The sequence below is a fragment of the Lepisma saccharinum genome, chromosome 24 (assembly GCF_977018435.1).
Source record: "Lepisma saccharinum chromosome 24, izLepSacc3.1, whole genome shotgun sequence".
NCBI lineage: Eukaryota > Metazoa > Arthropoda > Insecta > Zygentoma > Lepismatidae > Lepisma > Lepisma saccharinum.
This window is the reverse complement of record NC_139252.1, coordinates 60,658,860-60,730,948: the sequence shown is the minus strand read 5'-3', so window position 1 is coordinate 60,730,948 and position 72,089 is coordinate 60,658,860. Positions and strand designations below refer to the sequence as shown.

The window sequence follows — 72,089 nt, the reverse complement described above, 5'->3', positions numbered from 1 at the left end:
AGGAAATGGCTCAATAATTTTCCGTCATTTAAAATTTCATGTAATAAATTTGATAAATCTCAGTATCCTCTACTATTTCACAACATCTTTCGCAGAGGAAACCAACGAATAAGGCCAACAATAAAGTTTCACTGTTTTTCTACTCAGTCAATCACTCTGTAGAGATATTTTTTCTTCTTCTCAAAAATCAAAATGCCTAATATACTGCTTACCATCCTTCACAACTCCTGCCTGAAACAATTTTTCCAAATCAGGAACAGACCTTCCATTTCGGATTGTTTACACTTTTTTCGTAAATTCCGAAAATCCCTTCTCCAGAATGTCATCAATAACTCCCGGTCCCCCTATTTTATCACTTCACAGCACCGACAAACAATAGAGATTCTGTAATGTAAATAATATGAACCAAACACTCGCTGCAAATTTCACACGACAGAAGAAAGCAAAAGTCAACCTCCCACGGTACGTTGTGTCCGGTCCCGCTATGCCCGAAAACCACGCGTTCTTGTGGACGAATGAATCGGAGTTGCCAGTCGACAAAGTATTTTGTAGAAGGGAGATAATTAAGGACAAGTAGAAAATACGTCAGCATACATCCCAGAACAATTCAAAAGCTAAACTACCGTACATCACTTTGCAATGTCTGGGGGGGGGGGACTCATTCTAATCCATAGGCGTAGCTACGGGGTGTGCCTAATGGGCTGCTTTATCAAAGAGAATTAAAGACAGATATTTCAATAAGAGAGAAAATAAGCAGCAGTTTGTAAGAAGTTGAAAATGTCATTACTTGGTAGAAACGTGTGCATTATCGCTGATGAAACGAGTGTCTAGTTTTTCGATTTTTTGATGTCATTGGAGAAAGAAGATATTTACTGCATTCTACTCTGTACTGCAGCGCTTTTCTTCTATACCTGTCACAGCAAGCTGCACGTGTGAGAGAGCTTTCTCCAAGCTTACCCAAGTTAAAACTAAATTAAGAGCAACTCAGAAGCAGGATAGATTGGAAGTCCTGCTCTTGCTATTTGTGGAACAGGAAAAAGCTTAGTCTATGGATGTAAATGGAGTTATTGATGAGTTTAAGAACAATGTACCTTTTGACAGACGTCTCTTGTTATAGATGACGTGCATTTTGATGTATTTGTTTGTAACATTTATGAACATTTTGTGTGTGTGTAATTTCTATGCAATTTGATTTTTTTCTACTACATATATTCAGAAATTTTCAACACTGTCATTTAGTGAATTTATATTCCTTTACAAACATCAGTGCAGTTAAAGAGCCAAGTGATTGTGTTGCAAAATATGCTATTAAAAAGGTACAAGACCTCATTTATTTTCTTTGTGCACACCCAAATATAAAGTTCTAGCTACGCCTATGTTCTAATCCCATTGTAAGCATTGTGTTTTATTATGTTTTTCTTTTATCATTCATTCATATCGTTGGGTCAACAATCAACACCCATGCTATGGAACTCAAAGGAAATGTTGATCCCGAAAGGAGATAAACAGATACTCTCATACTCTGAGAATTGTGCGAAACTTGCAAATTGTTCACATATTTTCCCCTCGACACAGTGACAGTCTATTCTGGTCCTCACCTCCCTATAAGAAAAAAAAAAAACTTGCTAGTGTAACTTTAACCTCACATAAATATTTTATATGTGATAGGTTACGCGTATATTAAATATGATCTTCCACCACTACATATTCTTGCCCTCCTGTGTGATTCCTATATCACTTTTTATAATGCATTTTTATTGCAACCCAACAGTGATCTATCTACGCGTGGCTGCTAAATGCTAGTAAGCTAAGCATTACAGAAAAAAATATGTTGACTACTGTCAACACTGCATACGCTGTCAAAATCTTGGGTACCCTCGATGCTTAGAACCGGGAAAGAAGTGGGAGAGAGGGTAATCGCGGGCAGACCCAAACACGTGGTCGAGGCTGATATGAGCCAATGGGGTTACCTTCCGGATTTCTAGGGTACCAAGCAGAAGAAACAGCGTCTTTCTGCGGAAATCGGCAGGAACGCGGATCGGGTGGGTGCCGAAGTCACAATCGGGATCATTCGGGACTGTCTTCAGGAAGGCAGCAGCGTGTTCGTGCGGAAATCGGAATTTCTTGCAATGGAACTGCTTTCGGAGCGATAATTGTTGAATTTTCACGTTCGGGGAAGACGAAAAAATGTTTATTTTTTCTTACTGTGTTGTGGGTACGCAGTGCGTACCTTGCGTATCCTGAATGCACGCCGCTGGTTATTAGAAGTATAAGGTTGGGTCAATCCGTTGTTTACTCGGATGGCGAAACGACGGTAAGAGGTGAATTTATCCATGAAACGAATCCCAAATCTATGCGCTAGTGTTGCACTATGCAGATAGGAAACCATGCCAGAAACTGAACACACGAAATGGAGTACAGAATGATCATTTCCTGATGTAAGATGTTTTCTTCGTTATAAGCAATAAACGGGCCTTCGAAATACTACAGACCTAAATCTGCGATGCTGAAAAGGCTGGTGAAAAAGAGTGATCCTATGTTTTCGGGATTTGAATAAGCAAGTAATTCCAAAAACAGGTCGTGTAAATTTATTTATTTCATAGTAAAATTAATAATTATAATCGCAAATTAAAAATTATTATATCCTGATCAATTACAAGTAAATTTGTGCGTTGTATGTAATTCAAATCTCAGTTACATGTTAGTGCAAAAATGTTTAAGTTCAACCAGTGCTAAGTACGAACCTAGCTGATTGAACATGTTGATTACATGCATGGATGTCGACCATATTACTGTCAATATTCCTTTATTTAACACGAGAGAAACACAAAATGTAATACTCTACATTTGATTTTGTAAAGTTTAGTAAATCACTATAAGTTTCATGTTTGTCGCGAACTAATCGCCTGTTACTTGTCAATAGTCTTGTAACTTACAGTTGCAGTCCAACTGTTTCATGACTCTAGTGACTTACACATTAGCTTTTCCACAGCCTACAGTACGCATTCTAATATAGACATTGTTCTTGTTCTGGTGTTTAATATCTGCATATTGCAACACCGTCGTTGTGCACTTCACGTGACTTTATATTGAAGTGATACATTCATTTGGCCGGTTTGACGTCATCGCACGCAAAAACTTCAACCGTTACCATGGATATGGACCCGGGTTGAACCAAGACCATCTTGAGGTTCAGGCCACAGCGCTTAGTCAAGACGTCATCATCTGGAGGCGATCGTCTTAACGCTGTAAACTCCTTGACGTAATTTTACCGTAGATAATTAAGGTATATTTATTTCTCTTATGAAGTTAAATTTTGACATTTACCCTCCCGACGAATATAGTTAGAAGAAAAATATATAATCTTGAATATTTACACCAAAATTTTCATTGACGAAGTCACTATGGCCACCACAAAAATTCCTACCATAGCACAAAGAAAGAGTTGAAAACCGTTAGAAACTTCCTGTCGGAAATATTTAAACATTGTATATCTTTGAAAAATATTATCGGGAATATTGGTCAGCTACAGTAAAACTCGTAACCGCTTTTGTATGAACTTTTGTATGTAAAATCAATTGATTAAATAAAAAACATGTTAGGTTGACCGTAAACTTTCCAAGTTACCTAATCAATTAAATTGTCTTTAAGTTTACCCAAAATTAATCAACCAGATACTGCAGATATTCTGTGTAGCTATACAATCTCAATACAAAACCTTAATTTCTATATTCTTGCAGCAAAAGCGAAAGAAATTGGTACAAGGGCAATGTTACATTTCTGTGTATAAAGACTAAACGTAAATAATTTGTCACATTGTAATTTCGATCCTATTGACTTTATTGAACAAAAGATAATAAACAAATTGAATCTTTTCATTGTCGTTAGTAAGATTTGTGACAATAACTTAAGAGTTTCATTGAGAAAAAAAGCAGATTAATATTTCCATTTTAACGTTCACTTGGGAAATAAAAATTTGGAATATTTCCTTACACCGTTTTTTACATTCCGTTAGAAAAATCGTGAAGAATGTTAATAAATTATGAAACAATAAACATTATCACTGATTTAATAATCAAAGTTACGAACATTGAAGCTTCACAAATACAAAAAATAAAAAGGAGTTCATATGAAATAGTTTTAAAAATTTAATACATTTGTAGTTCATATTAACATAGCTAGGTAACAAAATGCTTTCTGTGTGAAAACATTTGTATTTGAAACATAAGTAACATATATATTCTTGGATAGTTTTACACACGAATATTTCATCGACGTTCTTGTTACACATCGCACCTTTCTATTTAAATGTACAACATATCTTCCATTAGCCTCCGATTAGCATAAAGAAGCATAAAGCGGGATAAAATAAGAATAAATGTACATATATATCAACTTTGCCCCGTTGTATAGCTTTCTTTCATTAAGCACATTTTGAAACTGAAAATTTGTGTAAATAATATGAATAATTTATCGAATGCTTGCATAAAATTTACACTAACAAATTGCTTTGGTAGACGTAATATTAACCAACGTTTGTAATTCAGGGTAAATTATTTGATAATTCTAAAAAAAAATGTTGACATGTTGTCCACATTTACGAGTATATTTGATGCCTATTTCGGACACATGAAATGTTTACATCATGAACTATTACTATTATTTATTTTTTAGTATAATACATTTGTTACTTGTATATTTTCGTAGTGACTGAATCACATGGAATTGCCCTAAAAATTTCTCATTTTTAACAACATCTTGAAGAAATGTGAATGTTACTCTTACCTTTTTCATTGTAATTGCCTCTGCAATTGAGTACACAAGACTTATACACCATACCTCTTCCACATTTAAGCATATTTACACGTCATGTAAACTCGATTACAGTTCTTAAATTTGCATTACAATTCCATATTCACTAAAAAGGTCCAACATTGATTCCGAAGAAGCAAATCAAACATGGCAGCTATCTCGCCTCCAGTTGATGACGTTTAGTCTCGTGACCGGAGCAAGCCATCAGGCTTTCAGATTGAGAAGGTAATGGTTGAACGCACTGACGTTATTTTAGCTTACATTAAGTTTATGAAAGTACGTAAGACCTGCGGTTCCCAAACCTTTTCGTATCACGGCGCAGTTAATATTTCAAGATCTTTTTTCCGCAGCTCCCAAGTCAGAATGTAGGCCTATCTAACAATTGCAACGCTCAGTCAGTGTGGTTAGGTTGCTTGCCTTAAGTTAAAAAATAAACACATATTTCAAATTCAGAAACATATTAGACATAAAAGCAGAGGTGTCTCGTGAACGCATGCATCAATTGTGGGGAAAAGGACAGCTTGCTCTGCGACGACATTCATGAGCATTTCTACATTCTAATTTCTTCATATAGGAGAAGTATTTATTTTACACGAGAGCTCTGAACTAAGCTTATATTACATTTCTTGGATCTGAAGTGACGCATGCGTCAATTGTGGGAAAATAATTATTACTTTCTTTCACTTCAGATCCAAGAAATGTAATATAAGCTTAGTTCATCGCTCTCGTGTAAAATAAATTCTTCTCCTATATGAAGAAATTAGAATGTACAAATGCTCATGAATGTCGTCGCAAATCAAGCTGTCCCTTTTCCCACAATTGACGCATGCGCAGCATGCACCGCATGCGTTCACGAGACGCCTCTGCAGAAAAGGTACTAAATAAGGAGCGAATTTACAATACCGGAAGTATCTTCAATTGCTTTCAAATTCGGCATACTCACTAATTATGGCCTCGTAATCACGAATCTGCAGTTAAAATTTGGCGGTCACGTTTAGAAATTGCAAAATAAGTCGAAAAAAGTGCATCCGTAAACAGAGTAAACACCCTTGATTTATGAAGAAAACACCTATTTTTTGCAATGATTAGCGTTTGAAAACTATGTTTACGATGACCCTTAATTTTAACTATGATTGCCTAATCTAACCTAACCTTACCGTGAATGGTTCGTGTGGCAAACATGTTTTCCACATTTACGCAAGACGCCATTTACTCACATGCAAATCAACGCTCCATGCAACGGGTCAGTAGTAATGGCAGCATTATATTCCTACGCGTCAGCAAAAATTTGATGCGCCTGGTGTTATGTTACATCCGGTGGTAGCGGGCCACGAGTGGTTTTATTGTTGAGTCAGCAGAACGTGTCTGATCACCTTGAAGACATCGGAAGCGGTGGGGGGAGGGGGTCAATGGATTTGTCACGTTGTTTCTTGATGTATGCTAACCTAACACGTGCGTATGTTTGTGTGTGTGTGGAGGAAATGCGCGCGCAACCATTGCCTATGATTCAAAGACATGAAGAAATGATTTAAAGATGGCGCCGAAGGTGCTTTACCCCGAAAGTTTAGCGGCTAAGGTTATTGCTCTGTAAAACAAGAGGCGTCGAGGGTTCGATTCCTGGTAGAGTCAATATTGATTGATTGATAGATTGAGTTAGTTTTTTTAAGTCCGTTTTATGCACGGCAAAACTAATCAGGATTGGAGCTACAGTTGAAAAGTGGTGATTCGGACCACTATGTGCCTCCACCGAGTATCGAACCTGGGACCCCTTGATTACAAGGCGACGATGTCAATATTGAATGGTCTCGATTAGCCTGTGTGTAAATAAAGGCAACAAAATGGTTGAGTTCGAAAATCGAGTTGGGTTAGTGGTTAATGTTGTCATCTGGCAATGAAGAGGTCGCGGGTTCGATTCTCTAGGTAGTTAAATTAGGCCAATTGTTTAGTCCCGCCATTATAGGTCCTCGATTAGTCCATCTGTGCATAAATAGTGTTTGAATAAAATCAATATGGCGGCCTTGGGTTAGTGGTTAATGTTGTCGCCTGGTAATGAAGAGGTCGCGGGTTCGATTTTCTAGGTAGTTAAATGAGGCCAATTGTTTTGTCCCGCCATTATAGGTCCCGATTAGTCCATCTGTGCTTAAATAGTATTTCAATAAAATCAATATGGCGGCCGCGTTTTGTGTTTAGCGGCGGCGGCGCGGCGCGGGGCGGGGCGGCGGAGCGGCGCGGCGCGGGGGCGGGGCGGCGGAGCGGCGCGGCGCGGCGCGGGAGGTGTTTTTTTTATTCCGCGAGATGTTTTAACCAAGTGGTTGAGGGTTCGATTCCCAATGTTGGTGAAAATTGGATATTCAATTGTATTTGTTTAAAAGTTCCGATTAGCTTTTTGTGCACAAAGAGAAAATGAACTAATTGGAAATAGGATGTTTATGCTGTAATGAAAAGGTCCCGGGTTCGAGTTCCTAGTTATAATTTTTTTTTTTTTAGTTTACAGAATTAGTCCCCATTTATTGCGTTTTGGCGAACACGTCCTCCCCCTTTGTGGCATTTGGACATGTTGGAGATATACATAGAAAGTGTTGTCAAAGTGGCTAATAATGATTTTCTGTTTAAATAAAAAAGAAGTGTGTTATCAGTCCCGATTAGCACGAACAGATATTCAAAAAGCAAAACAAAATAGCTGATATTGTTGTTTAGTATTCAAAAGGTTTTGGGTTCCAATGCTGGCAAATTTGCAGAATAACATTGATTTGTTTAAAAAGTGAGTTACTATTCCCGATTATTTTTGATACACAAATAGAAAATGGGGTGATTTTGGAGTTTTGCAACCAAGGGGTTAATGTTGGCGTTTTTTTAACGCAGTCCCGATTAAACGTAATGCATAAAGCTGTTTCAACGAATATCGAACCTGGAACCTTTTGATTACAATGCAAAGACTTTACCACTAATGTATGCTATGTTTTAAAACCAAAAATAAATAATAGTATCGAATTTTTTTTAAAAAAAAATGCGTTACCAGTCTCGATTAGCCATTATGCACAAACAGATGTGTTTTGAAACCAAAGGGGGGTCGAGGGTTCGATTACAACTGGGTATGTGTGTTGAGAAAACTAAAGGTCAACAGGCATGGAAAGTTTTTATTCGCCATCTCAAAATAAGTTTTTGGGCTTGGTACAGGTAGCTTTTTGTAGAAAGCCCCACAACGACATCAACGTGGCTACCATCTGTGGGGGCCTCTTTTTTTTTAAGTTGGAGAGGGGCACAAAGCCGTTTGTACCATACAACGTTGCACCGAAGAACCAACTTGTCAACTAGTCACTCACTCCATCATTAAAGTGCACAACATAATATCAGATTTGCACTGATAATAAGTAAAAAAATTATAGCGGCTGCATAATTATATTTCAATGACAGCAAATGGTTTCAAATGAATGGTTTTCACTTTTATTTTTTACTAAGTAACAGATTTGGTAATGAAAAGCTTTAACATTTGCATATAATATGAGATTTGTTTTGGTATCCAGTTTGTATGTTGACCAAATCACAGATATACTATTACTAAGGATAGCATTAACTTAATCTAATAAAAATATATTCCACTGCATTACAAAATTAACTCATTCTGTTTTCTGTTGTTTGAATCCATATGGTAAAGTCTCGAAATTTGATGCACATCTTTTTCTTTTGGTATATACCACCTGAAAAACCCTTATTTCCGGCTTACTAACAACGGAATGTGTTTTTGTGCGTACAATTTTGTTCGAGTTGAGTAAAGTTAAAGAGGAGGTGTTGTTGAGAATAGCATTGGTGAGTGATTCGAAATTGATTGTGCTGCTGTTTTTATGGTTTAGACATATGCCTTTCACCTTGCAAACAGTAGTAACATTAGTATTGTCTGGATTTACTACCTCAAATGCATAACTTTTCGGCCCACTGGATGAAAATGCTCTGATATAAGCATTTTTCCCATAGAGTTCTAGTTCATTTGTTAGAAAAGGCGCATTTAACAATTCCCCGAGTCACAGGTAGTAGAGTGCCACACACGTAAATTTGCCGTTGCGTAGAAACGAATTTTCGTTTCGTCTCCCTCTCTCTTAGCATCACGTGTTCTACCCTGCTCGAAAACCTTCGCTATTGTTGCCATATTGTCATTCCATTCCTGGACACACTCGCGCAAACTTCATTGAAAACAATTGAACAGCGCTCCAGCTCGCGGTTCCCACCGGTCGGCAGGGACGGCAATGTGGCAATATAGCACGGCGTAGTCGTTGCTTCTTTTATGCAGTGCATGTTCATTGGCTAGCTAGTAACTAGTGTTGCCAACTGTAATAATGAAGCACTATTTCTGTCACGGAAGGGGAAAGCAGGTAAAGTGGCGGTGAGTTTTGTTGGATTGGAAGCACCATATTTTTATTTTATACTAAGTATTTGACCGGTTTGACGTTGTGTGCGTGTATTGCGTGTGTGTATGTAAAAGTGTGTGTTTGCTAATGAACGTTAAATTCCATAATGCCTCCAGTTCTGTCGAAGTTGAAATCAAAAACCTTGCATAGCCAAGCTCGGGAAATTCTAAGCAATTCAACTCTGGCTCCGGCAGGTGTTCTTGTAGAAATTGCATAGAGGAGGCTGTCATTTTTGCTGCTTAATGCGATACATACTGTTTTCTGTGTTAAAATTGCCATGCTTTGATGGGTGACCAAGTTCATAGCAGGGCCGGCGGAAGGGGAGGGCGAACCGAGCGGCAAAATTTGAAGAGAAGAAAAAAATAAGCCTATTGAAAACTGTGATCGAGCGAGATATTCTTTTGCGCTGAATAGTATTGAAATAGCATAAGAAGTCACATTATTTATTTTATATTTTGATGTTTTAGTTAGGAATATATTGATTTTCAATTTTCCGTTGCTGCGTAATGACCGGGGGGGGGGTCGAAATAGAGCGGCATCTGCCGCCACCTCCCAGGGAGGCAAAATGACTAGCGCCGGCCCTGGTTCATAACAAAAGAAAAAGCCGCGCAGCTTATCGTCTAGTGGCAGTATATGTACTTGTTATTGTTGTCGAAGCCGGCATCCTTTGTAAATGTACAACAAAGGCAACCGACTGTCGCAGATCTCAGAGAGGAAATAATAATACTGTTTGAGGAGGAGTGTTATGGTGCAATTGTAGCGGTTTAACACGTTGGCATGTTATTATCTGCCGTTGCAGTTCCATACCAGTGTATACGGGTTTTGGGAGTGAAAAGTTAGAACGCCACCAGTGCATTAATGCAATGAAAAATAATATATATATATTTTTTATTTTGTTTGAAATCACTCAAATAAGGAATCGTATGAAGAAGTCTTCTTTGCAGCATTTTTGGTAATTTTACTTATGTGTTAGTTCATATTTTGCGAATTTTTAGTCCATATGTATGTAGCTACATACATAGTCACTTGTTAGTACATATTAATCCTAGTCCTGGTATAATGCATGACGTTTAAAACTCAACGTTAGATAGACCTGAATTCTCTAATTTTATTGTTGTACGTAACAGCTGTGCATCGGCGCACCGCAGCGATTTTTCTATCTGCTCCATTAGCAACACTGCTTCTTTAGTTCTGTCGCGCATTGCACGGCAGAATTATCTGCGCTGGACTCTAAAGTCCAACTTTTGCCCCCATCCAGCAGAAAGTGATTATTCAGTATTTTTAAGTTCAAAAATAGTTTCAAAAACTCAGTTTGCTGTGCTCTGTAGTGAGAAAAAGTTAAGCCGATTGTTTCGCTGCTATACTTTTTTATTTCTGCTGCAACCCCACAATGCAACTGGAGGTAAGTGCGTGATATAAGTTTGTTTTTCTAGTTAACTGTTATTTCAAACTGCTTACCCTACTTCTCTAATGGTTACTAATTTTAATCTCTAGTGCGTGTGTGTCTGGTGTGTAGTTTGACCAATGTAGCTCAACCAACAGTAGAATTCACCAACGATAAGATGTGAACCAAATTGAAATGGAATAAAATTAACACTGCAATAAAAAATTCTAGGGTTCGAATCAAAGCGGGGTTATATGTATCTATATAAATTTGTTTTTAAAAACTGTGTCACCAGCACCAATCAACCGCTGTGCGCAAACAGCGAAATTGTTTAGATGCCCGCTTTATGCACAGATGGGGTAATCGGGGCTGGACCTACAGTTTGAAGCGGAGCCTTATGTATGTATTTAAATTAGTTTTTAAAACTATGTCACTAATCCAAATCAACCGCTGTGCGCAAAAAGAGAAATTGTTTAGATGCCCGCTTTATGCACAGATGGGGTAATCGGGGGCTGGACCTACAGTTTGAAGCGGTACCATATGTGTGTATATAAAATCACTCTTTTAAAACTGTTACCAGTCCCAATCAGCCGTTGTGCGCAAAAAGAGAAATTGTTTAGATCGCCGCTTTATGCATAGATGGGGTAATCGGAACTCTACATATAGTTTGAAGCGGAGTCATATGTATCTATTTACATTTGTTTTTAAAAACTGTGTCACCAGTCCCAATCAGCAGCTGTGCGTAAAAAAAAGAAATTGTTTAGAAGGCCAGTCCCAATCAGCTATTGTGCGCAAAAAGATGAACTGTTTAGTTTACCGTTTTATGCACAAAAAAGGGGTAATCGGGACTGGACCCCACAGTTTGAAGCAGAGCTATATGTATCTATATATTTTTTTTTAAATTGTCACCAGTTCCAATCAGCCGCTGTATGCAGAAAAAAAAATTGTTTAGAAGGCCGCTTTATGCACAGATGGGGTAATCGGGACTGGGTCTACAGTTTGAAGCGGTGTCATATGTATGTATTTAAATTAGTTTTTAAAAACTGGCACTAGTTTCAATCAGCCGCAGTGCTCAAACAGAGAAATTGTTTGGAACCCCGTTTTATGCATAGATAGCGTAATCAGGGGACTGGAGACAATTTTACAAACACAATTTTATATATATTAATGATGGAGTGATTGACTAGTTGACAAGTTGTTAGGTAATTTTGAACTTTATAATTTTCAGATATCTTCGAAAAATGGAAACTGGAAGTACTACTAATTTTGAGAAGGTTATTGAAATAAGCACCCAAGAGGTGTTGAATAAAATCAGAAATGAAATCGGAGAATTTAGTCAAAGTAGCTGTATATCCACCCAAGGTGTGCTCAATGATTTGGATTTGGCCTTGGGTACAACTGGGGGAAATAAATCGATTGACAACATAGACAAAACCATAAACATTGATACTCAGGATATTTTTGTTGCTGTTGCCAATGAATTGGGGGGAGACATTGCTAATAAATCAACTGGGGTTGATTATTCACAACAGCATAATAAGCACAAACAAAATGTCTCTTCTACTGTTCATAGTTATGGTAGTTATAGTGACTACATCCAATCTACGCCCTCCATCTCAATGGAAAATGCAGGCACTGCTAATTTTGAGAGGGGTATTGAAATAAGCACCCAAGAGGTTTTGAATACAATCAGAAATGAAATTGGTGAATATAGTCAGAGTAGCTATATATCCACTCAGGGTATGCTCAGTGATCTGGATTTGGCCTTGGGTACAGATGGAGCAAATAAATCGATTGACAACATAGACAAAACCATAAACATTGATACTCAGGATATTTTTGTTGCTGTTGCCAATGAATTGGGGGGAGACATTGCTAATAAATCAACTGGGGTTGATTATTCACAACAGCATAATAAGCACAAACAAAATGTCTCTTCTACTGTTCATAGTTATGGTAGTTATAGTGACTACATCCAATCTACGCCCTCCATCTCAATGGAAAATGCAGGCACTGCTAATTTTGAGAGGGGTATTGAAATAAGCACCCAAGAGGTTTTGAATACAATCAGAAATGAAATTGGTGAATATAGTCAGAGTAGCTATATATCCACTCAGGGTATGCTCAGTGATCTGGATTTGGCCTTGGGTACAGATGGAGCAAATATATCGATTGACAACATAGACAAATCTGTAAACAATGATACTCAGGATATTTTTGTTGCTATTGCCAATGAATTGGGGGAAAATAATGCTAATAAATCAACGGGGGGTGATTATTCACAAGAGCATAATAAGCACAAACAAAATGTCTCTCCTACTGTTCATAGTACTGTTCATAACCTCAACCAATCTACCCCCTCTACCTCTACTGCTATTAACAGCAATCAATCCAGACCTTTTGTCTCTATTTCTAATGAGACCAACCAACATGTTGAAATGTTTCCTAACAACTATAACAACCAGGATACAGAGATATTTGGGTGTATTGGAACAATCGATGAAAAATGTGGAGATATTTTCCATTTAGAATCTGTTTTAGACACTAGAGAATTGGAGCAATGTACAAATCATATTTCGCCAGCGTTATACCAAATGGTGCTTAGGGATTGTATTCAGGAAGCGGAAGTGTGCAGACAGGTAGGCGGTGGCGATGATGCAGTGTTACATCATGTTGAAGTTATAGAAGAGACAAAAAGGCGTTACCAAAGATTCAATATGGAAGGACGAATGGTGCGTGCTCGGTTGCGGGGGGCACCACACAATGAGAATCCGGTGATATGGGTTCAGGAGGGATTGCAAGAACTGGTCCAATATGTTCTACGTGATGTGGCCGAGCATGACCAAGTTGGTATTACTATCAGAAATGAAGATCACCCTGATCGCCCTTTTTGGTTATCTTTTCGGGGAGCACAGGCGGTAAATATGGAGATATTGTGGGCAGCATTGGAAAAAGTATTGCAGAGCAATACAACATTTCTTTCTGACAACAATTTCTATGTATATCTCCATCATGTCCAAATGCCACGAGGGGGAGGACGTGTTCGCCAAAATGCAATGAATGTGGAAGAATTCTGTAAACTAAAAAAAGGAATTATAACTATTAAAAATTCCGATAGCAGGTGTTTGGCTTATGCGTTGGTTGTGGCAAGAGGTATTAATGTTTACAAAAATGAACCTAAAAAACGTTATCAATATGTTAGACAACATAAATGTGTTATGGAAGAAGAAGTGGATAAACTGTGCAGAGAAGCTGGGGAAAATTTGAATGGTGGTGGAGGAACTACCGAAATTCAAAAATTTCAGGACTATTTATCTGATTTCAAGATTACCGTATATAATGGATTTTCCGGGAGTGATGTGATATATGAAGGTCCTTTATTACCTAGGCGCGAAACTTTAAATTTGGTGTACATAAACAACCATTTTAATGTTATAACATCTCTTACAGCTGCATTCTCCGCTAATTTCTATTGTGAAACTTGCCATAAAAAATATGATCATGTTTCTAGACATCTAGGATCCTGTACAGCTGTTTGTTCACAATGCCAAGAAAAGCAAAAATGTACTGTTTCAGAAACCAAAATAAAGTGCACTGATTGTAACAGATTTTTCTATGGTCAAAAATGTTACAATAATCATAAAACATGTTACAATAGAAAAAACTCTCTTTGTCAGACAGTAAAATGTGAAAAATGCCTGAAAGCGTATGCTATCCGTACAAACAGAAATCCTCATATATGTGGAGAGAAATTCTGTGTCAGCTGTAAAAATATGGTACCATCTGAACATCTATGTCACATCCAAAAAATTTATAGCAAACAAATATCTTCTCTTATATCAAAAAAAGCAATGCTTGTTTTCTACGATATTGAATCGAGGCAGGACACAAAACTAGAAGGCACTGAAAACAAATTTCTGCATATTCCAAATCTTTTGGTGTGCCAAAATGTATGCTATAATTGCATTGAGAACAAAGATATGTCTCAATGGTGCAGTGTATGCGGAAAAAGACAGCACATTTTTGATAGTACAGAACCTGTTTACAATTTTCTGCAATTTGTTTCAGCTCACCGCACCAAAATTAACAATATTGTATGTATTGCACACAATAGTAGAGGGTATGATTCGCACTTTGTACTACAAACTATGATCGAAAAAATGAAATGGACACCGTCTGTGATCATGAATGGAGCCAAAATATTATCTTTGAAGATGCACAATATCCATTTCATAGATTCTCTCAACTTTATTCCAATGGCGCTCAACAAATTACCGAAAGCATTTGATCTCCCAATGTCCAAAGGGTATTTTCCTCATTTTTTTAATACTTTGAAAAATAAAGAATATGTCGGATGTATCCCTGGTACTGAATTTTACGCTGTTGATTCTATGATGGAGAATCAGAGAACCAGTTTTTTGGAATGGCATAGTGAACAACAGAAAACAGGGGTAGTTTTCGATATGCAGAAGGAGTTGAGAAAATACTGTGTAGAAGATGTTAATGTACTACGTGCTGCCTGTTTGAAATTCATGACCACTTTTGAAAAAGAAACAACAGTGAACCCATTATTGGAAGCCATCACCATCGCTTCAGCTTGTAATAAAGTATTCCGTAAAAGATTTTTGAAAGCAGAACATATAGGAATTATTCCTAAAAACGGATACAGATGGTGTGATATTCAGTCTATAGAGGCTATTCAATGGTTGGTATGGGAGGAAAAAAAACATAAAATCGAAATCCAACATGCAGCCAGAGGACCAGAAGTAAAAGTTGGAGGAAATTTGAAAGTAGATGGATATTTTAAAGATCAAAAGGGGCAAGAGCATGTATTTGAATATCAAGGATGCAGAACACATGGTTGTGTCAAATGTTTCCCTACTTCACGTACAGAACCTCTTCATGATGACCCATATGATACTTTGTCTTTTCGGTATGAAAGAACAGAAAATAAAATTACCAGATTAAAAGCACTTAACTACATTGTCCATGAGATGTGGGGGTGCGAATTTCACCAGCAGTTGAGAAATAACAAAACCATGAAACATTATGTTGAAAAACATCCGTTATCAATTAAAGCCCCCATAATTCCCCGGGAGGCGTTTTATGGTGGTAGAACTAATGCTACCAAACTACATTACACTGTGAAAGAAAATGAAACAATTCAATATAAGGATGTATGTAGCCTGTACCCTTATTGTTGCAAAGTTAAAAAGTTTCCAGTTGGCCATCCGGTGAAAATTTATGTTGGGGAAGAATGCCCCGATATTTATTCTTTTGAAGGACTTGTCAAAGCAACAATACTTCCACCGAGAGATCTGTACCATCCTGTGTTACCATATCGAACCAATTCAAAATTAACTTTCCCTCTATGTAGAACTTGTGCCGATGAAATAAACCAGGCGGAATGTAACCATACTGCTAGGGAAAGAGCTATAACTGGAACCTGGGTTGTGGATGAAGTTCAGAAGGCAGTTCAAAAGAAATACAAAATTTTAGAATTACATGAGGTATGGGAATATAATGTTGAACAATATGATCCTGCAAAAAAATCAGGTGGTGTTTTTGCAGAGTGCATCAATACATTTCTCAAAGCAAAAGTTGAAGCAAGCGGCTGGCCATTGTGGTGTATTGATGAAGAATCCAAAAAAAAATACATAGCTGACTATTTTGAAAAGGAGGGTGTGTTGTTGGATGAAAACAGAATATGTGCTAATCCTGGATTACGAAGCTTAGCAAAACTTATGCTGAATTCATTTTGGGGTAAATTTGGACAGAGAGAAAACCCTGGTCAAGTTAGTATTATCAACAATCCTAAGGATTTTTTCGATAAACTAGAAAATCCCAATGTTGAAGTACATCAAGTTATACCTATAAATGAAGATATGTTGATTGTTCAGTGGCAATATCTCGAAGAATCTGCACTTCCATTATCGACTGTAAATGTAGTTATTGCAGCATACACTACAACACATGCACGATTAGAGCTTTATGAATATTTGGATACATTAGGCGAAAATGTATTGTACTATGATACCGATAGTGTTATTTATATTCAAAGGCCAGGTGATGTTGATCTGCCTGTTGGAGACTACCTAGGGGAGTTAACAAATGAACTAGAACTCTATGGGAAAAATGCTTATATCAGAGCATTTTCATCCAGTGGGCCGAAAAGTTATGCATTTGAGGTAGTAAATCCAGACAATACTAATGTTACTACTGTTTGCAAGGTGAAAGGCATATGTCTAAACCATAAAAACAGCAGCACAATCAATTTCGAATCACTCACCAATGCTATTCTCAACAACACCTCCTCTTTAACTTTACTCAACTCGAATAAAATTGTACGCACAAAAACACATTCCGTTGTTAGTAAGCCGGAAATAAGGGTTTTTCAGGTGGTATATACCAAAAGAAAAAGATGTGCATCAAATTTCGAGACTTTACCATATGGATTCAAACAACAGAAAACAGAATGAGTTAATTTTGTAATGCAGTGGAATATATTTTTATTAGATTAAGTTAATGCTATCCTTAGTAATAGTATATCTGTGATTTGGTCAACATACAAACTGGATACCAAAACAAATCTCATATTATATGCAAATGTTAAAGCTTTTCATTACCAAATCTGTTACTTAGTAAAAAATAAAAGTGAAAACCATTCATTTGAAACCATTTGCTGTCATTGAAATATAATTATGCAGCCGCTATAATTTTTTTACTTATTATCAGTGCAAATCTGATATTATGTTGTGCACTTTAATGATGGAGTGAGTGACTAGTTGACAAGTTGGTTCTTCGGTGCAACGTTGTATGGTACAAACGGCTTTGTGCCCCTCTCCAACTTAAAAAAAAAAGAGGCCCCCACAGATGGTAGCCACGTTGATGTCGTTGTGGGGCTTTCTACAAAAAGCTACCTGTACCAAGCCCAAAAACTTATTTTGAGATGGCGAATAAAAACTTTCCATGCCTGTTGACCTTTAGTTTTCTCAACACACATACCCAGTTGTAATCGAACCCTCGACCCCCCTTTGGTTTCAAAACACATCTGTTTGTGCATAATGGCTAATCGAGACTGGTAACGCATTTTTTTTTAAAAAAATTCGATACTATTATTTATTTTTGGTTTTAAAACATAGCATACATTAGTGGTAAAGTCTTTGCATTGTAATCAAAAGGTTCCAGGTTCGATATTCGTTGAAACAGCTTTATGCATTACGTTTAATCGGGACTGCGTTAAAAAAACGCCAACATTAACCCCTTGGTTGCAAAACTCCAAAATCACCCCATTTTCTATTTGTGTATCAAAAATAATCGGGAATAGTAACTCACTTTTTAAACAAATCAATGTTATTCTGCAAATTTGCCAGCATTGGAACCCAAAACCTTTTGAATACTAAACAACAATATCAGCTATTTTGTTTTGCTTTTTGAATATCTGTTCGTGCTAATCGGGACTGATAACACACTTCTTTTTTATTTAAACAGAAAATCATTATTAGCCACTTTGACAACACTTTCTATGTATATCTCCAACATGTCCAAATGCCACAAAGGGGGAGGACGTGTTCGCCAAAACGCAATAAATGGGGACTAATTCTGTAAACTAAAAAAAAAAAATTATATCTAGGAACTCGAACCTGGAACCTTTCGAATACTAAACACCAGTCACAGCCATTTTGTTTTGATTTTTTAATATCTGTTCCTGCATAAATACTAATAGGGACTCAACACACTTCTTTTTTATTTTATTTTAAAAACAACATCATTATCAGCCAATTTGACATTGTGAATCGAACCCGGGACCTTTTCATTACAGCATAAACATCCTATTTCCAATTAGTTCATTTTCTCTTTGTGCACAAAAAGCTAATCGGAACTTTTAAACAAATACAATTGAATATCCAATTTTCACCAACATTGGGAATCGAACCCTCAACCACTTGGTTAAAACATCTCGCGGAATAAAAAAAACACCTCCCGCGCCGCGCCGCTCCGCCGCCCCGCCCCGCGCCGCGCCGCCGCCGCTAAACACAAAACGCGGCCGCCATATTGATTTTATTGAAATACTATTTAAGCACAGATGGACTAATCGGGACCTATAATGGCGGGACAAAACAATTGGCCTCATTTAACTACCTAGAAAATCGAACCCGCGACCTCTTCATTACCAGGCGACAACATTAACCACTAACCCAAGGCCGCCATATTGATTTTATTCAAACACTATTTATGCACAGATGGACTAATCGAGGACCTATAATGGCGGGACTAAACAATTGGCCTAATTTAACTACCTAGAGAATCGAACCCGCGACCTCTTCATTGCCAGATGACAACATTAACCACTAACCCAACTCGATTTTCGAACTCAACCATTTTGTTGCCTTTATTTACACACAGGCTAATCGAGACCATTCAATATTGACATCGTCGCCTTGTAATCAAGGGGTCCCAGGTTCGATACTCGGTGGAGGCACATAGTGGTCCGAATCACCACTTTTCAACTGTAGCTCCAATCCTGATTAGTTTTGCCGTGCATAAAACGGACTTAAAAAAACTAACTCAATCTATCAATCAATCAATATTGACTCTACCAGGAATCGAACCCTCGACGCCTCTTGTTTTACAGAGCAATAACCTTAGCCGCTAAACTTTCGGGGTAAAGCACCTTCGGCGCCATCTTTAAATCATTTCTTCATGTCTTTGAATCATAGGCAATGGTTGCGCGCGCATTTCCTCCACACACACACAAACATACGCACGTGTTAGGTTAGCATACATCAAGAAACAACGTGACAAATCCATTGACCCCCTCCCCCCACCGCTTCCGATGTCTTCAAGGTGATCAGACACGTTCTGCTGACTCAACAATAAAACCACTCGTGGCCCGCTACCACCGGATGTAACATAACACCAGGCGCATCAAATTTTTGCTGACGCGTAGGAATATAATGCTGCCATTACTACTGGGTCTCACTTATTGCACAACATTTGAGCCACGTTAAGTTATGACCACGTCAGAACACAAGGTAGCAAGACCGTTGTGCGGAAAAGAAATCGTCTTCATATCAGAAAACATGGTTTCCATGTTAGTGTATGGAGAATCACAGCGGTAATTGACAAGGTTATTTTGCAATTTCTTGACGTGACCGCCAATTTTTAACTGCAGATTCGTGATTAAGAGGCCAAAATTAGTGAGAATGTCGAATTCGAAAGCAATTGGAGATACTTCCGGTATTGTAAATTCATACCCTAAATAAGCACATGCATTGGAATAAGTGTCATTTCAGTGAAAATATTACAACATTTCGCGCCGCCCTCGTAAGCCATTCACGGCGCCCCTGGGCGCTGTTGCGCACACATTGGAAACTTTCTTAAATTTTACCCGAAAAAATGAAAAATTGTTAAACCTCTCTTTCCGAAATTCGGATTGCTTTCGAAATCTGGGTAGTAAAAATTTCCAAATCGAGATTTTAAATTTTCTGGAATCCTGATGTTTTTGACCATCCCTGGTGTGAAAGTAAGATATGTTAGGGAAAATGTTCTGTCTAAGTAAGTATGTCCGTCACCTCGAGAACAAAAATCTTGATCAGTCTTTGCATTCGTAAGCATAGTAAACACAAAACAACATGTATTACTTCGTGTTTTGTAAAGCAAGAACATTTTGTTCCCGAAATCGATATTTGAACCGCAGGATCAAAAAAAATATTTAATGGAGAAATACTATGAAGGAAATATAATGGATCCAGAACTGCATTTATTTCTTCAGTTCTTTCTAACACTAACCGTGAAGGAATTTATGCTTTTGCTTACTTATATTTTTTCTATGCACCATTACTTTTATGTATTCTGTTTAAGTTGCGTTGCGATGCTCTTCAACATGTGTTTTCCTCTTAAAATCAAGAGCGTTGCATGCTTTAGGCCTACAGTGCTGGACATTCTGAGAAGTTTCATCTTGATGATGTCACAGAAACCCTGCCGTGTTTGTAAATAAGGGGGCTGAAAAAAAAGGTATCTTATGGCCAGACCTTCAAGAGCGGGGGAAAAGCGGTCGAAGGACCTTGGATTCGCAGACCTGCTGCGATGACTTGGCCCGCCTGACACCATTGCACTCAACAGGAAACGTAGCGGGGCGGTTGGGCACGAGGGGTAGGACTGGGCTTTCCTTTCGATGCGCTCAACTTAGCGAATCTCTTGCATATTTGTAGCTGTTTCATGGCGTCGCGTGACTAATTTCGCTCAAATATGCGAGTATTCGGACTTATTTTTTACTTCTTCTCTAAAATATTTAAAAAGCATTTTTTTTATTTTGCTTTGTCATCGCCGCAGCTCCCGATGACCACTGCAATCAAACTATGTCAGTTTTCCGTCCCTATAAAGCACGTTTGCGATTGTGGCGCTGATATCGCGTTGCGGTCCATGACCTATATGTGATGACGTTGCATATAAGCAAACACTGCACCTGCACTGGCCTTGTAACAAGTAGTCATGAACTTATCCATTAATGTTGATTCTTCATTCTTTAAAAAGAAATGGGTCATAGGTTTTCAGCTATTTACCGTTACATTCTTTTACATTTCATAATTTTATAATAGACTACAATATTTTATTTTCTAATATAATTGATAAGTATATATATTATTATCTTACTGTGTTTCTTCTTTCATCTGAGTGTGGCATTTAGAATAGAACTCCACATTTGGTTGTTATACCCGAATACAACTTCACGCCCGCCATCTGTTGGCTAAAATCCAAACTACTTGGAAAGAAGTTTCCTATGCAAGAGGGTTGTTCTTTTTTTTCACAGATATATAGTAGTATAAAGCGACCACAAGGAAAAAAAACTTGGACAAAAAGTCACCGCACAGCTTTCCCTTCCTCCGTTCAGCTCGGGCCATAAGGAAGCATTGTCCACTCTCCCCCTCCCCTCCAAGCGAAAATACGGTGCACAGGAGTCGCGGGTCTGCGCAGGTTTCTTTGCTTGTGGTTCCACTACAGTAGAATGTGCTGCTCTTAGCCTGCGGTCCTCAGTCCCCCAGGGGGCGTCATTCACTCGCAAGGGGGTCCGCGAAATCTTGAGGTAATAAGGTTAGGCGGGAAATAGACTGTCAATTACTCAACAAATCAATTTAACAATTGCATATATTGCACGGCCTGCTAATATCTTTATAGATTCTATTTATATTGTAGAGATTCTTTACAATACAAACGTATTCATATAAAATCTACTGTATATTTGTCGGTCAATATCAAAAGACATAATTAGTAGAAGGGGTTTGCATGTTCCACAAATATTTTACTCTGTAACTGGCGACACCCTTGGGGATGACAGTTAAAAGAAATGGTCCACAAAAAAGGGTTAATCCACTCTTCTCCCTCATGCAACGATGAGAATGCAATGCGAATCTGTCCTTAAATATTTGCTTCACATTCGCAAATATTAATTCTTGGGATGTGAGCAATTCTCTGGCGAATGTGTGCACGTTTCAAAATCAATTTTTATAATATGCATGGAGTATTGTTTAAATGTTTTACGTGGTTGTACAAATACACTTACATTGTCAGAAAGACCTGGGTCGAATTCGCAAACAAACGCAAAATGTGTGCAATGGAACAAGAATATCCATTGGTTATGTAAGCAGAAATACGAATAAGCAAGTTTAAGTCTAATATGGGCGTAACTTGGCCCTAATTTAGGTGAGCGAGACAAAATCTGAAAGTTTTCCAAACCTTAAAAATAGCGTCAAGGGTTATTTGCTAAATAACTGTGACAGTAGCAAAATCGCAAAACTACTCTCTATTATATAACATGAGTTATAACTCTTTCCTCTTCCCGCCAAAAGACTCGCTTCTCTAGAAAGCGCGCCAACTCAATAACCAATCAGACAAGAACTGGCCTCAAACATGTCTGCTCGAAGCCAAAATTCAACAGTTTGTGACGTAGGTGAAACACACACTATAATTATTGGCAAGTCCCGATACCGGACCGCAGTCTAGCTGTTGAGATCCCGGTTGAGTTTTCACTGGCTCTATACCGAGTTTTCGCCTCCAACTCCATTCCCCCCTCCCTCTACGAACTCAATGATCCTGTTTGATTGAAAAAGTCAGAGTTTCCTTTCTAAGTTCGTTTTATGAGATAGACTAACACAAACACGGCAGACATTTGACTGCCATTCCTCTGCATGTTAAGTGTGATTTTTAGTTGAAATTGTTCTCACTGAAATGTATAGTTCTGAACCCAGGATTTTCACAAGGAATGTGCCTTTTTTAGCAGTCAGTCCTATATATTGACATATTTGCATTTTTCCTTTTTTTAATTCTAGGCCAAGGGGGATTATAACCCCCACCATCCCCCTTGTGAGAACTCAACTTGGAATATATATGGATGGAATTGCTAATGAAATACGTTCCTGTTCGTCATTGTCAGTAGGAGTTGTTACATCATTGACATGTGTGAGTTAATGGAAAAAAATAACTTTGGTTGCCTTGATGATGGTAAAATAATAAAAATAATACAACATTGCATTGGAACTGAATACTCTCTTTTATGGTCCTGAAAGAAAATCTGAAGTATATGCAGCATCCCCTTGAATGTAAATTGTCCCGGAATGCAACTGACACTTGACTAGCTGGGGATATGACGGATAGCATCACTCTTAACGCCCACTTTGAAATAATGGAAAATAACTTCCTCAAAATTATGAAACTGTTACGAATAGGCGTAGGGCATGAATTACAAATTCATATACCAGTTTAAAAAACAAAAAAGAAAGAAAGTAACACCAATTTACAGTAAGTTTCAAATGTAGTATTTGTATGCAATATTTTTTCTCTATGGTGCTTTCTCCCTTCATAATTTGAAATGTAATGGTAGGTTATGCAGAACAGTAAAAATTGGATTTTCCATTTATCAATATTGTTTACGAATTTTCTAATGTTATGTATATTCTTGGAGGTGATGTATTCAGAACGAATAAGAAAAAATAATTTATACTCTTATAATGCACTTTATTTAATCTTGTAAATGGACTAACCTGTGACGTCACGTAAGCTGGTGTGAGGTTCAGTCCTGATACAGAGAATGCAGAATAGAGGAAGAACCGCCGCTTAAACCACTTAAACAGAGGTGCGCTTTGAAATTGCAGACCCGCGTTGATCATGAGATGGCGCGGCGCTCTCCTTTTGCTGTTCGCAGCAAATTGGGAGATTCTTTCACCCACTGGAGTTCGGATCCCACTTGTCAGTAGGAGTTGTTTTTCCGGTACCGACTTTACGGAATCCCGCACACCCCCATTTAATTTAGGAGCTTCTGTGTATTTTCCGCCCGCAAGTCTCCGTAACACTCTGGCAACAGTGTTAATCGTAGTCGTTTATAATCTGTGCTAAACTTGTCTCTCTTATCGCACACTGCTCAATCAACTTTTCGGTAAAGCCCCGCATTTCGCCTTCTGACATCATGGAAAGTATTTTGTTGTTAGGTTAATCTTGTTATAGTTTTAGGTCTCTCAGCATAAAAAAATATAATTTTGGTCAAACCCCGAAAAACGTCAGTACATTTTATGGCTTGGCTTGACCAAAAGGTTGTTTCAGAAAGGTGCGATCAGTTATACCCTCTATGGGTTGGGGTCTCCCTTTTTGGACAACACAAGAGCAACCATGTGTTCTGACGTCATAGGAAATTCTCATTAGGCTAAATACCCAAGTTGTAAGGATACGCCAGTTAGATTAGTTCTCTTAGCATAAATTTTCAGTGTATTTATGCTAATAGAACGAAACCAAACAGACCTAACCTAACATAGTAAGTAGCCATTCCTCACCTGACGACACGAAGTTGTTCTAATGTTGTGCGATAAGGGAGACGCACAAATTGTAAGTAATCTGTGCTGAGCGCTATGACATTCATTTGTTAAAATAATCATGGTGCAAAATTCTTCGAACAATTGTGAACATCCTAATATATATATATTTTTTGTAACGAGTGAAAGTCAATTTACTTTTTAATAATAGACGACAACCTATTTGTTATACAACAAATGGCTGCGAACGTATACTGTAGACTGTGCTTAAGGCAATATACTCAAGGATTGGAAATTCTACAGGCTGATGGGATCATGTTTGTTATAAATAAATTACTACAAATTGAAGTAAGTGATATTTATTTACATTTATTTACATTTATAATGACTGTATATTTACCAAAATATGATTAACTATATATTAATTAACATGTATTCTTTTGCACTTCACTCAATATGTTTGTGTTTTTATTTATCATGTTCTAATCCTTTTTTTCCAATCACGTTAGATTTTTTCACGAATTTGAAACAATATTCCAACATCTATATTTACATAAGCTACATGCGGACACTACTAGCTAGATTTTGCTTCCCAAAGAACGTGAATTTTCGTAATAAATTCCATATGTTATTGGTGAAACATGCTTATCTCATGTTCGTTTCTGCCTTTTCACCTGGAAGCTCCAAAACTCAGATTTCCCCTTAAATGTAGGGTACTTGTTTACTATCCTTCGGACACATTTATTTATTTTTACAGAAGAAACTACTTACCATAATAAGTTCCTGTAGCATTGTCGAACATCGGGAAGGTGTTTTGTGTGATGTGGGAATGTTTCATAGCTGAAATTCATGTTGTTCGTTGAAAATTAATTCTCCGTGGCGCGTGGATAGGTTAGTTCTGTTAGGTTAGAAAACATAATTAAAATTTGGTGTCATGTTAGTATCAGGATCTAGAAATTGGAAATAATTGTGAACCATTGGCGCGTGGTTAGGTTAGTTCTGTTAGGTTAGGAAACATAGTTAAAATATTTTGTCTTTCTCGTGGTTGGTACTTACCAATTATGTATTGCGGAACATAGTGGAAGGTGGCATTATGCTTTTTGCACGAAAATAAACACTTTTTCTGCTAAAATAAACCATTTTCCTTAATACTGCGGAAAGCACGTCACGGAGAGATATTGCTTGCTTTGCGAATGATAACGCTTCTTTTGTTTTCGAATATCAATGTTTCCAACTCTATTGTGCATGAAAATTCCTATGTTCCACGAATTATTGTTTTTTTTAAATTATACTTTCAAGTCACGAAACATGCAAAGTTGCTAGGTTAGTTTAGGTTTGCTTAGGTTACGGTAGTAAAAATTAAGAGATTAACTTACTATCACAGCATCTTTCACATATTTATTGCATGGCACATCGTTACATCTTTTCAAGTTACATGTATTGCATGGTACCGGCTTATTTGAAAAATGTGTGCATTCTTGCCTTCGGTGTGAAATTGACCTTAAATAGGTGCTCTGCTAGGTACCCTGTGAAGTGACTCTTCTTTCGTCCAAAGGTTGGTATGGAATGACGTACATTACGCCATGCTCGTTCGATGTTTTGGGAGTGGATTGGAATGTCGTCTCGCAACATCCGTCGCATGTTTTCCTGATGTATATGTCCACTTGCAGGCGTGTCAACAAACTCTATACTGTGGTTCACTCGCAGGTGTCTGTAGCCTGCTCCCTGTAAGTTTATGTAGGCTTTCCAGCAGTGTGAGATGATAGTTGTGCCAGGAAGAATGAATTTGCGTATGATTCGCAGCAGAGTTTGTTCATCCCTATTGTCTACTGGGACCATGAAGAATGCTCTCCGGTTTCCTCTTTCTATTCCGCCGAACACCCACTGCCCGTTAACTGGACGTCCTCTTCTATTTACGCACCTCTTCGTCTTGCCGAACTTCGCTTCATCTACTTCGACAACAACTCCTTGACCTCCTATGGGACGGGAATTTTCAGTTACCCATTCCTCGCAAACCTGCCTGCAAAAGTTCGACCAGTCAACAACAGTTCTTTTACTCATGTCTAATTCCTCTTCTATTACAGCTTGTCTTGGGTACGGGAGATGAAGCCACAAATTGCAGAAATGAATTATTTTATCCAGCGACAGGTTACTGGAACCTATGAACGTGCCATTTCTTGCAGAACATTTGAATCCGCACGGAACTTTCTTGATTTACCTTGTCCATCGACTCTCTTCGAACAAATATATAACCAATTCCCATCACGTCCAACATGCACCTTACATGCACTGCCACATTTTTCGCAATCAACTTCTTCCTTCACTACACCGTGTTGGATTGTAAAATCCAAGGGATCTTCTACGCCCGATAACAACCTAACGTCACATCCATGACATGCCATTTTCTCGATAAAAAGCACGCGTTTCTCGAAAAAAAGAAAAAAAAACAAAAAAATGCACGTTCCTCGAAAAACCCCACGAACCATTCACACGAGGTTAGGTTAGGCCTGTTAGGTTAGGTTCCATTAGCACTCATTTCAGCCCTAAATTCATCGAAAAACCATTTTCCTTTCTCGAAAAAAAACAAAAAAAACGTGCGTTTCTCGAAAAAAAATTGCACGTTTGGAAACCCTGATTCCACTAGCGAGATCGCGTGACTTCCGACGCTAGAGCCATCTGCAGGTACATCTTGGAAACAACGCCATGATGTTGTCGATTTTCACAAAATGCGCAATATTATTACATGAAAAGTGATTATTTATTGTTCTGCTGCATTGTACGATGAAGTTTTAGGAAGAATATATATCGACGAAGGTTCTAAACCTTTGACAAACTCATTTCCGTAAGTAGTTTCTTGTGTAAAATTGAAGAAATGTGTCTCCGATGCATGAAACTGTTACCAAATTTGGTGTCGTGTTAGTATCAGGATCTAGAAATTGGAAATAATTGCGAATCATTGGCGCGTGATTAGGTTACTTCGTCTCAGGCAAGTGAAAAGGCCTATCAGAAAGACGTACTTTTAATGTGAAAAATTTCAAATAATTTCATCAAAACAACGTTGATACACCTTCAGGAATGTTCCGCGAAGCAGATACGTAAGCTCGAATGTCAAAAATTGACTAAACGAAAAAATTAGAGGTGTCCGAAGGATAGTAAATTTTTACCGTTCGCAATTATTTTGCAATTTCTAGATGTTTCCGACAATTTTTTTAACTTCAGATTTGTCATTAGCAGGCCTCAATTAGTAAGTATACAAAATATGAAGAAAATCGGAGAGGGTCCGGTCATCTTAAGTCATACCTAAAAGTTTAGTATCCCCGAAACATCTGAAATTCCTTTATTTTCTTGTTTTTGACATTGGTACTTATGTATTCTGCATTCCTAAGGATTCTTGAAGGTGCCATTTCATTTTGTTCATGCAAATAATCTCAATTTTTTGACATATCGAGTAATTCTTGTTTGTTCGTTTTCGCTTGCGTTACATGCAATATGACAGAGAAATCTTGACTAGTGTTGTCCATGATCAGTGGTTATGCTGTGTTGCAACCTTCTTCATCGAAAAATACCTACTTTCGTGTTACTGATTTTGTATTTTTCCAGGTTCGAAAACGACATGGACCATGCATGGATAGCCCCACGAACCATGCACGGCAAGGTTAGATTAGGCAAACATAGTTATAATTGTCATGTTCTTGGAAAACAACTGTGTGGTTGGAAACACTGACCGGGGGTTACATCATCAAACGCACGCAACATTTGATTCACGTAGTGGAAGGACATAGAGGCAACATCTTTTGTGCATTGGAGAGAGATTAATCTTCAAAAATACTTGATTTACCGGCAAAATAAATTAAGCGATGGGAAAAAAGCATTTCCACGACCTTTCAAAAGTGTATGGAAAGTCAGTTCAGTAAGTACTTTCTCCTGTAAAATTGAAGATATACGTTTCGGGTATATTCAAATTTTAGCAAATTCCTTAGCTACGTAACGTCATTACGGTTTTTCAGGGCTTCCATCATGGATTCATGTCACAGGCGCACGTCTACACATTTTCTTTTTCTTCTTATGAATGACTTGTGGAATGGGATACTTTGCAATATGTTATTTGTATTTGGTACCTTCCTAATGTTTGAGTGAATTGTCGAAATATAGTGTTTGGCATGTTCTAACATGTCTTTAAAAGGACTCTATAGAAAAAGATGGGGCCACGGTAGAGGGTGGTAGGTCAACTACCCCAGGGGCGGAGCCCAGAATCGGTGGGCAATTTTTATGGTTTAGGTCTGAGAAAGCGACTGTTATATGTCCATCGGTACTGGTGGCCAGCCTGACTGCTACGAAACTGATATGGCCGCAAGTAGATTTCCACCTCGCAACTTTAAACGGCTTTACACATCCTATTTGTTTCCGATTTTTTTTCTTAACAATATGCAACACACAATCTTTCTATAAAAAAAAAAGTTTCACTACTAAAATCGAGGGTGGAGGATTTCCGGATGAACCCGATCAGGCATTGGAATATCGGGGCCTGTGGCACAGGTTATAAAGCGGATGGCGAAGCCTCCTTTGTTTTTAGTGTTAAACCTTCAGCATCACACAAACCGAAATAACATATTAATAATAATGAATACTATGGTCTCTTACTTCATGTCATATGATTGGTATACACCTCTCTTTTTGAGGAAACTGTACGATATATATCAAAACTAACTTCATTTTCAGATTTCCCATGTCAACTTCATTATGTCTTGTATTGTGATTCATTTTATGAATCAGTTTCCTTTATAGATCATATAATTTCATAAGAAAATTAAAACAAAGCCATGAATGCACACGTTCTAAAGGTAAATAAATCTATCTATCTCACACGTTTTGGTGGTTAGCACAGCATGCTACGATGACAGGCATCCCATGTTCGAATCCCTACCTAGGCATTGGTGTTATTAGTGAGTGTCCCTTCATCAATTTCATCATATCATCACTCTATCCTCATCTTCACAATTCGCTGAAAATGGCATAAAACGGAAGTAAAATGAACCAAATCAATCAATCTTGCAAAATGTAATGAGGATGAATTATTATATATTATATGAAATCAGTTATTTTACATACTTATGGGATGCTCTGGACAAAAGCGCAGGCACAGCATTTTGTTTAGAGAAAGTTTCCGCATGGTGTCCAACAGAATCCATTCCGTCCTCACAGAAATGAACTATACTGTGGACACTTACTCATTTAAATCACATTGTAAGAACACGCTCATCTTGTGCATGTTGTTTCCAGCGGCAGCACGTGACTTTTCACAGATGCGTGCTACAGGTAGATGTTGTTTCTTCCATTTACAATTATCCTCCCCCCCCAAAAAAAAACACATACAAATTTACACACTCACTTGGAGCTGCTAGCGTACCCAGGGGTCCCCCCCCCCCAGAGGGGTCTGGAATTGTAAAGGTCTGTATCACATAGCTGCTTCTTACGTACGGCCGGAATAAAGTGTAAAATATTTTGCAATAACCCATTTAAACCTTCATTTGAAGTTATTCAAAGACAAAAATGGTAATCGGAGATCATTTTAAGGGGTGTTTGCATTTAACACTGTTTTTTTGTTTGCGAGTTCTTTGCTGCTTTCGTCCGAAACTCAAAGTTTGGAGATGGGATGTAGCCCCCATCAATTTCCTAGCCCCAACCACTCGTATACCACTGCTTGGAACAACAGAGCACAACTGATCCTTTACAATGACTGTTCCATATGCCACACGCATGACCATGAACCGTGCGAAAAAAAATTTGTGTCTGATTCTTTAAAGCTATCCGCAAACTTTCTTCTTATACTGATATGACAACACTTACCGTGCTGTAAATCTGTGTAGCATGCTAGCAAACTGATTTCGCGAGCTGATTGACTCCGACCCTACCTCTCCCGTAGAACTGAGGGGCATTCGGCCAGATTCGGCATGCCGCGAAGTGGTGAAAACGTGCTATGAAGCTAATAGCACGGAATTCGTTGTAGCTTGACAGCGTGTGGAAAATACGTAGCGTGCTGTAAATTTTTCACTGCAGTGTTTTATTAACCTTCTTCAATCTATGAAATGTGTCCCTTTCATTCTTTCCATTTTAGTAAATTGAGAACGTGCTATAGCACGTATTAAGCAGCCGCCTCTGGTTGTTTCATATCGCTCTCTGTTAAAATTATAATACATTTTCTGAACTAGTGCAGTTTGAAGCCATCGTGCAAGCAGCAGATGATTCTTACCGGACAAACCAGCTTCTCATTCTTGCATGAAACACACGGAAAGCGACTTTTGGGACAGCATGACGCATGAGAGCACTTATAAGATAGCCATAAAAGCTCATGCAACTTTTGGAACGAACCCTAGACTGGGCTAATGTAAATGATAAAGTAGTATAATTTGTAAGCAAACATACTCGTGCACCAGACATTTGTGGATTAAACGCTGGATTACTGTACAGAGAAAGTCCATTGCCAGCAAAATGCAACAAAGTCATCAACATGATTTTTAAGTCTGCTGAAACTGAGGTGACATCTCATGTGTATCTGCTACCTTTAGAAACTATTAAAAAAAACTTTGCATTATTGCATCTTTGTTGTTTTCCACATGCGTTATTACTTTCTTTTTTGTAATTCTAATAAACTTGGAGGTTTCCTAATATATTTACCCCTAATTGTGTTATTTATGGGGGCTAAAAATCCATCATGAATTAGTTTCCTTCCACCATGAGAGCTGTTCACTAAGAAAGCCATTTTGTATGTGTTGATGAAGACATTCAGCATATGCAGTCACTGAAAGTGAATCAGAGGTCAAAGGTGAAAGCGTGTGCCAAAGAGAAAACTGATAGAAAAATTGTAACACCAAAATGTGTCACTTTCGGGAGGCCCAGGGTTGATTCCTCAAGTAAGTGATCTAAGGTCAGTTTTCCAGGGTGTGTACCAGTCTGGAATTTTGTGGTCAAAATATACTTCAGTTTGATGTACTGAGTATAGTATTACCAATAGTTACAGTAAAAAAATTATAGTAAATACTCAAGAAAAAAGGGCCATGTTTTGAACTAAGTGGCTCTTGGAATTTTCCATTTTCTTATCGCAATTTTTGAATTGTGTTTAGTAGATATTAGGATTAATACATATATTTCTAAATTTTACTATGTTTTTATGTAATATGTATTATTTATGTGAACTGTTAGTCAATTTGTGGCAAGTATTTCGTTAAAGCTCACCCTTGATACTCCTATCCAGAGATGTCCAGACTCCGGAGGCCCGGCCTCAGCCTCCAGGACCATTGCGAGGTTGTGGCAGAGTTGGAGTTCGAAGGCTGAGGCCGTGTGAGGCCGACCTTGAGCTTGGAGGCTGAGGCCGACCTTCAACTCGGAGGCCGAAGTAAAATGGCCATCTCTGCTTCTATCAGACACTCAGTTTCTGTTCAGTTTCTCTTATCATTATTACTTTTAACATGTCAAGTGAGTATTTTAATAACTTGGTTAAGTAGAATCCTAAGTGTGATCTTTAGCTAAAGCATTGTGAGCATCTTGTACACATATCGGGTTAAGTGGTCGAATAGCCATAGGCTGAACTTCGCCCATGAATAAAGAATTTCTAATAATAATATTCAAATACAAGAATTGCCCTAATGACTTGCTCTGGAAAACCTGGAAAAGTCATGGAATTTTTGTTTTTATGAAATTGTATACACCCTGTGTTTTTTTCTTGTTTTTTATTAGCCTTGTTCCTCCATAAAGCAGGTCTAGGGTTAAGCCAGGTTCAACTAAAAGGATGCTTGGGGGTTGAAGGTAGCTGGAGCATGTTACTGATCACATTATCTTCAAAAGTGACTGAGATCGAGAATGTGTTGGGTTGTACCTGTACATCCGCCTGTTTGCCTTCATGGGATGGTGAATTTACATTACCTTTTATGCAGCTATGCATTACATATTCCTTTTTCTTCACTGATATTTACTTTCTCTGTCAGATTACATGACTTGAGTACCCAACGGAAACAGGATCATGCTGGTAGAGAAGCCGACAGGATGAAACTCTGTTCAATTCATGCATTGTTGAATGGTATTTAACCTCTTAACTGGGTAATTTCCTCGTCGAAAGCCCAATCTGCCCTGGGAATTTTTGTTGATAAATTGATGAATTTCGTAAACCAATATTTTAGTTAATACAGTGCGTCCATTTCGATCTGCAGCCGAGAGATCGGGAGAAGCGTGGCGGGCGGCGCTGACGGAGAAGCCGACATTTGCGGCCTGTAATGCCCGCTTATTTTTATAGACATATGCAGACATTTATATAAATATTGCAAAACGATCACTAACCTGTGTTATAACACGCAAAAGTTCTTCTGTAATTCATCCAAGTTCTGCTCTTATATACACAAATAAATACGCTATAGAAACGATGTTAAGAGCCACAGATAAAAAAGCATTTTAATCATGGTTTTGATCAGTAACGTCCTGCTTAAGTTTATATCCTTGAAAGAGTTTTGTGGCGATGGGAATCGTTTGGAGGTTTCGAATGTGCAACACTGTATCAGGATTACACTGCAGACGAAACCGATAAAAGTGAATGGTTTTCGTGAGCTTCCTCGCAATCCGAAATATCCGAGCTCGAGTTTTTTGTTCCTTCGCGACTAGATGAAGACAGAGTTGTAAATATAGTGGCGAGCAATGTAAACCAAGAGCGTGTTAATTTCGTACTGTGCGCAAGAGTGTTATTCTTGGTTACTTGCAGTTACTTGTTTGTGTTATTGTAGTGTGTATGTGTGACGTGTCAGTGAGACGATTGGAATGCCAGCCGCAAGATTCACGTTAGAACAAAGATTTTTTATGTATGACACGTACCTACGTGAAAACAAACTCGTGTAGAGACGTGTGTAGGTAATTTGTACAGAAATTCCCATGCGTTTCAACTCCACACAGAGATACGGTTAGACATCTTGTCCTTAAATTACGAGAAACTGTATCGTTAAATTTTAAAATACCTAAGCAAAAACGACGGATTCTAACCGAAGCAAAACTCGATGATATTGGTGCAGCGTTAGAACGTTCTCCAAACAAACCTCTACGCCGTGTTTCACAAGAGGTGGGCGTGTCAAAATCATCGGCACATACAGTCACTAAGCTACTAAAATTAAAACCATACTCTTATAACACAGGTTAGTGCTCGTTTTGCAATATTTATATAAATGTCTGCATATGTCCATAAAAATAAGCGGGCATTTCAGGCCGCAAATGTCGGCATCTCCGTCAGTGCCGTCCGCCACGCTTCTCCCGATCTCTCGGCTGCAGATCGAAATGGACGCACGGTATTTCTGTGCTCCATGGCATACCATTTAGGTATTGTTTATTCTTTTATTGGTCCTTGTTGTACTTTTTACAATATGCGAGATTTACAACTACAATATATCTCGGATTTCCTCAGCAGGAAAAACACGCCGTCGCTTCCGATTTGCCTGAGCCATTATTGCATACGCGATAGAACTGAACGTCGGGCTGTGTTCGTTGCTTCCCGCTAACTCTAACGGTTACAACAGTCAGGACGTCAGAGCCATCTGGTGAAACAAAGAAGAAAGTAATTTTACGAAGTATCTCGTCATACACAACAGATATCAGCAGTAAGAACATGAGAACGTAGTATCCCGTCATGCCCATTATAAATCAGTAGAGCCAGAACGGAGTATTACGTCATACCCAGTTAAGAGGTTAAAGAAAAAAATATTTCGAAAGCACTTTTTAGAATTTTTTGATCCCAGATTCAGATTAACATTTCCTAGACATATATCAATAGTTCAAGGATCTTCAAAACTCAAGGATCTGCACTGTGACACATGTTACACACCCTTAACGATAGCTTTGGTCCATTTGTTTCCATTTTATTTATTTAATGCATTTTACTTGAATTAAACTATATCATACTAATGTTTGTTTCCTTGTGTCTGCCTCAGATTTCAGAGAGTGACATGTACCCAAAAAAGATTTGTAAGGAGTGCTTCATGACATCAGAGTGCATACTTCACTTCTACGGAAGATGTAAAGAGGTAGATGTGATTCTTCATAGCAGCTGTGAAAGTCAGGTAAGCACAGTTCGCACAGGTCCCAACTATTTTTAATTCAAGATTATTTCAGTTATGAGCCATTCATTTTCTAAAAAATATATACAGGGTGGTCCAGAAGTAGGTATATAGTATATACCACTGTCGGCCTGACTGAGGAAAATTAAATGAAAGTTGCACTGACATTTGTCAACAGCCCCAAAAAGTCAACGCGGCGAGCGTCCCTGGAGCTATCCATACCAAGAATGTCACTACAACGCTTAATCTGCAAATTGAAAATAAAGTCACTGGTACTGTATACCTACTTTTCTGCCACTTCTGCCTGCTACAATGAAGGTGAGTGATTAATGAAATCGATGGACACGCAGTAAGCACCCAGGCTGGAACTCCAAACCGGTAACTTTGATAGCATGATTGAAATACAACCTCAAGAACACCTTGCCGACCTTTAAAATATGGATTTAAAACAGAATTATGTATACAGGTGACAGTGTTCTTTATGACGAATACCATATTTGCCAGCATATAAGATGCACTTTTTACCTTTAAAAATAGGTCTGAAAAACAGGGATATGTCTTAAGCCAGGGTTGCTACACGCCTGGAAAACCAGCGAATGTCAGGGAATTTTGCAGATCGTCTGGAATTTATGTGCATTTTGGAGTCTGCAAGAGAAAAAGTTGCAAAATGAAGAAGCAGGTCACTTCCACTTCTGGATTCGGTTCTTGTGATTCCACTCCCAAAAAAAATTCAGTTTAGAAACTTGTTTCTTTCGTTCTTGTGATTCTCAGTCTTGTGCAAAATTATGGTTCCTTCGAATTTCTGTAATAAATTTTCACTTTTATAATACTAGAAATTAGAAAGAATATCAAATTGAAACTTGTAGTCCAGATATCTGATTTGCTTGATAACTGAAGTACTGACAATATAATCTTAATTATCAGAAAGGTTGGTGAAGATGAGGTTGTCTTCTATTACAGTGGTCAACAAGTTTTTGCTTATCGTTGTTTTGTGATGAATTCTTATAGATTTCAACCCACTAAACACGAATCCGGCATCAATTTTGTCGAAATATCAACATTTTGAAAGAGATTAACACCTTTTTGTTCTCTCAAATTACATGCAGACTCGTTCTGTTATGTATGTGGATACTATATTGGGCCAAAGCAAGTTAAACATGTCATTGCACCAGGGACAAAATTTTGTGAAGCCTATGAAGCATACTTTGGAATGGCTGTTGGTGATCTGGACAAACCTTGGGCTCCACGTCTCGTGTCGTAACTGCAGGTCGACGATGGAACATTGGTTGCATGGTAGAAGGAAAGGCATGCCATTTGCGATTCCGTGAGTGTGGAGGAAACCTACAAATCAACATGATGATTGTTACTTTTGCATGATATACCTGACACATTTCAGGAGAGGGAAGAACAGGCGTCAGCTACAGTACCTTGACATACCATCCTCCCAAGCACCTGTACCTGACAGTGAAGGTCTTCCTATACCATCGCCTCCAATCCAAACCATATTTGCGGAAGAAGGCAGTGATTTGGACAGTTCTGGTGACCATGTTACTGATGATGAGGATAGCAAGAAACCTCATTTACTGAACCAGAAAGAGCTAGATGTCCTTATTTGAGACCTGAATTTACCAAAAAATAAGTGAACTTTTAGCTTCATGGCTGAAGGAGTGGAACGTGCTACTTCCTTCCTGTAGAATAACAAATAAAAGAAAGAGACACCAGGTGTTTTTTTGCTGTGGAAGAGTCGCTGTGCTACTGTTCTGATATAAGTGGTCTCTTTAGTGCAATTGGCTTTCAGTACGAACCAAAACAATGGCGTTTATTCATGGACAGTTTCAAAAGTAGTCTGAAGGCAATACTTTTACACAACGACAACCAGTATCCTTCAATTCCAGTCGCGTACTCCCTCTACTTGAAGGAAAGTTACTTAAGTGTGAAGTTGACGGAGAAATTCCAATATGAGAAACACCAGTTGGGCATATGTGGTGATTTCAAAACAATTGGTTTTCTTCTTGGGTTACAAAGTGGGTATACAAAGTATTCTTGTTTTCTCTGTCTCTGGGACAGTCGAGCAAGAAGCAAGCACTACGAGCAAACTGTGTGGCCTGAAAGAACAGAGATAACCCCAGAAAAACACAATATGATAAGCGCAGCTTTAGTGCCTAGAGAGAAGATTATCCTACCAACACAGCTCATTAAACTGGGGTTGGCAAAACAATTTGTGACAGCATTGGATACTGAGTCAGCTGCCCTACAATACATAAAAAAAATGTTTCCTAATCTGTCCGAGGCAAAAATTGTGGGTGGCATGATCAAGTTAAGACACTAATTGATAGGTATAGAGCACTGGGCTGTAGAATGTCTGTAAAATTACACATGCTTCATTCGCACCTTGATTTCTTTCGGCAGAATTTGGGAGAGAATGCTTTCATAAGAACATTCAATTCATGGAAAGCAGATACCAGGGAAGATGAAACTGTGCCAGGATGGGTGATTACATTTGGGGATTAGTTCGTGACGAAGGGGAAGGTATTCACTTTTGAGCATGTTGTTACATAGGATGAACTAAAATAAGGAACTGATATGTAATATTAATGTATTCTGTTCATTTCATTGTATTGCTTTAGCTATTTTGCATTGTTATACTGTTCATTATATATGTAATTTACTGGGTACTGACTGTACTGTGTTCGTAATTTTATGTTTTTTGCATAATACATATGGCATACAGACTTTGAGTAAAAAAATAATAAACGACCCATATCATCTTAAAAACTGACATTACAGCAAAACCAATGTCATATTCGTGTTCAGCGGGTCCAAATTATGAAAATAAAACTGAAAAATAAACATAAGCAGAAAGTTTATGAAAATTTGTAGACCAGTGTTATTTTATAGATCTCAGTCTTGTTAACATACTGATAATGTGCGAATTACTCACAATCAAATATAAACTAAAGGTTAAAAGATTAAAAAATCAGCAACTTACGTGTGTGAGTATGAGATAGTTTGTACTACGTTTCGAAGGTTACACTACCTTCTTCTTCAGGTTGAAACGATGCTTTTCAGACACCTGACATGGTGCCTCGTCGTGAAAGTGATGGTTGAGGATTTAGGTTAAATTGTTGTAGGAAGGACACTTTCTAAAAAAGAATGTAAATTACACATCTAAAACCGCGCAATACTATTAAAAACGAAAGAACGTCCAAAGCCGACGTCGGCGAACTGCCGACCGGTGCTCGGGGTAAGCGAATGCACGGTGTCGGCTCATACCTGGAGAAGGAAAACTTCTCCTCCTCAGTCTTTCCAAACTGGGGCTCGTGAGTCACCAATCCAAGGTGAAATCAACTTCCACCTCGGCGGCTTTCCTAACCTCAGGGGTGACATGGAAGCCCAATTCGTCTCTGTTCCCGGCGGCTTTATCCCATTTTTTAAAAAAGGTAACCCAGCCGTCCTCCAAATTCCCATCGTCCCTATTAAGTTTGTTCCAATTTTTCGCGCATATATAGGCAGCTTCATATACATTTCTGTCTAGTTTATTGTCAACCTTCCTAATAACTTCCCTTTTAGCAATCTTATGTCGGTTGACTATTATGTGTTCCGACAATCCTGTTTTGGGTATACCCTCGTTTACATCCTTATCATGCTCTCCCCACCTAATTTGCATACTTCTCCCGGTCTGTCCCACATATTCCTTCCCGCATTCACATACTATCCTGTACACTCCCTTCTGCTCCTCAGGGTTATTGTGCTTATCCCCCCTCCCTTTCTTATAAGACGTGAAGTGTTTTTCAATGCTCCGGGGTGCTCTTACCCCACATTTTATCCCGTAACCCCTCACAGAATTTTCAATTTTCTCGGAAACACCCTTAAAATACGGAATCCCGACAAAATATTTTTTCTTTTCACCGATTCCCACCTCAGTTTTTTCCTCCTCTTTGTCATTTTGCGATGCTTCTTGTCTAACAATCTTTTTTGCCTTCCTAGCCACTTTTTCCAGGTCGCGGATAGTATACCCATTCTTTATACCTACCTTCCTTATCCATTCTTCTTCTTTCTCTTTCTCTTTTTCGTCATTGCACAGTCTTTCGGCGCGAATGAAAAAGTTAAGAAAAACATTTAATTTAGTCCTATTTGAATGCTGGGATCTCTTATGGAGGTACAGCTCGCCAGCCAACGGTTTATGAAAGACCCCGGTAACGATCCGTTGTCCGGTTTTAGTAAGGCACAAGTCAAGAAAGTGGATCTTTCCGTTGGCCACATCTTCTCTAGTAAACCCGATTCTGGGATCCTGCTTCCCCAATTGGTCGAAAACACTATCAAGTTTGATTTCACTCCCTATGATGAGGATGTCATCCACGTATCTCCCATAATATTTTACTCCTCCCCCTACATGTTCCATAGCGGCTTTTTCGACGTAGTGCATGAATGCGGGAAGGAATATGTGGGACAGACCGGGAGAAGTATGCAAATTAGGTGGGGAGAGCATGATAAGGATGTAAACGAGGGTATACCCAAAACAGGATTGTCGGAACACATAATAGTCAACCGACATAAGATTGCTAAAAGGGAAGTTATTAGGAAGGTTGACAATAAACTAGACAGAAATGTATATGAAGCTGCCTATATATGCGCGAAAAATTGGAACAAACTTAATAGGGACGATGGGAATTTGGAGGACGGCTGGGTTACCTTTTTTAAAAAATGGGATAAAGCCGCCGGGAACAGAGACGAATTGGGCTTCCATGTCACCCCTGAGGTTAGGAAAGCCGCCGAGGTGGAAGTTGATTTCACCTTGGATTGGTGACTCACGAGCCCCAGTTTGGAAAGACTGAGGAGGAGAAGTTTTCCTTCTCCAGGTATGAGCCGACACCGTGCATTCGCTTACCCCGAGCACCGGTCGGCAGTTCGCCGACGTCGGCTTTGGACGTTCTTTCGTTTTTAATAGTATTGCGCGGTTTTAGATGTGTAATTTACATTCTTTTTTAGAAAGTGTCCTTCCTACAACAATTTAACCTAAATCCTCAACCATCACTTTCACGACGAGGCACCATGTCAGGTGTCTGAAAAGCATCGTTTCAACCTGAAGAAGAAGGTAGTGTAACCTTCGAAACGTAGTACAAACTATCTCATACTCACACACGTAAGTTGCTGATTTTTTAATCTTTTAACCTTCAGTCTTGTTGTTCCTATAGAATTCCTATATGCAACAAAAATTTCTCCAGATGCTGTGAACTTATATATGTAAGCAAGAAAGAAGCATATTCTACGACACCATAAATCCACCAGAAAATGAAAAAGGTTGTGTATGGTTTATGAACTTTTTCTGTTGTTTTTTTTATTGTGGAGATCTGTTACCTTACTCTGTTACCTTAGCCTGATAGCTAGATGCACGTGATTGTAGCACCTAGTACATTTGATGTCGATTGTAATTGTACATTTTTAACCTTCCAATTTTCACACATTCTTGTGTGTGTAGAATGAAATTTGCTAAAGAAAAAAGTTGTGAAAGTGAATATTCATAATAATTAATGGATTATATTTGAAAACACAGGGTTCAAAAGCAAAAATCATGATGATAAACATGTCTGGAAAACTTTCATTTTTTTACTGGAAAACCTGGAAATTTCAGGGAATTTCATAATCAAGAAATTGTAGCAACTCTGCTCAAACACTGATACTCGGTTGTTGATTACCTTCATTTCTGGAAATTTTCTCTTGTTCCGAGTTAGACAATTTCTTTCTTGCGGTGTGTGACAAAGAAGATTAAAATGTATTATTTCCTAGTTAGAGTAGGTAAATTATTTCTTGAAATTAGACCTACATATTACTTTATAGTTGAAATACTGTAAATTAATTATAAATTCAGTGACATAGCTTTTTCCCCAAAAGTGTGTACGAAAACGAGGGAGCATCTTATACACTGGTCTGGTGTGTCTTACAACAGCAAATATGGTATGTTAATTATCCAAATGTCAACCTCGCTTACACCCCTGTAACTAATATTGCAGGGCAAATAGGCTGTGGCACTTGAACCTACAGGCAGTGTAATCCTCTGAAGGGTGTGTGTGTGATTGTCCATTCATCCATATCATTTTATCATCATTCATCTTCGCAATTAGCCAAAAGTGGCAGAAAACTGAAGCAATGTCAATCAATCATGTTGATTATGTTTGTTTTAGCATGTGCTACAGTCTATCATTAGGCCAAACACTAATACAATAAGCAATAGTATATGTATATTATTATTTATTTTGTTAATGAGTATTAAGAACTACAATATCTTACATGTCTCCTTGCCATGAAGTTTGCATATTTTCCTAAAATTCCCATTTTCGACAAATCTATTGCTCTCGGAAATTTTCGTGAAATTGTGTGACATCTAGTATTATCCACCACTGAGATTCTTCAGTAAATTCTAACATCTGATGACTTCAACGACAAATTCTCCTTTTTATTATACATATTTAAATGTTAACGTTTGCTCAGCCGAAGCAAGTGTAAACTTGTTATTGTTCGCTTTAATCGTACCAACCAATATGTTGCTTCTATTTTTGCTTTACAGAATGGATGCTTGCCATGCATTGACGATACTAACTGGAAAATCACTAATCTGAGGAATGGTCAGCTTCTGCCGAAACTTAAGCCCGAAGTTTCCACGCAAACTGATCTGATGATTCCAACTAATTGCGACATTTGCAAGAATGGCCTGTTGTGCGTCACAAGTTCTCTGGAAGTTTGGAACAAGCAAGAAGAGTTATGTGTGGAGACGAAGCTTTCCCAGCAGTGCCTTGTACCATATTTTCAGAGAGGTCAAGAAGCAAACGGAGAAGTGGAATCATCAGGACACGTTGAATCGAAGAAAGAAGATTCATCTAGTTCTTCCATTGAGCAGTAAGTTTTATTCGTATTTATAGCCACATTATTGTCCAAGCATTTTGTGTGGTTCACTTAACCCTGAAACGTTGGCTTTGGATAATCAGGTACGATTGTTGGGGCCAGGGGTACAAAAAACTGAAAATAATTCATGAGCCAGCCCCTTTTTCTCAGCAGCCAGCATGTTTTGGTCAAATACGGTCCAACTAACGTAAAACTGCACATTTTTGAAATGTGATCTTAAAATGTTTAATTGATTAATTAATACAAGACTGGATTGAAAGTAATTCATTCTTGCACCAGAGTGGCCTTGCTAAAGAAGGTTCTACCAGAAACAGGATGTATAACTATGCAATACATTCTAATGCATGTCCAGCTCATAGGCGTGCGCAAGGGGGGGAGTTGCCCCCCCCCCTAATCACGTACGTTCACATATTTTTTTCCATGAAGGGACAAACAAGGTATTTTTCCATGGGGCATATTACCCTGATAATAGTGTTGTCCCCTCAAAAACACCTCTTCAATATAAAATTATCGCATAATAATTAATGTAAATTACTATTCATGGTGGTTGCGGTAAACGCGGTTTAAAATTACTTACGTGAAATTTAAAAGATTTCGTAATTCCGCGTTGCACAATTTAATGGTTCAATCCTATCAATTTCGAAGATCCACTGTCTTCATTCACCCTTCATTCATACCCTTTTGTGAATGAAGACAGTGGATCTTCGAAATTGATAGGATTGAACCATTAAATTGTGCAACGCGGAATTACGAAATCTTTTAAATTTCACGTAAGTAAATTACTATGATCGAAATCAAATTATACGTGCAAAAAAATATATCCTTTTAGGTTGACATTCGTTTTCAAAGGCGGAGATGTGGCCTTCCCCCCCCCCTTCCAGACATTGCCCCTATGTTATTATACTTTCACTTAGAAATTTAGTGTAGAGGAATCTCATTGCCGTTATTAACGATATTATACTCTTAAAGAAAATGAAGCCGATGAAAGTTCGAAGCTACTACTGGAGAAGGGGGTTCAGTGGCACAACCACAAGGGGGCAGGGGGCATTCCCTTTCCCAACCTTGGAGGGAAATCAATTATAGGGGAGGCAAACACTGAAGTGAAAGAATGCAAGACTAGCAGAATCCAAGAGTAGCAGGACAAAAGAATACTGAAGATGGAATTAGTTTTCACATCTTTCTTGCATTATTTCTTCCAGAAGGCCAGGGGCACCTGCATGGGAGCACAGAGGGGCAATTGCTCCTCGACTTCAAATTTTATACAAATAAAAATTCATTTCGTAAAATTTTCTTAATCACTTCGCTCACAATATCTGCTTTTCTTACAGGCTTGTCAAGTTCAGAGCAGTAGTAGCTAGGGGGCTGCGAGAGTTGTCCTTCTATGCCGAATGATCTGAATGAGAAAAATTGTAAACGAGAATGCCATTGCATCCCATGATTATTTTTTTTGCACACTATTAAATCAATACTGTTTTTAATTTATATAAATTTGGATCGAAAAATTTTCTTGCTCGCTTCGCTCTCAGTTTCTTTCTTTTCTGTAATGCATTGTTAATTACCAGAGGGACAAGTAAGAACAACTAGGTAAGTACTTCAGACAGTTCCTGTATAGCCTGACAAGTTAAGTCCCGATATGCGCAGATCGCTGCGGAGCACTTCCTATTATGTCATCCTCCCTACCACTCTTCTACGTATTGGCCTGGCCTTGAGGCTACGAGTGGTGCCAACTCAGCAAAATTAAGCTAAAATAAATATGACAAACTATTTTTACTGTGTGGATTGTCGGTGCCGGCTCATATCAGTTTATCAGTGGTTTATCTTTAGTTTTCTCCTCTGTGTAATTTTTTGTATTTGTATAACTTTTTGTATTCTTATCTCTCTAAGGTTTTGTGTAATAACTACTGTGTGTTTGTATTTATGTAAATGAATATTTGTATATAGCAAATTGTAATTGGAGCACGCGCTCTATCTGTGTATAAAGTAGACTTAGAACAACAACTCGACAGTGAATTAACACCACCCTCTGTGCAATGACAAGGAGCTGTGCTGTTGTGGTCCAGTCGGTAGGACGTCTGACTGTCATGCAGGAGACCTGGGTTTGATCCCCTAGGGTGTGTAATCTAAGGTCTGAAATTTTTTCAGCATTGTCCCCTCATAAAGAAGCTCCGGGGCTCGCCCAGCCTCAAAACTTTGGGTGGGGGGTAAAGGCAGACAGAGCATGGTGCTGATCACATCACCTCCAAAATGTCCCAGATCGAGAATGTGTGTGGCCCTACCCACACATCCTCTAAATGTGCCTTCATTGCACGTTGCTACGAGTATATTCACGGAGAACTTTACCTTTTTTCTTCTTCTTTCTTCACCTCTGTGCAATAACACACTGTCATCTAGTGGCATGTCATACTATGGGTGCTACATTCTCCGAGAAATATGATCCAGTTGTGGTACCACTGTTCATATTTGAGAAAAAAATAGTTGCCATGACACACTCCAGCTCTTGTATGTAAAGACATACTGTGGTTCAATTATTGTTTCTAATTAGGCTGAGTTGATACCAATATGGTGTGGGACTTATTCATTGATACCAGCGATGCTTTTCCAGAGTTTGGGAGTTGCAAGGAATTCACAAAGGAGCTCCTTTACGCCTTTGCGGAGTCTGAATTTCATGGAAATGATCCAAAATGCATAATTTGAATTATTTTTGCAACAGCATTGTGGAGAGAAATGAATTTTGTGATTAAATGCTTATCTTGTGTGAAATCATTACTATTTTAAAGCCAAACTCTGGTAGATTTCTATCGTAAAGTTCAAAAAGAGTACTCAAATATAAAAGTTTAGAAATATTTTGGAGTTGTTACAGTTTTGAAGGTGCCACAGAAATTAATTGAACCTTTCAAAGTAAGTATCACAGATAGAGTTAGTAATTCATTTACATTATTTATTATAAAACCATGTATTATATTCTCCAAACATGAATGTAATAACTAGGGAGACAAATTTATGGTAAATAAAAACTGAGGAGAGCGGTAAATAAAATGTTAGATCAGCGGTATATACCAGCGGTGCAAAAAAAATTGGCACACACTTTTTCATCATGAGAGGAAACAACATACAAAAGAGCTATAAATTGATAAACTACTTCATTTTTATATACTGTACACATACACAAGTACTTAGCTGTCCAACCAAAAAGAAAACATCAACACAAAATCACTTCATTTCTAAATTGCATATCTCAAGTGATTTATTCATTGTATGTATTTAAAGGATATCCTTGCTGTCCAACAAATACTACTGCACATACACAAACACATGTTGAAAATCACATGATGACAAACAAAATGCATTCATGACTGAACACAAATGACACCATTGTTTCCCTTGATGTGCTGGAACAGACTAATATTATCGCTGCTACAGCTAGCAAGTTCAATGAAACTGGAAGTTGAGTAGACATTCGGGGAAAGAAAGGAATGCAGCTTGACAGGGAGCGAAGTTTTCGAACTGAGATTATGTGCATGGGAAATCCAAATTTGCAGCATCTTCCTGATGTGATCGAAGATAAAACGTTCTTCAACTGCAAGTGGTAGGAAACTTTAGGCAAACGTATCGTTACAAATCGACAGTTTGCGCGCACAACCTCGATTCCGGTTTTTGCGTGTTTTCTACTTAATTTGATGATATTTCGCGAAAAAGCGTTCATTTCGTGGAAAAGCACACATTTCGCATTACTTCGCGAATAAAACTCATGCATATTTCATCATTGGGGGTGTAGTTACGTGCAGAATGTTCAAAATTGCATCTTTTTTTCACATTTCGTGATTTTGCGCATCACGAATATTTAATGTCCCTAGTAATAACCTTATTGACAAAATTATTTTTTGTATTTGTTAAATTGCTGATTTTGTCATAACTAACTTCGATCAAACTATTAATAAATATGAACGGAGTTTGTATTCTCCTGAACATTACATAAAAAAATGTGGCCAAATGCCTGTAATACGGTAACCTTACACTAGAAGAATAATCGTAAAGTTTATTATCAAGAGACATATGACTGATTTATTTGCATATTTTGGACTAGTAGTAATTATTTTTATTTTTCCAGGTTGAATTGCTTTATTAAAGAGGAAGAATTATGTGAAGAACCAGGAGTTTCATTTGATACAAGGGTTGAAAATTTCAATAATCAAAATGAACGCATGGAAGATGAAGCTACTCTGCTAAATGGCCAGGATTTAGTAAAACAAGTGAGTTTGTTCAAAGTATTATTATCCAAATTATTCCATATGGTTCAAAAGTCACTCAGCTCTAACTCTGAGTGATTATAACATAAAAACTACAAGAGATATTCACCATTTATTTTCTGCATGAAAAAATCTTTTCAATTGAGATATTATAATATTATTTTCATTGTCTATTTATTCCATTCAGCAATTTCTAGAAATTAAATACTGGCTTTAAGTCAGTGATTTTTAAAATTTTTCCACAATGGCAATTTCAGGCTAGAGAAAAGAGTAAGAAATTTTCACGGTGACATAATTCGAAGTTGTGAAGTTGCACTTCATATTTTAAAGTCATGACTAGAGACCGGATGTTAGGCAAAATGCCTGTACATTATCCCTAGCTTACCCGTGCCGTACGAGAAACTTACTTACCTGAATGTTGGGGGCGGCTTCACATGCCCACACTCAATTTTTATTACTAAAATTCAAGACCATTTTGATATTGAATCACTCCCACACACCTGGAGAACCTGGAAATCTCAGGGAATTTGAAAAAAAAAGTGAAATTTTCAGGGAAGATCGTATAATTGTCCAATGAGTCCCAATCAAATTCATCTGAATGACTAGAATATGCTCCTGACTGTTGATAATAAGAACTACGATACACACCAACTTCAGTAATTTGCTTTACACATATATGTTTGTTTTGCATTACAGTTTAATTACTATTGTGCCCATTTGTAAACTTCAGTTTTTCAGTGTGAAAATATTTGGGCCCAAGTTCCGATTCTTTAATGCAGAATTAGTCATGTAAACAGCAATTTCTATTTATGTCTGTTAACTTCAGAGTTTTAGTGATTACTTACTGCATCTTGTCGTGACAGCGATTTTCTGTGCTTTTTGTTCATGATCAGTCGTTTGCTCACTCTCATCTTGGGTACAAGCTGCTGCTGTCTGTCATCTACTTCACATGTGTGGGATGCAAAGAAGTATTATGTTGGTAAATGCTTTGTGTGCTTGGGTTAGGTCTCGTGACATTAATAAAACATCGCGAAATGCTTTTTGTTAAGTTAGGTGGGTCAGGTTTAGTGTTTAGTTTAGGTTTGAAATAACATCCGTAAATGCTTCCAATGCCTGATTACGTAATCGGGACAGATTAATCGGTACTCTGTCGGTACCGGCTGATAGAGGCATATTGCTTTATTGTTAAAATTACTGATTATTTTACTGATCCAATATATCTATAAATATGCTATAATTTAGTGCAAAATTCTGTCATTTTGTTATAATTTTTATGTATAATCTCCATGCCCAACTTTTAAAAAAAAATGTTTAAATATGCAACTTCTTGTGCATTGCAGTCACCTGAAAACATGCACTTATTAAGGAGTTCAGTGCAGGTTCTTCAAGGACCATTTGGAATTGTACAGAGCATTTCCTGACATTCACTACGAGACTCGGTGGCAAGCGGCCCGGCGTCAGCGCTTGTCATTCCCGATGAACGGGCCCGCGACAGTCGCACGCTACAGTCTGTTTTTTTCGCTCTCACTGCCTTCGCTCTCTTTCCCTTTCTGTTGACGTTGCAGACTGACGCCAGTATAATCCTCCCTCGGAAGTTGTGTTGTGTCGTGTCCGTGTGTTGAAGATTGTGGCTTAATATGGCACCACGAAAGTTTACATTACAACAAAGGATTTATCTTGTCGAGAGTTACTTCGGAAAGAGGAGTTGTGGAGAAGTGCGACGACGTTTTGCAACGAAATTTACTGATGTTTCCGTTCCACATAGGACCACTATATTAAACCTCGTACAAAAGTTTAGAGTAACAGGGTCTGTTTTGGATAAAAGTGGAAAGAAAAACCAAGTATACAAAGACAATCCGCACACCATCCGCGAGTTAAAGAGAGTATTGTACGAGAAATCTGGAGAATTACAGTAGACGAACTTGCACGTGTAAATGCCCATTTCCTTCAGAGATGCCAGGAATGTGTTGCAGCAGAGGGACATCATTTTCAACACCTTCTGTAGTCAAGGTTACTACACAATATGAAAACTAATTTTAATAGCCGACTCGAGCGACTATCACAGACCCGTTCACCGGGAAAGAAAAGCACTGATGCCGGGCCACTTGCCGCCGAGTCTCGTAGCGAATGTCAGGGAATGCTCTGTATATCAGATCGGTAGAATATTGGTTATCGGTATTGATAAATTTTATATCGGTATCGGCCAAAATTTCATATTGGCCCATCCCTAATTCTTTGAAATATGCCTGATTCTTAAAAAGAGTCAGTTATTTGGAGACACGTGACTCCACCTTACTGCTAAGTGTTAGAAGTGGAGATATGTCGGTCTGACTCCCAAATAGAACTCTTCAGAGGAGTTTATTTAAACAAAACTGAAAAATGCATTTTAGAAGTTGCTTTCCTCTGGATCCCATATAACAATATGAGATATAAATCCACATGTCTACTCAAGTATGTTGTCCTTAAAAATATTATTAATTTGCTAGCAAGTTTTAGTACATATTTTTTAGATGTTTAGTGCATTTTTGCCTATTTTGAATTCTTTTACTGCCTAACTTCCAATCTCTAGTCATGACTTTTTTTATGTTTATATTAGGAGACAGCAACTCCAGAAGTTATTGAAGAGGAAAACATTTTTATGGAATCTGAAAGTGTGCGATCAACTCTGGATGTCTCAACTGATCCCGGTATAAGGGAAGCTCCATTACAATCTAGCACGGTAAACATTTCTGCAGACGTGAATACTCAGCATTCAGATTTGTTAGCAGAAATTGGTAGTGAAGGAAATAGAGAAGCCAGCATAATTATCAGTGGTAATTGTATCGGAAATGCTACGTATTTGTGGGATGATGCTGGTGCAGAAAACCTATCAGATAGGCTACACAATGAAAGTGAAGTTGTTGCATTACAAGGTGCACAAAATATTGTGATTTCTGGTAGTGATCAAGATGAAAGTGCGAATGATATCTTGTCCCAGATCGATGCTCAGGTAGACTCCGTCCAGAGTAATGATTCTAATCTGTGCAGTGATAGTGAAGTTCCGCACAAACCAGTGTGTGCAATTTCGGAGGATGCAGCGAGTGATCGTGACAAACAAACGGAAAAAGAAGAGGAATTTGTTGAGATTTCGCATCTCGAGACGAGTGCTGATTTCCCATACTTGTATGAAGAGCCAGATGAACCAGAAGATGTGAGGCCTAAGAAGAGAAGGTAAGACATTTTTATTTTGTTATTTTATTTGAATCCTCTGCGTATGTGCATGTGAGGTGTGATCAAATGAAAGCCTATTCAACTACTTTTACCTTTATTTAGATTAGGGATGAGCCAATACGGATCCTGATGCTTCAAAGTTTTAACAGTTAAAAGTTTACTCTGATAAGCTTACTTTTCATTTTTCCGCGTAAATTTTTCTCGCGATCGATTTCGCCACCTTTCTGGTGGCTTCGTCAGGTGTGTACTGTTTTGCTGCTTTCGTGAAACAGTGTTTGTTCACATGTGCAGGCAGGCTTTTTTGCGAACACTTGAGGCCCGTGCTTGGTTGCTTGTTAGATAGCGGGAAGCCAGGTTTTACTGAGTGCCCCGGGGTTAGTGTTGAGGTCGGCGGGCATGGTCACTGATGCATAGGTTTCTTTTGAAAACCTTTCCAATGTGGATTTTGCTTGCATGACTATTTTGGCAGAGTCTATGCTATGGTTTTCATCTATGAGGTGGCAGGAAAGGCCTGTTCTCCTCCCAAGTTGGTGCCAACATCATGCTCCTTGAGCCTATCATCAAGTCGGTGCTTTGTCATACCTACATACTTGCTTCCACATGTGCAGGTGATCATGTAGATGCCACATCTTGCATTGGGGTTGGTGTAATATCATTTGAAATGGGTTACGTCGAAGCCACGAGATGATCGCAAGAAAAATACATGAAAAAATTAAAAGTAAGCTTATCAGAGTAAATTACGTATCTCCGCATAACCGCCAAACAGATATCTTTAGATACAAAGTTAAAAGTTGTCCAAAATATTGTATTCCACTTCAATTGTAAGTACAGTGGAAGCTCGATTCGGAGCACTCACGTTAACAATGTATTATGAACAGAGCAGAAGTGACACGAACTTCACACGTCCACAGCTGGATGTGCACTGAACAGACGGAAAGTCCCTGACAAAATGGCGAAGTTCGCCCTGCCACTAGCAGCACCCCACCAAAACTCGAGTGACTTTCTGGATAGCCCTCGTATAAATAAATAAAAATATAAGTAAAAAGTCTATTACTTACGCCAACGTGAGTCTCCTTCGTCGATATATGCTACGTTTCGGGGGTTCAACCGCCCCCTTCTTCAGGCACTATCTAGGCATGAATCACCACCATGCTGCGTCAAGTTTATCAATCAAGGATAAAACTTGTCCCCGTTTGAAAGTAAAATCCATACCAATTATCAATTGTTAAAACTATAAAATCCCCATACCCCTGACCTCCGTGTGGTTACCAGATCTTGCTTCCTTATGAAATGCAGAAAACTGGCATAGGCTATTTCCCTCCCACCTAACTACTTCCCCTCTCCACTTATGTCACTTCCGGGTCGAACTCTTGTATTTCCTGAGCTGCGGAGACTACCTCCAGAGTAACCTGGAAACCGATTTTATTTCTCTTTTTGCAGTTTTCCCACCTTTTGAACATATTAATCCAAATTTCTTAGAGGTTTCCATCCTCCCTATTTAGTTTTCTATTTCTGTCTTTGCAAATGTTGGCTGCCTCATACGGAGGTTGTTCGCTTTATATCCGACCATTGTCGATTCGGTGCTGCCACCTGGCGTATCATGCTGGAACTATGGGTCTGCTGGCGGGAGCAGTGTTGTGTTTGACCTTGTAGGTGCTTGAGTGTTGGTAGTGAATGTTATCAAATGGCGCCAAAAATCAACCGGTATTGGGAGGGTTACGTAATGGTCCTTTTCCATGCAAAATTTTCATACGTATGCATTGTGAAACACTCAGGGTGACTACTGCGAAAGCTATTGTGGCCCGTTACACACAACAGGCTCTCCTTGCGAAACATTCACCCACGAAAACCACCAGGAGAAGGGCTGCAAGCAAAGTGTCACCCGTAGTGCTAAGGGGGATCCGGCGATTGGCATGCCAAGAAAATCCCCCGACTCAACGTGATAACGCCCACAGATTTCTCCTCGCACCGTCAACTGTGAACAAAACAATTCGCAAGCGCCTCAGGTTGAAGCGTGTGCGGAAGACCCCTGTCCACCACCTTCTACCGCGTCACATTGCCGAACGTAAGACGAACTGAAGGAAACTGTATGAAAAGTACCTGGCGGGTTCCAAATGGAAGAAAGTTGTCACAATGGATGAATCATATGTCCATCTCACTGCTGGTGGTCACATTCGGGTGATCACATACCGTGACATTGACGGCAAGGGGCGCAGCAACTTTGTTCGTCAGTGCAGGGAAAGTTTCCCTCGTGCCTTTATGGTTGAGACGGGATTCGGATATGAGAGTTAGTTGATGATACGCAAGGTGGACAAAAACGTGAAGGTGAATGCCAGATACTTCCAAGACTCCATTCTGCCACCTATCTATCGGAGAGACATCCCACAATTGTATGGAATGGACGCGAACCAGGTGATGATCCATATGGACAAGGCTTCGAGTCATACCGCCAGAACATCACTACGTTTTTATCATGAAATGGCAGAGGAATTAGGAATTCATGTCATTTCATTTGAAGACATTCCTGTGAAAAGCCCAGATGCCAGTCCAATGGATTTTTGCACATTTGGACTGTTGAAACGATCTCTTCAACATCGCCGCCCGCGCACCCTGGATGGTCTATGGAAAGCTTGCAGGGAGGAGTGGGACAGAATTCCGATGCCTGTCCTGCACCGGAGCTTGCTGCAATGGAAACCGATGCCGGGCGATAGTCCACAATGCTGGGGGTCCAATAGAACATGATCGGTGGTGGCGACGCGGTATCTCTTAAGGTGAGTTCCCGTCAAACATGATCGGATATAAAGCGAACAACCTTTTGTATACGTTTCTATTAATGGTTTTACTTTCCCTTTTGATAACCTCTCTCTTCTTAATTTTATGTGAATTTTCTATGATGTGCTCGGATAGGCCAGTTCTAGGTATTGCTTCGCTAATGTCTTTATCATGCTCCTTCCATCTCACTTTCATACTTCTTTCCATTTGCCCAATGTATTCTTTATCGCAACTACACCTCACGCTATACACTTCTTTCTCTTCTTCCTTAACTCTTTCTATTTCTGCCCTTTTATACTCCGTAAAGTGTTTCTGAATGTTACAAGGGGCTTTCATCCTGCATTTAATATTATATTCTTTTAATGTTTTTTTCAATTTTTTCTGAGACACTTAAAGTATGGATAGATAGTGCCTGAAGAAGGGGGCGGTTGAACCCCTGAAACGTAGCATATATCGACGAAGGAGACTCACGTTGGCGTAAGTGATAGACTTTTACCTTATATTTTTATTTATTTATATAATAGAAATATATATTTTTTAATACTTATCTCAACAGGTGTAAAATTATGGTACAGTTGTCAGACTAGTACACAGAAGAATTTCTTGAAAATAAGGTTAAAGCTGAAATAGGCTGCTTCTAATTGCCTTTCAATTATGGCAACAACTTTTCCATGGAATTCACTATGCCATTGAGATTGTTTTCTGACAAATAGAAAAAAATGGGGGACCCAATTGGAAATGATGCGGCATTAAATAAAGTGGAGTAGGATAGGTACTGATTTTCAGAATAATCACTCGCCTTAACAAATGTACTTTTCCAGACACGAATAGAAACAAATTGAAGCCTACCATGTACTTGTATTTGTATGTTTTGTTATTTAATGTTGTTTTTCAGCCACTTTCGTTGGCTAATTGTGATAATGATGATTAGTGATGACATGATCAAATAACTAACAATCACAAAGAACGCCCTGCCCACACCAGGATTTGAACCCAGGAACTTTGGTTGAGAGCTCAAAAGCCTAGAATTTACTCTGGACTATTGTTACTTGTTGGTAGTTCGTCCACTGAGAATATAAATGTAAGTTCAATTTTTCATTTTGTCAGGTGAGACCTGTAAAGTTTGACATGCTATATTTATTGGACTTTTGTGGGATCCGAACCACTAGTGCCTCCACCGGGTATCAAACCCGGGACCCCTTGATTGCACGGCGACGACTCTAACACTGCGCCATCGGGGAGGCCTATATCTTCATATCAACGGAGTGTTTCTTTAGGGGAGATACTATTATTGGGGGAATATGCCTCGTTAACCCACCTCCCCACCAAAACAAATCTACTATTGCCTGACAGTTGTAAGTACCTAGGACATTAAATGTTATGATAACATTTAGACGTAATTTAGAAACAGTATATTTGCGTTATAAGAAAACCAAAACCAATATTCAAAATGAACTATTGAACTATTAACACCGAGAAAACTTGGCCAAATATCTATTGCACGTTCAACTCAATGACGGCATGAAATGTGATCTACCTACAACGGACAAAGCTAACGAAATCAGCTCTTCTTGCCATGGCAGTAAGCTTTTGTACTTGATTTGGCAATGGACAGAAAACTTCAGACGCGAAGCAGGATACAATTGTCTAAAGGGTTAATTAACTTTTTCCCCTGAATGCTTTTTCAGTGGTGTTGGTTTCCTAGTTAACGAATGGTAAACTACGTATATGCTTTCAATCCATTTTCTTTGGTGGGGGGGATGCATTTTTTCTTCTGCCGGTGTTTTGTGGGAGGGAGAATCCCCGACATCATCTTCGCACACTGCTTGCATCTCAGAAACAAGATTATGTAGTTGTTCTGCAATGAAGATGAAACAATTTCATTATGAATTTGTCATTCTGTAGCATAGTAAAATTAATAAATTCAATCAATCGACTACTTCCACTATTCAAAATTTTTGTTTGTTAACAAAACTAAGAACCAAAGTCCACTACTACTTCTAAGCAACTCGCAGAAGTGACTAAGGTTATCAGCAAGTGGTTTATCTCTTACTCACAAGGGAGGTTATCTAAGTGTCCCCCTCCGATTTCCATGAAACTTGGCAGGTGTATAGAGGGGTCCAAAGGAAGAAATACGTGTTTTTTTTTGTTTTGGCTAAAAAACTGTTTTAGGGGGCAAACCCCCCTTCAAATGTCAAAGATGAGGACCAATTGAAGTGGGGATCTGACCCCTGTGTCTCCCTCCGATTTCCATGAAACTTGGTAGGTGTATAGAGGGGCCCAAAGGAAGAAATACGTGTTTTTGGGTTTCAGCTAAAAACTGTTTTATTGGGCAAACCTCACCCCCTCAAATGTCAAGATGAGGAGAAATTGAAGTGGGGATCTGACCCCGAAACCACGTAAATACGGCATAGGAAGAAACAGGGGGCATAGGGCCCCTCTATACATCTGCCATATTTCATGGAATTCGGAGGGGGACACAGGGGTCAGATCCCCATGTCTATTTGTCCTCATCTTGACATTTCAGGCAGGTTTTGCCCCCCTAGAGAAATTTTTTAGCCGAAACAAAAACACATATTTCTTCCTTTGGGCCCCTCTATACACCTGCCAAGTTTCATGGAAATCGGGGTCAAATGCCCACTTCAATTTGTCCTCATTTTGACATTTGAGGGGGTTTGCCCCCTAAAACAGTTTTTTTAGCCGAAACAAAAAGGTAAGGTTTCATTGGCTGTTGGAGTTTGGACTTTCATGGCTGCTTCCAAATTTTTGTACATGAACCAAAAATACTCTCAATGTATCAATATTGGTTTGCATGTAGACATCAGACGATAGCATAGATGAAGCGATTTCATCCTAAATAGACCACAGCCAAAATATCTCGATTTGTTTACAATTTGGAGACATAACATTTACATTCTCAGTGGACTAGTTATAGCTTTTTGTCCTTACCATTGCAGGAAGAAATCTAAATCCACAGATGTTAATGCAAATTATCACAAATCATCTGGAGGTTTTCCTGAACACCTGGAACTGGAAATTGTGAAATATGTCCAATACCTTTCGGATCATAAAATGGCATTGACAGAGCCAGAACTGGCAGCGAATCTTTTCAGAATTGCCGAGATTGAAGATGTCCGTCACTTCAGGTTGAAGCAAAAAGTACGGCCCCACTTAAAGTCTACATTTCTAAGAAGGCATCGAGAACTGAGGAAAGAACGTTGTCGTCAAAAAGTGCGGGGCGGAAATACCAGCGAGTCGGTCAATAATTTCATCGAGGATATGGATAGCCTCACAGACACGTACGGCATTCGGAGGGAGAGAGTGTTCAGCACGAATGAAGTTCAGGTGTCGGCTCGTGAGGGGAATCTCAGTAGCGAATGTGTTGTCACAGTGAACGTTTGCGTGAATTACTGTGGAACGGTGGTACCACCATTGTTTGTTTATCCGTTGTTTCACATGAATAACGATTTCCTCCAGGATTGTCACCCAAGTTGCAAGGGAACCACAACTACAGGAGAGATGAAGGCAAGCGAGTTTCTAGCGTTCCTTCATCACTTGGTTGCTGATGTCAAGCCCACCGCTGAAGATCCCATTGCCCTTATTGTGAGCAACAAGTTCTACCACAAAGATTTCTACGTCGTGAAATGGGCGAAGACTCACCACATTATATTGTTTGGTGTTCCACCTCTAGTCGACAAAAATAGACAGCAAGCCGAGAGCAACCTGGTGACATTGTTCAAATCTGCATATGAAAATGAGTGTGCAATTTGGGAATCATCTAATCAAGAACAGCTTGTAACTATGCACAATGTTGCAGCATTGGTTTCTAGAGTACTCTACAAGCCATGCAGTTCTAAAGTGTGTAAGACATGTAAGTTCAAATATTACGATAGCTACAGACATTTTCTTCAGAATATTGTACCGCAGGGGTCTAACCTCTCATTTTCAAGAGAGACGTTCATACATTATGAAAAGGGGTAGAAGAAAAGTTAGTTGGAACAAGCCTAGACAGTTTGTGTAAGAAAGTTCCTATCTTCTACAAAATAGTTATTATTCAAGTCAGAAAATGTATTAATAGGAATAATCTCGACAAAGTGATTTGTCACATATGTAGATTTGTGTATTGTAATTGATATTGTTTCTGTTTTTTTATTTTTTTACGTTTACTACAATGTACCTGACTGCTTAAAAGTTTTTTTTTTTTTTTAAATATGTTTGTTCTTATCAAACATACTCAATATTAATTTACTACCATAACCCATTTACATCATATTTAAATACCTTCAGCTGACTTAGTAACCATATTTAAATACACTAACAGGGTTGGGAGCCTATTAATACGTATAAGATATATAAGAATCATGTAAAATGAACCAAGGAAGAAATTATAATGCCCTGAACTATCATGAGCTTGTGCTCAGCAACCACTTATCATTTGCTTATCGTTTTTATCAGCATTGTTTTCATCAGTGAAATATATGAATCATGAAATTAGATTGAACCTCCTTCCCTACCCAAGTTTCATGAAAAATAGACATGTCAATATGTCTCTTTGTGTTCAGTACAATTGTATGCTTCATTTTCATACTTGTGACATCAGAATAACTACAACAAAATATGCCCTATTCATCTGTTGTAGTTTCAAACAATGTGTCATCATCTTCCAACTTCGTTATGTCAGGCTTGTTCAGTTGTCTTCATTTCTTTTTGTCAAATAAAGGTTTCATGTATTCCAAAATATCAAACAAGTTTTTGTCATATTACAGTAAACATGCTTTATCATTATTATTCACATCAGTTTCCTCATTACTTTCATTGTCAGGATCACTAGAACTAGAATTTTCTTCAGAGTATTATCTTCACAGAAATCACTGCCTCTAGAATTACTGTCTAAAACACCAGAATATTCCCTCGTCATCAGTACTATATCTTTTCATCGCCATGACTACCACCAGAGAAATAGGAGGAAGAAGTTCTTTTTCTCAGTGTGAATCGGTGGGGTCATACTGCAGGGATTTAGGGAGATTTCACACCAAATGAACAAGCAACATTGGAAACGAACCCGTAGTAATCAATGCAACCTTTCAAACCAAAGTAACAAGGCAAGTCAAGTATCGCTCAGACTGGGCCTTTTTCTCAGTACCGTGCATCGTGTCGCCTCATGCTGTTGTCCGTGCATGTTCAGTTAAATGTTTCCTTTATTCTGAATGGGCTTGTGTCGCTTGTCGCTTTGGTGTGAAATCTCCCTTAGAAACATCACTTCATTTCAGAATGCAAACAAGAGACATCTATGAGCTAAACGTTGAACTATATTCATTTATATTAAGCAATGCATCATTGAGAGCTGAGCTTGCCATAGGATTTCTACACCAAAATAAGTTCATGCGAGTACTGGTTGTAATAAAATGTAAATGGGTTAACTTTTACAATGTAGTTTATTAAAAAAATGAAAATATTGTTGTATCGCATGTGCTGTTTTTACGTTTTAACATTTTAATTATTATTGCGTGCAATTCATTAGTTTATTGAATTCATGTGTAGATTGTTTTCTCATGTGGAGTGTTTGGTTTCCTGGATTTTATCATCAGTGGAGATCAAGTTGAAATACTCTCCGAATCGTTATTAATGATTGTCAATCATCTGTGAAGTGTTTAAGTGGAATTGCCAGAAGCATGTCTAGGTTAAAAGTTATACAGAAATGCTTCTTATAAATCTCGGCACTTACGATTTATTTGTGATTATATGTAAGTCCGTGAGCAAAGAAACATATGTACAAAAAATTATGAAGGAAAACTACTTTATTTTTGTAAAGTTGTCATTTGCATCATGGCAATACGAAAAAAGAACACTATTTATCAAAATATATTTACTGTGGTAAGTTTTATTATTAGTTTATATATAAAGTTCTATTTATTAAATATTTGGTTTGTGTTTGAGCATGACAGAATGTACTGTTATACAAGTACAGGGTGTGTGTTTTTTTTTAATAAGGCCTGAACCGAAATTGCTACAAGCATTTCAAAAATAATTTCTTCGTAGATTCGACATTCGAAATGAAACACTAATGTTTATGAAACTCCATTGAAAATATCTGTTTGGAGTTTGCTATTAAATATTTCAGTGCCATTTCAAGTAAGTAACTTCCATAAAGATTACAAAGGCTACTTAAAAAAAAAAAGCTTTTGTACACATGACAAGGGGAAGGGGTGTAAAAGTGTGTGTGTACGTGTGTGTGTAAATGTGAATTTTAATGCAGAAACTGAACAATATTCCATTTTGAATATTAAGTGAGTGGAATTCCTCTGTACTGCAGTACGTGTCCAGTGAAAAATAATGTACAATTTTCAGAGTTTTTCCTCCTTTACCAGTACCTTTGGATACATATTTGTTACTGCGGTGATACTTCGAATGATGTGTAAGAAAATGGTGTATTGTTTGAAAGAAATACCATGAACGTTTTTTATGAACAAAAATATTTGTGTACTTGCATTCCTGACTGAATTGTGATATAAAACCAAAGTGTGAATGCATGTACAAAAAAACACTATCTCTTCTCTATTACTCTATCCATAAATTTCACTTTAATGTGTTGATTTGTTCATCTGTTCATTTAGTAATGGATTTTAAAGTTTTAAATCTCATCAGGAACATTTATTATTATTATTATTTGCATTCATTATGTAGACGTAATGTTAATTAGTGGCTAAATGAATTGTAAGCGCTCATCATGTTATACAAATTTCGTAAAAACACCATTTGTAAACTGTTTATAAATATTTAGTTATATCATAAGAAAAATGTTTTAAAAGTGTAAATTTATTAGAGTCTGTTTTGAACGTCTTCCTTTTTCATTGAAACATGCAGTGCCGATGAAAACAAGAAACAATTGAAAACAAGGTTGTGATTCTAATCTTTGCTGCCTATAATTGTAATCTAAGTTATTCTTTCTACATTAAAAATAAACATACATCTTTTAACTTATTCAAATTTGAGCCAAATATATGTATCTTTATACAGTATACTTTTAAAGTAACAAAATAAAGGTTAGTCTATTCTAATGCACAATGTAGTTAATAAATATATTGTTCACGTGGCTGTCTGAGACAACCTTTTGTTTAAAATTGGCTAAATTTGTTTCATCTCTCTTGACTATTATTATGTGGCAAAAAAAGAAACATCTTCAACAGAAAAAATCACTTTTAAGGAATGACTTTGAAAATAAATATTCATGGTAAAAAAAAGATTAGTTTGAGAATATAGAAAAATGGTTTATTTTAAATGTTTTGATTTGGTCTTCCACATGGATTGTCCAACTGTACCAGAATTGAATTGTTATGCATACTGTTGCAAATTGATTTATAATTTTATATAACATTAAAGTTTATACATGGATATATGTTTTTTCTTTCATTTAAGTTGCAAGTACAAAATACACACTGACAATTTTTTACAGTGTAAAGAGGACATAAGGACAAACAACTTTTCTTATTTTGACACAACTGCATAGCACAAATTAAGGGTTGCTACTTATAATTATTTTTTTCCTCCGATACAGCATACTACAAGGGTTGGATAAAAAGTAATGGCAACACTGGTATAATTGCTACTTGACTGTATTGGCAGAGGAGCACGTGTTACATTCCTTCAATGTAATCGCCCCCCTCATCTCTATGACCTTCTGCCACACGTATGGAAGGCGTCGTACACCGTCAGCGCGTCCATCTCTGTCGATGTCCCGCAGTGACTGCCCTATAGCACGTATGATGGCTTCGCGCATGTCGTAGTGTTTCCCGCCCAGTGGTTCCTTCATTTTGGCAAAAAGGTCGTAATCACACGGTCTCATACCGGTGAATACGGTGGATGTTCCAGTACCTCCCACTACCAGTTATGCAGGAGCACCGTCACAGTGTTCGCAGTGTGACACTTTGCATTGTCAAGCAGGATGATGGGACACCATGCCAGAACGTGCCGTCGCTTCCTTCTTAATGCGAGACGAAGGTGGTGTTGCAAGAAGGTGCAGTAGTAGGCTGCATTGACCGTCTGCCTAAGAGACGTTGTTCTTCTTGCCTAAACATATTGTTAGGGTGCTTGCACCCTCGTCCTCTGCTTCAGAGCACTGCTGTTTTTGACTGAATAACATACAATCGCACCCCACTCAGTATACTTCCTCGTCTTACATTCCTTTATCAACCACGAAACTGTTGTGGCGCTGTGACTCGCCCCTTTCATGGGACAGCAGTGTTGCCATTACTTTTTATCCAACCCTTGTACATCGGTGAGAAGTAACTAGACATTGATCTCTGAAACTTTCTGTACATATACATTATGGAAGAAGAGAATTACATATGTCCTTTCCTCCTGTCCTTTCTAAACTTACAGACTCCCTATCAGCGCCGTTTACTGACTGATTTTAGGTATCTTTACAAAATTGTCAATGGCAAAATCCGTTGCAACACGGTCCTCCAGGAATTCCACTTTTGAGTGCCTATGTGCACAACACGCAACACTAATCTATTTTACACAAAAAAGCCTAGACTGGAAGTTCAAAAAAGATCGCTTTTCCACAGAGTATGCCTTTCGGTCAACCATCAGAACATATGTTGCTAACTAATATTTAATTCTGCTATCTTGACTTATTTATGTTAATCCTTTGTGTTATTTTTATTTTTGTTCTTGTCATTGTTACTGATTTCAGTTTAAAATGACTACGTGCTGTATCTGAAATTTTCTCAATAAATAAATATGTACCAACTCAGAATTAAATGCAGACACTGATGCCATCCACCAGCTTCCTCCAAAGAACGGGGTGGAATCTACGGTCTTTCTTCGGAACATCCCAAATCCGTGTCTCCAATTGTTCCACAGTGCGGGGTTTTGTCCTCTACACATCCTCCTTTACCCAGCCCCACAGTAAAAAGTGGCAGGGTGTGAGGTCTGGACTTCTTGCAGGCCATTATTCTTGTTGTCATTCCAGCCAACGTCCTGGAAAATTGTGGTCCAACCAGGCCCATATGGTAAGTGCAAAGTGTGGTGGTGTGCCGTCTTGCATGAAAACAAGCTCACCGATTTGCCCAGTGAGATATGATGGGCCAAATATACCCTTGCAACATTGGCAGATAGTGTTTGCATTCATGGTGTCATGCAGAAAATATGGCCCTATCTGCTATCATATTGTGAAATTCCTGTGCATATATCCTATTCCATAACATACATGTACAGAAAATTTCATTGAGATTGCTTAAATATTATAAAAACTACAGCAAATTTTCAATGCCATACCATACCAAAAGTAACAAGCAACAATTTTTTTATAAATTACCATGTTGTATTATTGAAAAACCAAGTACATAACCTTAATCTACAGTATTTTATTTACTTTTCCAATTAAGCTCCTCTTCTTTGCATACAGTTTTACAACCATCTGGGAAGTTTTAATATACCCCTGCAGTACAACTCTGTTTCAGCCTAAAGAAGACACTGACGCACTTCTTTCTGAATTACTTCCATTGTCTCATAACAGCCTTGCACCTGATCCTTCACAAATCCAAACATATTTTAATGTGATGGTGCCAGATCAGGAATGTATGGGGGGTGTGAAAGAACTTCCCACCCCATATTGTGAATTTCTTCCGATGTGAAGTGAGCTGAATGTGGCTGATCATTTTCATGCTGGAGAATGATCTTTTTACCAGCATGTTTATCGCACAATGCACGGTGGAGCTTGTACAATGTCTGAACATAACGAGCATCATTAATAGTTTCCCCGGTTAAGAAAATCTTCCCCAACCCTCTCCTGGTTGCATTCTGTTGATCCTTTTTAAGGGCATTGCCATCTTGGATACTAGTGTTCCCATCTTCTAACTCTGCTAGCACCCATGCACGCATTTCCATAGACATGCTGAAGTCTGTGGTGAATTTTTGCAGTGGGGATTTTGTCTTTCATGAGAGATTCAATAACAGCATGCCGACAAAATGAAACATGGCTGTCTGCCATTTTGTTAGGAGTAATACTGGTAATGTGATGAAAGCTACTGTTGTCTTACAACGCTGAAGGATACACAACAGGTGGCACCACCACCACTGCTGTTACCGATTTGCCTGCAAATTAAATGCTCATTACTTTTGGTATGACCTTTGTAGAAATTGGCATTTTTCAAAGATTCATACGAGGGTTGGGGCATAAGTGATGGTGCTATTTTTTTCCTCGCAAGAATGCAGGACTGGCATAAACATTTGAAATATACAAAAAAGTTGAAGGCTTTAGTGTATGGTACTTTTGTATGTATGAACAATGCAGATCATGTGTAAGTGGGGTGAAGAAACATCCATAAATGACAGCATTGTGCTACATGTGTTTATTATTAGTCAAAAGCATATATTAGCATTACATTAACAAATTAGGCACACGCATATTCGCCCTGTAAATCCTTGGAGTTTCTGCAACCTGCTGCTAATGAGTGGGAGGCATCGAATACCATCTGCATTACACTTGCAGGTGGCCTTGACCAATGCTGGTCTCTGGTTGTTTCACGTCGTCTGGCATGCTTCCATCTTGCAACAGTTCCACCAGCTCCCAGTGGCATTCTCTGGCATACTTTCCCCGAAAGAACTGTTATTTTAATATACAAATGGTGTTCATTGTGGATCATGGCCAGGAGTAGACAAAACTAAATATTATTCAAGCACCAACTCCCTTTTTTCAGGAGCCAGCCTTTATATATACGTATATGTGTGTGTGGGGGGGAGGGGGGGGCAAAGAGAGCCATGAATCCGACTAAGATAAGACTACACAGACATTTTGCTTTGTTAAGAGCTTGAAAAACATTATGGACTTAGAGGGAGGAAAATCGACAGAGTGTGTGTTTCAAACAAGTTAGTCATTGAATAATTTCATTACCAAACAGAACAAATACGAGGACAATTCGGAAAAAAACCTCCGTTTGCGCATGCGCGAGAAATGTGCGGGAAGAGCGACGTCAGTCCTGTGGCAGTAGTCCAGTAGACAGTGAGCAGTGGAAGGAGAAGGTTGTGTTGCAGTTCACTCGTCCGTTACAACAATTGAAAATGAACGTTCCAATAGCAAAGCCTGCCAAATGTGAAGTGCGTGCCGTAATCTTTCGGCGGCTGCGATTCATCGCAAACTGTGTGATGTTTATGGACCAAATGTGATGAGTGACAGTGTCGTACGTGAATGGTGTCGCATGTTTAAAGATGGACGAACCGACGTGCACGATGCGGCAAGAAGTGGGCGCCCATTTGTAGTCAGCAACGAACTCGTGCAGGAAATTGACAAAACTGTCCGTGAAACCCGTCGGTTCACGATATCGGAACTTTCTCTGCGCTTTCCCTAACTTTCTCAGACTGTTTTGTACAAGGTGGTGACAGAAAAGTTGGGGTACCACAAGTTCTGTGCTCGTTGGGTTCCAAAACTCCTTTCGGAGGAGCACAAAAAAAACAGAATGGGCTCTGCATTTGGACTTTCTGTCGCGTTATGCCGAAGAAGGAGAACAATTCCTTAACAGAATTGTGACTGGCGATGAGACCTGGGTGTCGTACGTGAACTCTGAAACCAAACAGCAATCAATGGAGTGGGGACATACGCACTCACCAAAGAAACCCAAAAAGGCTCGGCGAACATTGTCTGCCAGAAAGGTTATGGCAACAGTCTTCTGGGATGTGAAAGGTGTACTGTTAGTGAAGTTCATGGAGCGTGGATCGACCATCACTTCAGAAGTCTACTGTGAAACATTACGACAACTCCGACGAGCCATCCAGAACAAGCGTCGGGGCATGCTGACTTCCGGTGCGGTGTTGGTTCACGATAACGCTCGCCCGCACACTGCTGGACGTACTCAAGAACTTTTGGAGCAGTTCCACTGGGATGTTTTTGGTCATCCTCCATATAGCCCAGATTTGGCACCGAGCGACTACCACCTCTTCAGGCACATGAAACAGTGGCTTGCATCGCACCGCTTCGACAATGACAATGTGCTTCACGATGCTGTTAGCAGGTGGCTTCATTCCCAGGCGGCAGATTTTTTTGAAGAAGGAATTTCAAACCTTGTAAAACGTTATGACAAGTGCCTCAATTTGAATGGTGATTATGTTGAAAAGTAATGTCATGTTCTAAGTTTCAAATGTATATAATACAAGTTCTGTATCTACGAATGTATGTCATTGATAACCAAACGGACTTTTTTTTTCCAAATTGCCCTCGTACCTTTGTGTGATGCAAAAATCCTGTAAAACCTTAAAAAAATACAAAATCCTAAAACAAGGTTTGATTTAGGCAAAAAACCTAAAATAGGTTTTAACAAGCAAAATAGGTTATTTTAGGCGCTATAAAACTTGCATTTTGCATTTTTTGATGGAACGCTGACGTAACTTGTTATTTCTTATTTACCTGCAAATGAAAAAATAGGTTAAAAACCTAAAATACAAGGTCTACTTACGTTACAGAGAACTTGATTTGTATGAAAGTGGAGCGTATACTCACTTCTTCAGCACCTACTCAATTTTATTAATATATCGCCTACTCTCCGAGTGAAAGAAAACTGATAGCCTTTACTAGATGGAGAGACGTGATTGGTATTTGGTGGTTTGGCTACATTGTCATTGGAGATTAAAAGATAACATTGGACTGTGGTGTAACCAGATGGAGAGTGATGATAGGAAAGACTGTTTCTGGGAAGTTAGGCTCAAAATCAAATTTTTATTTCTGGTGTTAAGTGGTGGTCCTTCCTGAAGACTCCCAAATGTCGACCTCTCTTCCACATAGTACACCCAGGTATGCATTTTGCAGACTAATGAGGCTCTGGCATCTGGACTCTGCCAGTATAATCCTCGGTGGGGCTTGTGTAGTTTCATCTACGGGTGGTCACAAAGCAGGCGTACCCCCCTTTATTTTCGACACGATATGAACACATACCTGTGTCATTGATTAACCACCTCTGGGACTTCTTGGAGGCCCTTCAGAACATATTGAGGGGAACGTCACCGCCCGGAAAAAGGTCTTATTCACACTTGAATCGCGAAGTGTGCCACAATATGGCACAGAGTTCGGCCGTGCTACGAAAAATACTGTTTCCGTACCGATGTTCCGGACACTTAAACCATCACGTATGTTCATATCAAGCATTCAACCATAACCGTCGTAGTGTCGAAAATACAGGGGGGGTATGCCCACTTTGTAACCTCTCTGTATATACGTTTGTGATTGTACCTTCATCCGTCTGGTCACTATTCATCCTCATCACCGCGACTGGCTAAAAGTGGCAGAAAAGCAATCCAAAATATATTAAATCAACCATTCAAAACCATCTTTGGAATGTGTTGCTTCAGATAATGCTGACAGGGACACTTAAAAAGAAGAAGAAAAAGAACCATTGAAAAACCCACCTATTTCTAAAATTGTCCCACTGAATGTATGTTCTTAACACACGGAGTGTAAAAAAATATCCATAACATTGCATGCAATTAATGACAGTGCCGTGCCATCTGGAAATACCGGTACTTTCAACATGTTCAAACTTATTCCGCAGTTGACAGAAAAAGGTATGAACAAAAAAAGTGAAGTTGTGTTGCTGCGTAAAGGCAACTATCCATTCTATTTCTTAATATAAAATAATTATTTTATTTGTTGAATTCAAATCACAGTGATGAGTTTATTAAAGCGTTATGCACTGTTCATAATCATAAGCAAGGATGTCTTCGATCTAATCTAGTATACTGTAGATTGTTGCAAACATTTGTTTGGACCAGTGTTTAAAAATGCACAACGGTACGTAGTAGTGGTAAAGTTTAGTACTAAAATTATTGTGTACACAAAAGTTAATCAGGACTGGATGTTGTGTTGTCGAAGCATGCCTTGACTCCTTTAAGACCACTATTATGCCCCAGGCCAGGCCTCATATTTCTGACATTATCGCTCAATACCTAAATCCCATACAGCACAAATCTCCTATGGATATCCATTAAATATCCAATTCTGGATATCCACTGGATGTCTATGGGATATCCAGAACTGGATACCTGAAGCTCGACAAATTCTAGATATCTAATACATAGCCCAAACATGTATAGAACTGGCAGTCTGAAACATTGTCCAATTCCAAATATTCAATTTGTCTCCAGACAGGGGTTTATCCAGGAATTTTCTCTTGGGGGCAGGCCCGTACCCAAGGCCCCCCCCCCTCGAGCCATAACAAATTTATTAAAAGTTTAGTATCCCCGAAACATCTGAAATTCCTTTATTTTCTTCTTTTTCACATTGGTACTTATGTATTCTGCATTCCTAAGGATTCTTGAAGGTGCCATTTGGTTTTTTTTTCATGCAAATAATTTCAATTTTCGACATATCGAGTAATTCTTGTTTGTTCATTTTTGCTTGCGTTACATGCAATATGGCGGAGAAATCTTCACTAGCGTTGTCCATGATCAGTGGTTATGCAGTGTTGCAACCTTCTTCATCAAAAAATACCTGCTTTTGTGTTACTGATTTTGTATTTTTTCCAAGTTCGAAAACCCCACGAACCATGCACGGATAGCCACACGAACCATGCACGTAGCCCCACAAACCATTCATGAATAGCCCCACGAACCATTCATGGATAGCCCCACGAACCATTCATAAATAGCCCCATGAACCATGCACGGCAAGGTTAGGTTAGGTTCGGTTAGGTTAGGCAAACAGTTAAAATTGTCATCTTCAAAATTGTCATGTTCTTGGAAAACAACGGTGTGGTTGGAAACACTGACTGGGGGTTACATCATCGAATGTATGCAACATTTGATTCACGTAGTGGAAGGACATAGAGGCAACAGCTTTCGTGCATTAGGGAGACATTAATCTTCAAAAAATGATTTACTGGCGAAATAAATTAAGCGATGGGGAAAAAACACGTCCATGATCTTTCAAAAGTGTATGGAAAGTCAGTTCGGTAAGTACTTTCTCCTGTAAAATTGAAGAAATACATTTCGGCTATACTAAAATTTTACCATTTTTGGTAAAACTTCGATAACGTCCCAACACCTCTCACTCGTTTATTTCATCATTTTTAACATTTGTACTTACCTATTCTGCATTGCAAAAGATTCTTCAAAGTGCTATTTTGCTTTTTTCACAAAAAAAAGTTCAATTTCTGACATAAAGAGTAATTATTAAACCATTGACGTTAACCCCAAAAATTCACTATAGCCCCACGAACCATAACGGGGACGAGGTATGCCTACGAGGTTAGGTTAGGTTCCATTAGCAATTTAGCATATACTTCTCGATGAAAGAAAATACCAACAACAACTTCTAAATGCTACAGAAACTCATTTCGGTAAGTAGTTTCTTGTGTAAAAATGAAGAAATCCGTTGGGACGCTATCGAAGTTTTACCTAATTTTTCTGGCCGAATAAGATTCTAAAAGCGAAAATATGTCATAGCAACAATATTACGCCAGCAGACACACTGCCAAGGTGAAGTCACTTACCCGTTCCCTTCAGATAATTTATTTACAGGATTTGGACTGACTCCAAAGTCCTGGACAACTGGAGGAGTCAGGAAAACAAGGCTAGGACTGAGGTCGTTGGAAACATATGATTTTTTCAAAAAGCTTTCAAAACCTGGAAAAGGCAGGGGAATTTAATGATTTTTGCTTGGCAGAATTTGTAACCGGAAACACGTTTCGTTTTATCTTACCAACAATTTTCCTTCTTGGGTAATATTGCTTATAAAAAGGTTATTTCATTTTATTTTTCATTTATTTTCAAAAATGTTCAAAAAATATGATTCATTTGATTAACTACAAAGTTGAAATGTAACTCTTATTTTTTAGCATGTTAAATCATTACACAGTTATGTAAAATACCTGAAAAAGTCAGGATCTTTGCTCAGTGGGTGTGAACCCTCATCTATCAACCGCACACACATATGTTGCTTTTCGTAGGCTATTTGAATTGTTTGCATTATGCACACATGTAGTCTACCCCTATCATACAATTATTTTTTTTCGCTCTCTGACAGAAACAAATGTCAGTGTCAATTGCAAATATTTGTCACGTGGTTGCATACATATAGGTTAGAAAATGCTATTCAACATTTCGTAACAAAACGATCAAATTTCTCCCCACCCACCCTCTCTGATACACCCCCTCCACACATATATATATACAGTGTATAATATGAGAGAACATTTTTTTAAATTCGCCTATGGGTCTGCCCCCTCAAAAAAATCCTAGGTACGGGCCTGCTTTGGGGGTGTTGGGGGGTGTAAATTTGGGGATGATAATTGCATATTTTGGACTGTTTTTAAAATGTTCTCCTGAATTCAATTTGTTCATAGATGTTTCCAGAGAATAACCCCCTCCTCTGTCTACCTTCCCTTCACGTAACACTTCAGAAGAAAAGAGATGTCAAAAGCAGGAAAAAATGGAAAATAGATTTTTGTGACAATTCAGTCTTAACGTTTCGAGTCTTGCTTTCTGATAATGTTCAGTACAGTACTTAATTTAATCAATCGTTAGTGAAAACACAAGAGAGACATTGAAAAACACAAAATTTAAAAACAGATTATTACCAGAAATCATTTCATGCAATATAAAGAAATTGGAAACACTTGCACAACATTTTATAACTGTATTTCTATGGTTCTTGTCGTAGGTGTAACTCGGGAGTCAGTGACGGCAATTAGGGGGGCGAGGAGGAGCAGTTGCCCCCCACTTTTGCCCTCACAATGCTAAACCTTATGTACAGAGGGAATTATTCTGATTTGCCCCCCCTCGGTTTTGGAAACTGATCACCGCCACTGCTCGGAGTTCATCTTGGGGGCACCCCATTCATTTTTTTTAATATTTTGGAGTTTTATTTCATAGAAAATGCATCAAATTATTTCATCTTATTTTTTATTAATGGTAAACATTGTAGAGACAAATTTTGAACATTCTTGAGTTTTCATTTTTAAAGAATATGTACATCAATTTATAAAACATACATAATAAGTACATCCTTGTAATAAAATAATTCTAAATATGAGAAAATGCATTGGAATATACCGGCAATTATACTTAGTTATACGTGGTACAGTTAAAAATAAACCGAACACCTTGAACAATAACACACTTGTGCCAGCATCCTTACCACTTAACAAAAGTGTCCTGCAGGACATTTTTCGTAGTCTTGTGCAGAGCATACATCGTGGATATCTTGACCACCTCTTCCCCTTGTCTGCCTTTATCATATTTTATTAACTTGGAAACAGGTGAAATCATCTGTAGCGAGGTCCGGTGTGTTGCACTTGGTGCCACCAAGAGTGACTGGTGAGCTGGGGCATTGTCATGATGGAGAATCCAGTTGTTTCCCCTCCACATATGAGACCTCTTTTGTCGCACTGCATCACATACGCCTAGTCTTTTCCAGTATAACACAGAATTTAATGTTCACCTGCTGCTCTTGCTCATCCCAATCCAACAGCACGGTGAAACAGTCGTCCACACAGTAGCACAGTATGTATTTCCACTGCTACCACTCACCACTGTGTCCTATGTTCTTTGTCATACATCAGTCACCTCCGTGCAGCCACGAAACAGAGAAGGTAGCAGCAAGCAAAGTTCGGTTTATTTTCTACTGCACCATGTACAAAACATGTGCTTCACATAGTACAGAGTAGGTCAATAAATAAGATGATGTTTTCAGAAGACTATGATAACATTGGCATCCATATTGCACTGAGAGGATAGTACAGTAAAAAGGAATCGCAAAAGCAAAAATGCCGATATTTGTATCATAATCACTTCTGCCACCCCTCTCTCTTCACTAAAATTACATTATTATTGTAAATCCTCATGCATCACTAATATACATGTTTTTAGGCTTTGCTTTATTCCACAATAAAAAGAGATCTTGTGCATGAAAATTACTGAAACCACACACAGTGCTTGAAGCGAAAATTCTTAACTGGGGGATGCTTTGTAGAGTTCGATGTAGAGTTCGAAGATAGGTGGGTGTATGCCTATGCAAAATTATCCTATCTAGGGGGATGCTTTATGATAATTTTCTTAACCTGTGGATAGCATCCCCCTATGTTGCCCCCTCCCCCACACAGAGCAGAGACCACAGCTACAGATTTCCCCACACCCTCTCCTGAAGTGAATGCATTGTCATACTATGAATAAATAGGAAACAGCATACTCCTATTTTATTTGCAATACTTAATTGTTAAAAATAAAATAAAATACTTTAAATTAACTGACTGCGTACTTATACTGCCTACTCCAAGGGTAACAATGCAGTACCCAGAGCAACAAATCTTGGATACAATAGCATTCCCAGGAATTTTAAAAGAGACAATATGTCTCCTATTCTGGTTACAAAAACTACATTTTTGGCATTTAAAAAATATTCTACATCTGATGTGAATAAAATACCAACATGCCGTGACCTCACACACACCGCAGCCTTGATTGAATTTTCTCCTATTTTTTAAATATATATGAACTTAATTGCAATCTTAAGTTTGTGTGCTATATTAACATTTTCTTTACAATTGGATCATTTCACAATCTCGTTAGTTTGAAAATTTCTTCCACATGCTTGCTTTTTTTTCTGATTTGCAAACTAGAAACCATAGGTACATTCCACTAATCGGTGCACATCTGGTTTGTATCAGTTAATTACTTTATAATTTCCTCTCGTGGTTGAACAGAAGAACAATGACGAATGTTGATGTTGATGCCATGCCACTGATTACCCTGCTTTAATTATTCTTCTATTATTTCTTTCATCTGTTGAGTTCCTTCACATGTGCCTCTTCTCTCGATATAAGCATGGCACATACAGTAAGGACCACAGTAACTTTTTGGATTTTTCTATGATCATAGTGTCCTACCATGATCAGGCTCCAAAGCATCCAGAAATGAATTTATTTCACTCTCCAACTCTTTGCTCCTTCCTCCATTGTATGACACCACGAGTTATGTCACTAATAAGTACCAAAATTCGATCCAAATAAAAATTGTTATCTTTTACATGCCCTTCCTCCTTTCTCCATTTTATGATGACAGGCGTGATTTTATATACAAGTTCCAAACCTTGATCCACATGTGATCCATTTTCTTTTACGTGCACTTCCCTCTTTCTCCATTTTATGGTGAATGATGTGATTTCATTTACAAGTTCCAAAACTGGGTCCACACGTGATTCATTTTCTTTTATATCTCTGTTTCTCTTTCTCCAGTTTACGATGATTGGAGTGATTTCATGAACAAGTTTCAAAATTGGATCTACATGTGATTCATTTTCTTTTGTGTCTTCATCCTTCTTTCTCCAGTTTATGATGATTGGAGTGATTTCATGGATAAGTTCCAAAACTGGATCTACATGTGATTCGTTTTCTTTTATGTCTGCATCCTTCTTTCTCCAGTTTATGATAATTGGAGTGATTTCATGGATAAGTTCCAAAACTGGATCTACACGTGATTCATTTTCTTTAATGTCTGCATTCTTCTTTCTCCAGTTTATGATGATTGGAGTGATTTCATGGACAAGTTCCAAAACTGGATCTACACGTGATTCATTTTCTTTAATGTCTGCATTCTTCTTTCTCCAGTTTATGATGATTGGAGTGATTTCATGGACAAGTTCCAAAACTGGATCTACATGTGATTCATTTTCTTGTATGTCTGCATCCTTCTTTCTCCAGTTTATGATGATTGGAGTGATTTCATGGACAAATTCCAAAACTGGATCTACATGTGATTCATTTTCTTGTATGTCTGCATCCTTCTTTCTCCAGTTTATGATGATTGGAGTGATTTCATGGACAAGTTCCAAAACTGGATCTACATGTGATTCATTTTCTTGTATGTCTGCATCCTTCTTTCTCCAGTTTATGATGATTGGAGTGATTTCATGGACAAATTCCAAAACTGGATCTACACGTGATTCATTTTCTTGTATGTTTGCATCCTTCTTTCTCCAGTTTATGATAACTGGTGTGGTTTTATGCACCAGTTCCAAAACTTGATCAACATATGATTCATTTTCTTTTACATTTCCACCCTTCTTTCTCCATTTTATGATGAATGGTGTGATTTCATTTACAAGTATCAAAACTGGGTCAGCACAAGATTTATTTTCTTTTACATCTTTTCCCCTCTTTCTCCATTTTATTATGGCAGGTGTGATTTCATGGACAAGTTCCAAAACTGGATCCACATATGATTCATTTTCTTTTATGTGTCCTTCATTCTTTCTCCAGTTTATAATGACAGGTGTGAGTTCATGGACAAATTTCAAAACTGAATTCACACCCGATTCGTTTTCTTGTACACCTCTCTTTCTCCAGTTTATGATGAAAGGTGCACTATCACAGATAATTTTCAATATTGTGTCTAAATGTGATTTATGTCCATTTCCATATATTTGACCTTCTCTCCACTCTTGTATCACAGGTGCAATATGACCTACAAGTCCCAAAAGCGAATCCAAA

General features: G+C 38.3%; 1 protein-coding gene across 1 annotated transcript; it reads left to right on the top strand.

The window, feature by feature from the left end:
- Positions 1 to 24,522: 24,522 nt before the first annotated feature.
- LOC145978031 (uncharacterized) lies at positions 24,523 to 58,993 on the top strand. Its single transcript, XM_083110418.1, has 6 exons — positions 24,523 to 24,749; positions 34,361 to 34,489; positions 41,052 to 41,380; positions 45,495 to 45,636; positions 48,230 to 48,843; positions 54,573 to 58,993. Exons 1-6 carry the CDS (start codon positions 24,639 to 24,641, stop codon positions 55,594 to 55,596), a joined length of 2,349 nt encoding a protein of 782 aa, XP_082966544.1. The 5' UTR covers positions 24,523 to 24,638; the 3' UTR covers positions 55,597 to 58,993.
- Positions 58,994 to 72,089: the final 13,096 nt, after the last annotated feature.

What these genes read in the sequence shown, in the direction of transcription:
- LOC145978031 (XM_083110418.1), top strand. Translation starts at nt 24,639, where the DNA reads ATGGCTGCGAACGTATACTGTAGACTGTGCTTAAGGCAATATACTCAA. An exon ending in ATAAATTACTACAAATTGAA is followed by an intron (nt 24,750 to 34,360) that starts GTAAGTGATATT and finishes TGTCTGCCTCAG; the next exon opens with ATTTCAGAGAGTGACATGTA. An exon ending in TCTAGTTCTTCCATTGAGCA is followed by an intron (nt 41,381 to 45,494) that starts GTAAGTTTTATT and finishes TTATTTTTCCAG; the next exon opens with GTTGAATTGCTTTATTAAAG.